General features: G+C 39.6%; 1 protein-coding gene across 1 annotated transcript; it reads right to left on the bottom strand.

The window, feature by feature from the left end:
• Nucleotides 1-35,933: 35,933 nt before the first annotated feature.
• LOC107789850 (nuclear pore complex protein NUP155-like) lies at nt 35,934-51,853 on the bottom strand. The gene is made up of 13 exons (XM_075218978.1): nt 51,423-51,853; nt 50,227-50,396; nt 48,895-49,021; nt 47,728-47,990; nt 45,818-47,456; nt 45,528-45,740; nt 45,109-45,356; nt 44,599-45,010; nt 43,999-44,204; nt 38,355-38,712; nt 37,333-37,551; nt 36,877-37,205; nt 35,934-36,286 (listed from the first exon to the last, which is right to left on the bottom strand). Exons 1-13 carry the CDS (start codon nt 51,579-51,581, stop codon nt 36,169-36,171), a joined length of 4,461 nt encoding a protein of 1,486 aa, XP_075075079.1. The 5' UTR covers nt 51,582-51,853; the 3' UTR covers nt 35,934-36,168.
• Nucleotides 51,854-72,089: the final 20,236 nt, after the last annotated feature.

The raw sequence follows: 72,089 nt of genomic DNA, 5'->3' as shown, positions 1-72,089 counted from the left end.
ATTAAAATATTAAACAAGCGAGGACCTTGCGTTCTCAATTTCAATTTTAAAAGGAATTAACTAAATTAAACTGCCTGAAGAACTTATAATCACTAATGCGAAAGTTTCAAACTCAATGCCAATGATTCATACGCTAACAGTTCATGGCATCAAATTGAGCTCGTTAAAAGAGCCCAGGTGGGTTACGAATCCGTTGTCCAACTAATTATCTCAACAAGCAGGAAAACACAAACAGGCTCAAATGTGAAGCCCCGAAACTAAAATGTACCCAGCGGAGGAAACTTGGCACAACTGGGCCAATGCTATAGCCCAATTCGATGCTTTAAGCACTAGTCGCTACAGGAAAACCACATTGTAATAAAATTCAGAACTTGGGCAACCAACTATTAACAATTCATGCAGGCGATTTCATCATTTTAAACCATCCATTCGAGCTTCCAGCAGAAGAAAGCAATTTCAAAGTTTCAAATAGGCTCCATTCACCTGCTGAGTTCTGATCTCATGCTAACATACTTAAACAAACCATGTGATTCAGGCTGGCTATAGGAAAAACCAAATGTAAAGAAGTGATCCAAATCTGAAAATTCCATGAGTTAAGTTCAGGCTCCACTTAAGATTTTATTAAACTCCAAGATGCTCATGTGTGTGAAAAGGCAGGATTGCATAAGAAAACTGAAACATCTACTATTCTATACTGCTAACAGGAGGTCATATTTTAGCCTTTATTGGGCAAAGCTGGCAATCAGAAATCTACACCAAACGAACCACTGATTTCAGCTGAACTAGCGCAGATTCAACACCTACAACTTGACTGGAAATATTTTGATTCTAGCTTATGTAAACCAAAGAAGCTAAGATCATAACTCATCCACCAGTACAAACTAGATTCAAAAGGCAAGGATAGAGATGAGCAAACAAGGCAAAGAAGTCCAATATTAACTACATAGTTTGATGAGAAACATAAGAGAACAACGCTTAATAAAACCAACATGTTCCAGATTTCAATTGCATCCTATCCGTTGATAGACATAATAATCAGAATCTTTCCAAAAAAAAAACTAAATGTTACATGTTGTACATATGATTGAAAGAAAGAGAAATGAAGCTCAATAGCAAATAGCCTCAAATTTCATCAACTTTTCCAGATCCACACTCCAAATTACACTCAAATGACATCCATAGTGATGAAAAATACCTGGAAATGAAAGGGGGAACAAGAGAAATGCAGAAATCAGTAGGCAAGAAACAACAAGACAACAACAAAACATGTTTGAAATTAGCCAAAACCCAGGAATTCGAATTGAAACAGCAAACCAGATAGTACTCCATGCAAAACCAGCTCAAGCCCCATTTTCGAAACCCCACAATTAAACCATCTTCAACCCAAATGCAGAATTAATGTTTTCAAAAAAAATTCAAACTAATGAAGAGGATCAGAATTTCAGATCACTCAGAATTTTAATCAATTTTCCATAAAGGAATGCAAAGAAATCAGCGTGTTTCCAAAGTTTTAGTTGTTTCAGCTTTGCAGAATTTCCCTTCTCTAACTCGTTTTTCTCTGCCTTGAATATCAAGATAGAGTGCCTTTATAGGCTAGGCATTTTTGGCAGCCCTAATGATTTAATTTTGCACCTAAAACCTTTTCCAATTCTCATTCTAGCTCAGATACCTCTATCTTAATTATTAGAGTTTCAAAATAGCCCCCCCTAACCCTGCTTCCTAGAAGCTTCTCATGCAGTTACAAAAGATTCCCCTTACCCAAACTCCCTACATTACCCCTTAAGTTCATATTATTTACCCTCTGAAAATTATCCCAACAAACTTCTGGGGTTCAACTAATGGGCCCGTCTGTATGTAATGCAGTCCCTAAGCCAAACAAATACCAACACACAACGAGTTTAGAAGAAGAAGAAAACAACCACAATCTGACTCAATGAAGTTAAACAAACCTAATGGGCCAATTCAAACTAAACCACTGAATTGTGACAAAAATTAATCAGAGGAATTTAGAAATGACCAATGTATGACCATACGGATTCAAAAGCCTATCATGCAACCGCATTTGAATAAGAAAAGAAAGAGAGAAGAAGAATACCGGAGAGGACCAATACGGACAATGCAATCAAAAGAAAAGAAAGAATATGAAACGACTAACTGCAGCAGATGAGAACAGAGGCGAATCTACTGGCCAACTCGAACTGCCCTTCAATGGTGAGAAACTTGTCTTAACGAACTCCTTCAATCAAGAGTGCCCTGTCAAGGCGAGCTTCGAACCCTGATGAATAAAAGACTTCAACTCGACTCCAGTTTTGAAATCAAATTTAGCCCTAGATCCCAGACTCGGCAAAATCTAGGTTCATTTGTGAAAATAATCTGGAGTTTTGGGTTTGGAGGGACGTAGTGGCTGTGGGGTGCAAATTTGAGTGGATTTGGGTAGTTTAAGGTTCAAGTGCCCGACCTTTGATCTCCGATTCGAAGAGTTTAAGGGCGATTTGAGGGGAACAGGTCATGGATTTGGCATGAGGAGAGGGCAGAGATTCCAAGATGTGATTTTGAGGCGGGTAGGGGTAGTGCAATGTTGCGCCGCCACCGGTGATGATGGTGAGCTTTTTAGGGTGGCGTATTAGGGTTCAGATAAAGAGAGGATGAAGAGAAGATGAACAGGGTGGGAACGTTAACTGAACTGTCTTATGTTTATTCGGACAGTTATAAGTGAAAAGGGAAAAACCATCTCGACCGTTGGATAAACCAAGACGAAGGGCCAAGATCTGTTATAGCCATATTGAACTCAAAACGACGCCGTTCTAGTCCTATACTGCGTCGTTCCTAGTGTCTTGGGGATGAAGGCTTTGGGTCGGGTATGAGTGTGGAGCTGGGTCAGATTCGAGCGGGTAATGAGCAAAATAACGCTTGGGCTTGAGAATTTTACTTGAAGGCCCAAAATTCAGACATTTACTACTTCCTTTCTTTTCCCTTTCAATATCTTTTCATTCCTTTTTCTTTTCAAAATAAAACTTAAAACCTAGAATAAATCTTAAAATTAAATTAACCTATCAAAAATATTAATTACCCAAACATGGTATTTACAAAAATTAATTAACTCCTAATTTAAAAGGAAAAACTACAAAATTCGAGATTAAAGGGTAAAAATGCAACATGAGCTATATATTTTTTTGTGAATTTTCCATAAACCAATTTACTAATTAATCTAAAAAAATGTAAGATTAAATCCTGAATGCAAATGCAATGGGTTAAATGAAATAAACGTGCACAGACAAATGCAAACAATTAACAAAAAAATGCTACAAAATCTACGAAATCGCAAATAATGGGAAAAATTTATTTTGTTTGAATTTATGGGAATAATTCATACAGGGCAAAAATCACGTGCTCACAGCTGCCCCTCTTTGCTTTGAAACACGCAGAGTTTTTGGGCAAAGATAAAGTGAGTGGATACGAGCGATTTTTGCCCATTTGAATACTCTGTGGGAAGCATTTTTGAAAGAGTTGATCGCACTCTGCTTCTGAGGTTGCCTACATATCCTTGGTTAAAAAGAATCAGGTCAGTGTAGTTCAAGAAAGTCTGGTAGCTGGGACTACCATGAAGCTATGATTTCACTGTTGTTGTTGCGCTGCTACTGCTTGTTGAACTCCTTATTACACCATGTCAAAAATAAAAAGAAGCTAGACTAGACTATGATCTATGCATTACAAAAATCCTATCTATATCTTCAAACTTGCTCTCGTGATTCTTGTTGCCTTGTTGACTTGTATTCTCCCGGTGAAATCCTTTTGTTGCTGCCTTGAATTGTAATCTGAGATGTTTTCCTTTTCTCCAGGTGGTCACCTGATTGCTGAAACTTGAATGTATTCCCTTGTTCTCCAGGTGGGCTCCTGATTGCTGAACCTAAAATGTACTCCCTTGTTCTCCAGGTGGGCGCCTGATTGCTGAAACTTGAATGTATTCCCTTGTTCTCCAGGTGGGCGCCTAGTTGCTGAACTTGAAATGTATTCCCTCATTTTCCAGGTGGGCGCCTGATTGCTGAAACTTGAATGTATTCCCTTGTTCTCCAAGTGGGCGCCTGATTACTGAAGCTTGAAATGTATTCTCTTGTTCTCCAGGTGGGCGCCTGATTGTTGAAACTTGAAAAATGTATTTCCTTGTTCTCTAGGTGGTCGCCCGATTGCTGAAACTTGAATGTATTCCCTTGTTTTCTAGGTGGGCGTCTGATTACTGAACTTGAAAAATGTATTTCCTTGTTCTCCATGTGGGCGCCTGAGTGCTGAATTTGACAAATGTATTCCCTTATTCTCCAGGTGGGCGCCTGATTACCAAAACTTGAAATGTAATCCCTTGTTCTCCAGGTGGGTGCCTGATTTCAACAAAAATAGACAAAAACAAAGAAAGTTTTTTGCCCCAATTTGGGGCTGGGCACATCTGTGAGTGTTAATTGACATGTTACTAAATATCTCTATGAATCTGAAAGCTAAATCTCATTATCTAGGAGGGTCCTGAAACTCTTAGTTAAATGATGGCTTTAAAAAACTAAATTATATCTTCTAAAGGTGTGACTCCTGCTACATCTTGTTATCTAAGAAAGTCTTAAACTACATCCCATTATCCAGGAGGGTCCTGACAACAAAAAATTAAATCCGATTATCCAGGAGGGTCCTGAACACTTACAACTAAATCCCATTATCCAGGAGGGTCCTGAAATTTCAAATTGAATCTTATCCCTAGCATGAAAACTTAAAAGCCAAACTTATATTTCTTCAAGGTAAAACCTAGCTATATCTTGTTACTCATGAACGTTTTGAATTTTAACTAAGTCCCATTGTCCAGGAGGGTCCTGAGAATTTTTAAAGATTAAATCTCATTATCCAGAAGGGCCCTAAAATTTTTAAAATTAAATCTCATTATCCAGGAGGGTCCTGAAAACTTAAAACTAAATCCCATTATCCAGGAGGGTCCTGAACATTTAAAATTAAATATCATTATCCAGGAGGGTCCTGAGATTTTTAAAATTAAATCTCATTATCCAGTAGGATCCTGACAATGAAAAATTAAATCCCATTATCCAGGAGGGTCATGAAAACTTAAAACTAAATCCCATTATCCAGGCGGGTCTTGCAAATCAAAAGTCAAACCTGTCTGGTGCTTGGCTTTCCCCTGCGGAGGATTTCTCCGAAACAACCAAAATTTTTTTCCCATGTTTTAATCAAAGAGAAATCTTGTCTGTTTAAATGCAATGGTTCGTTGATGGAATTCTTTGCTGAAGGTCTCTGCGCTGTCGTGGTTTGTTTTGATAGGCTCCCTCTGAACTGGCTAAGAATCGCTTGACTTCCCGGCTGACTTTCAAACCTCCATGACTTTGGATGACCCGAGTGTTCTATACTCGAACCGTTGTTTCACACCTCTGACCCCTTTAACTGAACCTCTACATCTCCTATGAAATTACTGAATCATTTTGTCGATGGAACTTTTGCTGGCACTTTATCCCACTTTACATCATGCTATCTTTGGTATGCTCTAGCCGCACTGTGCTTTGCAATTTTGAAGCTGGTAGTGATATTTGAAATTCCTTCTTACTTGCTTAAACAGAACTGACACTGGGAACATCTTAGAGAAATAAACCCAAAAGAAATGAAATGCAATGACTTTCAGAGTTAAGGATAAGAAAATCCAAAACTGGAAGACTATCTGAAGGGGAAAAAGAAAAGAGACTTATCTGAGTAGAGCAACTGGCACCAATGATCATGACATGCATTTCGGATTAACCGGCCCAATCTGTCCAACCAATCAACTTTCAGTTGCCACACTTTGCTGCCCCGGAGTTTCCATAAGCTGATTTCTTCACCAAAACCTTGACCTTGTTCAGCCTGCGATGCCCTGAAGGGTTTTCACCAACAAGCCTCTCTCATTTATTCATCTCTCAACTCACTTTCGCCTTACGGTGCCCGTGAGGGTTTTTACCAATAATACTCTCTCATTTTAATTTCTCTCAGATCTTGTCGTCTTATGGTGCCCGTGAGGGTTTTCACCAATAAGACTCTCTCATTTTCAATATTTTCTGCTTGGACCAGAGTGTTGCCCTTGATATGAATCACCTCCACTTGCTTGACTTGGCATCTCTCGAAGACTGATCGGAAGGTCTTTCTTTGGACCATAACGCGGGCTTTTGGATAGGGTTAGAAAGAAAGGGTATAAAAGGCTCAAAAACAATTCAAATGGGTTAAAATTATAACTTTCGGAATCGGGTTTCTTGCAACAACCACAACTTCTGCCCCAGTTTCTTGCTTGGGGACTTTGGATTTTTATTTCGATGAGACCGAACTGTGAGACTACCTACGTATCCTTAAAAGGAATCAGGTCGACTGTAGTTCATGTGATAGGAATTACTTTGTTTGTTGTGATTTGTCTTTTCTTTTTCTTTCTCTTCTTTTCTTCTTTTTGTTTTTCTTTTTGTTGCTTTTTTCCTCTCTTTTTCTTCTTTTTTTCTTTTTCTTTTCATTCTTTTCTTTCTCTCTTCATTCTTTTCTTTCTCTTTTCATTCTTTTCTTTCTCTTTTTCTCTTTGTCCTTTACTTACATTTTGCACTTGCATTTCTGAACTTTACTACTGATTCCAAAAGAGGGGTATGATAAATAAATAAATAAGGCTCAAAAAGGGTTACAAAGGATAAAGTGTTTAGATAGCAGAACAAAATATCTTTATCATTCCAATCTTCAAAATATGCCAAGTACAAACAAATATAAATTAACCAAAAAAATCATACATAGTATCTTTTGACCGCATCGGAATTGATGGCCATTTCTACACACTTGCCTTCTATATCCATTAAATACAAAGCGCCATGTGACAACACTCTAGTTACGATGAATGGACCCTGCCAGTTTGGAGCGAACTTGCCTTTGGCCTCAGCCGGATGTGGAAGGATACGTCTTAACACTTGCTGATCTACTTCAAACTTCCGTGGACGCACCTTCTTATTATATGCTCTTGCCATTCTTTGTTGATACAATTGGTCATGACACACTGCTGCCAATCTTTTCTCGTCGATCAAACTCAATTGTTCCAAGCGGGTTTTGACCCACTCATGATCATCGATCTCAGCCTCCACGACAATTAGAAGGGATGGAATTTCCACTTCTGCAGGTATCACTGCTTCGGTGCCATACACCAACAAATAAAGAGTCGCCCATACTGAAGTACGGACAGTAGTGCAATAACCCAGCAATGCAAACGACAGCTTTTCATGCCACTGCTTAGAACCCTCCACCATTTTTCGAAGTATCTTCTTTATATTCTTGTTGGCTGCCTCGACTGCTCCATTCTCCTTGGGGCGATATGGGGTGTAATTGCGATGTGTAATCTTAAACTGTTGACACACCTCTTTCATCAGATGACTATTGAGATTAGCCCCATTGTCTGTAATGATCACCTTTGGTATCCCAAACCGGCAAATGATATTTGAGTGCACAAAATCAACCACCGCCTTCTTGGTTATAGACTTGAATGTTTTAGCCTCTACCCACTTGGTGAAGTAGTCTATGTCCACCAGAATGAACTTGTGCCCGTTTGATGTTGATGGCTCAATTGGCCCAATGACATCCATGACCCATGCAACAAAAGGCCACGGTGCAGACATCATGTGTAATTCAGATGGTGGAGAATGAATCAAATCTCCATGCACTTGGCACTAATGACATTTACACACGAAACTGATACAATCTCGCTCCATAGTGAGCCAATAATAACTTGCTCGGAGAATCTTCTTTGCCAACACGTACCCACTCATGTGCGGTCCACAAACTCCATAATGTACTTTGGTCATAATAGTTGTAGCCTGCCTAGCATCTATGCATCTCAGTAGCCCCAGGTCTAGAGTCCTTTTGTACAAAACCCCTCCGCTGAAGAAAAACCCGCTTGCCAACCGCCTAATTGTTCTCTTTTGATCACATGTGGCTTGTACTGGATACACCCCCAGCCTAATGTATTCCTTGATATTGTGAAACCAAGGTTCCCCATTGAGGTCTTCTTCCACCACATTACAGTAAGCATGTTGATTGTGGATCTGAATCTGCAAAGGATCCATATAAGCCTTATCGGGATGGTGCAACATTGATGCCAGAGTAGCCAAAGCATCGGCGACCTCATTGTGAATCCTTGGAATATGCCTAAACTCTATTGATTGGAACCGTTGACAAAGATACTGCAAGCATTGTCGGTATGGTACGAGTTTTAAATCTCGTGTTTCCTATTCTCCTTGAATCTGGTGCACCAGAAGGTCCGAGTCACCCAAGACCAAGACTTCCTGGATACCCATATCCGCATCCATCCTCAAACCTAAAATGCATGCCTCATGCTCGGCCATGTTTTTAGTACAATAGAACCAAAACTAAGCCGTAATAGGGTAGTGATACCCTGTTTCAGAAACAAGTATTGCTCTTATCCCAACGCCTTTCATTTTAGCAGCCCCATCAAAGAAAAGTTTCCATCATGGCTTTGCAATCTGTTCCAATTCATCAATGTGCATTACCTCTTCATCAGGGAAATAGGTCTTCAAAGGTATGTATTCCTCATCCATAGGATTCTCAGCCAAATGGTCGGCCAATGCTTGTGCTTTCATCGCAGTCCGAGTCATGTAGACAATGTCAAATTCTGTGAGCAAAATCTACCACTTTGCGAGCCTCCCTGTAGGCATAGGCTTCTGAAAGATATACTTTAATGGATCGAAATGAAAGATAAGGTAAGTAGTGTAAGATGACAAATAGTGTTTCAACTTCTGTGCCACCCAAGTGAGGGCGCAACACGTCCTCTCAAGATAAGTGTACTTAACCTCGTAAGATGTGAACTTCTTGCTGAGATAATAGATGGTCTGCTCCTTCCTGCCGGTAATGTCATGCTGACCCAACACACAATAAAATGAATTGTCCAGGACCATCAAATATAGAATCAAAGGTCTCCCTGGTTCTGGCGGGACCAACACAGGTGGGTTTGACAAGTACCCCTTTATCTTATCAAATGCTTCCTGACATTCATCTGTCCACTTGACCGTAGCATCTTTATTTAACAGTTTGAAGTAGGCTCACAAGTCGTCGTGAGCTGAGCAATAAACCTGCTGATGTAATTCAATCTCCCCAACATACTCATTACCTCAGTTTTGTTCTTTGGGGGTGGCAATTCCTGGATAGCTTTGATCTTTGACGGGTCTAATTCAATACCTCGGCGGCTGACTATGAATCCCAACAACTTTCTAGACGGAACAACGAATGTGCATTTTGTAGGATTGAGCTTGAGATTGTACCTGCGAAGCCTTTGGAAGAACTTTCTCAGATCTTTGACATGGTCAGACTGCTTTCTAGACTTTACAATCACATCATCCACATAAACCTCGATCTCCCTGTGTATCATGTCATGGAATATGGTCGTCATTGCCCTCATGTAGGTTGCCCCAGCATTTTTCAAACCAAATGGCATGACCCGATAGCAGTACGCTCCCCATGGCATGATGAATGCCGTCTTTTCTGCGTCCTCATCATCCATTAATATTTGGTGGTAGCCCATATAACAATCCGCAAAAGAACCAATCTCATGCTTGGCACAATTATCGATCAATATATGGATGTTCAGCAATAGGAAGTTATCCTTGGGACTTGCCTTGTTGAGATCTCGATAATCAACATACACCCTGGTTTTGCCATCCTTCTTCAGCACAGGCACAACATTGGCTAACCAGGTGGGATACCTGGTGACCCGAATGACCTTGGCCTCAAACTGTTTGGTGACCTCTTCCTTAATCTTCACACTCATATCAGTTTTAAATTTCCTCAGCTTCTGCTTGACAGGGGAAAATGCCGGGTCAATGGGCAATTTATGAACCACCAAGTCAATTTTTAGACCCGACATGTCGTCATAGGACCATGCAAAAATATCTTCATACTCGAATAGTGCTTTAATTATCTCCTCTCTGAGTTGTGGTTCAAGATGGACACTTATTTTAGTTTCTCGGACATTATCTTGGTCCCCTAAATTGATTGTTTCTGTATCACTTAGGTTAGGCTTGGGTTTTTCTTCAAAATGGCTTAATTCTTTACTAATCTCTTCAAAGGCTTCATCCTCGTCATATTTCAATTCACTATCACACTCTATTTCTTGAATTACTATTTCAGAATTAGATTGGCTTTTAAGACTGGGCCGGAGATTCCTCATGCATGTCATATCATTGAAGCCAGCTTAAAAAGAACTGTACAAGGAAGAAAAGAAAAACAAAAATAAAACTATCAGGAAGGAAAAAAGGGAAATTGCATTTCATTGAAATTTAAAGATAACAAGGTTTATACATCCAAACGGACGGAACATAGAATCTGAATTACAACCCTGGAGTAATCCAGATAAACTGAAAGAAAATAAAGCAAACTACCAAAACTCCTTCCTGGTGGGGAGAGGAGTAGCTTCCCAATTATTAATCTTTGCATTGGGCCCAACAAACTGCACATCCACTTTACTCGAGCCCTCTCCAGCTTCCAACATGTTCACATCGGTGAATAACCTCTCGAACTTTTCAATCAAATCTTTATCTACATCAACCACTGAACTGGGAACTGTTTCCACTGGGCGTTTCTTGGTGCCAGGCCTAACAAATGATCTGAAGAGCCATGGGATGGGCTTTGGGAGGACCCAGGCCCTCTATTTCAACTTTCTAACTCTTTTCACGTACGCAGCTATGGGCTTGAACCCCGAACCGAACGTATCCAAGTTTTTGGGGAGAGACACTGGCTGTACGATACCTTGTAGAGATGCACCCAAACCCTTGCCTGGTACAAAACCATTTTTCAACATTTCGGTAGCTACCATGACTGATGCGGCAGCTACCCTCGGGGCTGGAATGCACTTCCCTTCTAGAATTTTCTCTGCCGATACCATGTCAAAGATCTGATAAACCCATGGCCCCTTGTCATCCTCGAACTCTATGAACGGGACAATGGCATCGCTGGGAACACACCAATTATCTTCGTCGTGCACAATGATTTCCTGTCTATCCCATTCAAACTTGACCATTTGATGCAGAGTAGACGGGACCGCTTTGGCAGCATGAATCCAGGGTCGACCTAACATCAGATTGTAAGAAACAGCCACATCGAGCACCTAGAACTACATGGTAAATTCAATTGTCCCTATTGTAAGCTCAAGCACTATGTCCCCGACTGAATCGTTCCCCCCACCGTCGAATCCCCGAACGCAGATACTATTCTTGTGAATTCTTTCATCATCTACCTTCAACTTGTTCAGAGTGGAGAGAGGGCAAATGTTTGCACTGGAACCATTATCGACCAGCACCCGAGTAACCACAGGGTCTTCGCATTTCACTGTCAGATAGAGGGCTCTATTGTGCTCGGTACCTTCCATGGGCAACTCATCATCAGCAAAAGTGACTCTATTCACCTCAAATATCTTGTTAGCTATCTTTTCCAAGTGGTTTACTGAGATTTTGTCAGGAACATGGGCCTCATTCAGGATCTTCATCAAAGCCCGACGGTGCTCGTTTGAATGGATCAATAATGACAATAATGAAATCTGAGCCGGTGTCTTCCTCAACTGCTCCACAATGGAATAATCATGCACTTTCATCTTTCTCAAGAACTCCTCTGCTTCTTCCTTAGTCACAGCTTTCTTCGCCAATACCAGGTTATCTTTGGAACTTTTAGCTTTTCTCAACTCTTCGGGGGCAAATCATCTTCCCGATCGAGTCAAACCATGGGTCTCACATACTTCTTCTTTAACTTCATTCCCCTTGTAAGTCACTGTCACTCGCTCATAATTCCACGGGATCACCCTGATGTTGACTATTGGTAATTGAGTTACCGGCTTGATGATGACAGGTTCTATGCGAGCACCTTCCACAATTACAACAGGCTTGTTCGCCACTCCCGGCATAACCACTTTCGCTCTTTCATGTTTCCCTGCGACGTCACTTGAGGACCCTTTATTGACCACCACAGATGGTTCACTATTTGCCCCATTCAACTTGATCGCAGACTTCTCACTTGTTGACTTTTTGAACGGCATGACATCACTGGACCGAATCATCATGACAGTTTGCGAAGGCTTCTTAGACTCCCCTTCCTTATGCACTATCCTCAATCATATTTGTCTCTTGATGAGCTGGAAATGGGTTCTGATTGATATTAGGTGCCTCCGGAGCTTGGAACTCAATCTGATTAGTATCAATAAGCTCTTGAATAGCTGTTTTCAATTGCAAGCACTTCTCTGTGTCGTGCCCCGGGGCACCAGAACAATATTCGCAACTCACGGAGTGATCAAGATTCCTCGGGGGATGATTTGGCAATTTTGGTTCAATTGGACTCAGCATACCCAATTGTCTCAACCTGTGGAACAAACTATTATAGGATTCTCCCAATGGAGTGAAAGTCTTCTTCTTCTGCAACCTCTCATTCTTGGTGGCCTGATTGGGCCGGAAACCTGTTCCAGGGGGATTTCAGTAGGCTTTTGGGGGTGGATAGGCATTTTGTGGAGTTGGGTATGTATTTTGTGGGACTGAAGCACGCCATTGTGCATGGGCCAGAGGTTGGCTATATGTTTGGGCATGGTGGACAGAAAAATGGGGGACTGGTGGTGGGTAGTAGTGTTGTGGTGGGCTATATGGGGTATGATGATAGGTTTGGTGGTGGGGTCGAGGTTGATTGTAGTAATGTGATGGACCCCTGTGTCCGAACCAAGCTCTTGAATCAATCGTTGCTACATCCTCTTTCTTCTTCTTTCCAATTACTCCCCCAGTTCCGCTTTGAATGGCCTGAGTGGTTGCCTTGATAGCCGAGTAACTCATGACTTTGTTTGTCTTGAGCCCTTCTTATACCATACTACCCATCTTTACCACTTCATTGAAAGATTTGTTTACCGTTGATACCAGATGACCGTAATAAGTTGGTTCTAAGGCCTGCAGAAAATAATCCACCATTTCGCTTTCTTTCATTGGAGGGTCAACCCTTGCTGCCTGCTCTCTCCACCTAAAACCATATTCCCTGAAACTTTCGTTGTGCTTTTTCTCAAGTTTTGTCAAAGATAGGTGGTCCGGAATAATTTCAAGATTGTACTGAAAATGACAGGCGAAAGCTTGGGCAAAATCATCTCATGTGTATCACCTGCTGTGATCTTGTCTGGTATACCATTCCAATGCCGATCCACTCAGACTTTGGCTAAAATAGGCCATCAGTAATTCATCTCTTCTGTTTTCTCCTCTCATCTTGCTACAAAATCCTTTTAAGTGTGTTACTGGGTCACCATGCCCATCGTACAGATCAAACTTGGGCATCTTGAATCCTGCTGGTAACTGATCATCCGGGAGTAGACATAAATCCTTATAGGCCACACTTACTTGACCTCCCAACCCCCTCATATCTCTGAACGATTGTTCTAAGCTCTTGACCTTTCTGATCATCTCCTCATGTTCGAAATTTTTGGGTGGCTTCTCGATCTCTGCCGGGAGATCAAGATGAGGGGTGTAAGAATACGGTTCTGGAATTTTGAAGGTGGGCTTAGGGGGATAATACTGGTTGTCGTGAGTTTGGAACAGAGGCTCACTGGAAGACCAGTGTAATGCAGCAGGTGGAGGTGCCACAAAAACAGGCGTGACTGGTAGAAGGGGTGTGGGGCTTGTTTGGGTGGTGGAGCTTGTGATGTATGGGAAGTTGTGCCATAGCATTGTTGGTAGAGGGGAAAGTCCGGAGACGAGTTCACAGTGGGAGGTTCCTGAGGTTGAGCCAATGGTGGGATATAAGCAGGGTTGGCGGGATAGACCGGTAGTGGATGCCCTTTTGCCTAGGCCTGGTACATTTTAGCCATTTGTTGCTTTAACTTATACATCTCTTCCTTCATCTCATTAACATCCTATTCTTCCACCTCTTTCGACAGATCGACGATACTTGCCTCCGGTTCTTGGTTGGCCATGCTCAGCTTGTCTTTTGATCGGGTGTTGTAGGAGTGAGTTGCCAGAATGCCAATCAACTAACCACCTGCCTGGACTCAATACATCAACATCAACCTTGTTAGCGATTAGGGTTTTAACAAATTAGTAATCGCACATTTTGGGGAATGAATGCCCCTAAGCAATTAACCGTTTCTATTATGCATTTGATCGGCTGCTTGCGTCATCCCGGCTTTTCCTTATTTCCATTTGCAATTTCTCTTTTCCCCCTTTTTCTCTCTTTTCATTCTGGCCTTTGCTTTTCTTTTGTTTTTATCCTCTCATTTCCCTCTTGTTTTACCATTGTTTCTTTCTCTTGGTTTTCTTATTTTTCTCTCTTTTCTTTTCTTTTTCTCTCTTGTTTTTCCTCTCTCTTTTTTCTTTTCCTTCTCTCTTTTCTTTTGGTTATGGTCGAATCCTATGGAGATTGCCTACGTATCATAACCCCGCATAAATCAGACCGAGCGTAGTTCTGGGAGATAAGTGTGAAAGTAAATAATAAAACATTTTGGGATTTTCAATTTTCATAAAAAAGCAAATGCTTTGATTACAAAGACTCAAAACCGACAGACTCCAAAAGAAACTAACAGACTCTGATGCCAAGACAAAATACAAACTCTGAATATAAACTATCATACTCCAACAAAAGAAAATACAGACTCGAAAACAACTTACAGACTCCAGCAGAAAGAAAATACAGACTCAAAACAACTGACAGACTCTAACGGAAAAGGAAATATAGACTTAAATGAAAAATCATAAATACATTAATGCTCCTGGTGCCCGCGGGACATCATTCGGTCTCATCGCGGGCCTATATGCAAGATCCCTTTGAAGTCGATCCAAGTCACTCATTATCTATTTAACAAATGTCATCACTGCCGCGAAGAAAGTGGTGCGAGTCATATCCTCACAGGCTTGGCACTTCACAACAATGTAATCGGCGATGGTTCTAATTCTCTCTCTTATGATGCCTTTTTCTTGTAACAAACGCCCGATCTGCTAGGCTCTGGCTTCCAGAGTTTGCTCGGGCACATGATTCTGCTCCTGAAGTTGTTGCAAATCTATTTCTAATTGTGCCAATGCTATATAACAAAGTTCTCTTTCAGCCTTGAAATCTTTCGCCTGTTTGATCATTTTGTTCTCTGTGGCAACGACTCTTTTCTATAATCCCGCGACCTCATTGTCGTACCTTTCTTTCAACTGCTTAACCAGGCGTGCTCGTTCATCCGCATTTTTAGTCAATTGCTTTTGAGCCCTCGCTAGTTCACTTTCTGCTTTGTTCAAATCAAAACTATAGTCACTCACTTTCTGCTTCAGGTTACCTATAAGTTTTTCATCTTTGGCACTTCGGGCGGGGTTTTCTGCCGCTACTTTCATTTTCCGAATTTGGGCTCGAAGGGCCTCGTTTTCTTTGGCTAGCTTTTTCTTTTCACCTTCGTCTGCCATGGGTTGAAAGCTATTCTCGAATTGAAGTTCTTTGACTTGTTTCTCCAATTTTCCTATTGTGGCCCTGTACTCATTCTCCTTGGCCAACCAAGCCCACTGTTCTTGCGACGCATCAACGAATTCCTGAACGTGAGGCCTTTTGGCTGGTCTTTCTGGTTTGGCCCTTGCAGTGTTTTTCTTTCGATACCAGGCAAGATAGGCGGGTGATACTTCGCCTCTAGATAGGTCACGCACTCGAGTGTTCACTGTCAAATACTGGCATTCATTCCAAATAGAACGAACTGTTTCTTCAGGAAATTGGCCGTCGGAACTAACCTCGACCGCATAAACACTAAGATCTTCATCTGGATGCATCACCTGGCACCTTCCCAACTGTCTCATCACCCAGTAAGGAGCGTAGGGCTGAATACCTCGCAGACCCATTAGGAGGAAGTAAGGACCAGTGGCGGGCATATACACAATTTCTTCAACAGGAAGCCAACCTAATGTCCATTCTATTTATCCCGTAGTAATGGAATGAAGGCGGGATACCCAATCTCCAAACCCCTCTGGCAGCTTGAACCCTGAAATCCTTGTGTCAAACTCTTCAATGCAACCTTTCTCTGTGGATCCGTAACTCATATACTGAGGGTGATGACACAGGTGCTCAATCATCCACATCTGTAATAGAAAATTGCATCCCTCGAAGAAATCTGCCCCGGCTTTACAAGCTGTGAGAGCTCGGTATATCTCAGACACTATCATAGGGGCAAAAGTGATTTTGGCGTTGGTAATCAGGACTTTGACGACTCCAGCTACCCGCAAATCGATATTCCCGTCTTTTCGGGAAAACACCACAAGCCCTAAGAAAGATACTATGAAGGCGAAACGCCTATGCTCATCCCATTTTGTTCGGTTCCCTTTGCTACAAACCCCGCTTTCCGGATCGTTGAACCCTCCTACATGCCCGTACCTCTGGTATATAAAACGTAGATTGGAAAAAACACCCTCCAACTCGGAGTACGGGACTCCCTTGCTTACTTTTAGCAAATCCATGAATTTGTGAGAGTTAACGGCTCTTGGAGCGATCAGATACTTATGCCTCATCCCTTCAGTACTTTCCATATAACCTGTTATCTCTTCCAAGGTTGGGGTGAGTTCAAAATTCGAGAAGTGAAACACATTATGGGCCGGGTCCCAAAATGTAACCAAAGCTTTTATGATGTTTCCTCTAGGTCTGATCTTTAACAACCCGATGAGACCTCCCAAATGTAGATTAACCTTATCTTGCACCGATTTTCCCAGATCCTCCCACCACATACAAATCCAAAGGGATCTTGTTCCTGACTGTTATCGGCAAACTTGGACTCATGCTCATTCTGCATATTTATTCGGGTGATTAAGCAAAGATCAAGACTCATTTGACTCAAAGACAAAGTTGACACTTTTTTTTATTTTTTCTTTCAAATAAAAAAAATATTCGGTTTTGTAAATACGTCCTTTTAGCACCTCGAATATGAAAATTTTAAGGCTGTGTTGGCTAACCAGCGAAAACCTTGAAAAATGACCACAGGCGGTTGTTCTTGTAAAAGCAGCCTTCCGACTCCCTTTCAGGGACATTCGGCTATTTTTGACAAGAATGGCATCACCCTAATTATTTTCAAATAAAAGTAAAATTTTTGTTCTTTTGGGCTATTTTTGCAAAAGGGAAGTTGGACCCGATGAGGGTTGTCTACGTATCCCACACCCTGTGAGAATCAAACTGGCGTAGTTTGGGCAATTTTAAAACAAAAACCAAAAAAAAATTCTTCTCTTTTTTTTTTCAAAATAAAACATTTTTTTCAAAAATTCGGTAGAGTTTTAGTACCATTTGGACATTGGTTTTTTCAAAATAGGTGATTATCTTACTTAGCCCTCACACTGTTGTTCTCTTTTTTTCCCACTTTCTCCTATTATTCAAAAGCCGGTCAGCATGCGACTCCGAAGCAAATAAATGCACAAGTAGCAAGTAAGATGCATCAGGATGATCTTTTCATTTCAGGTACACCTATCCTAGACAGACACAACCCCTGTGTTGAGTCTCCAAAGTCAAAATACACATGATGCAAACAAATGTTCCTACTAGGTATCCGGTATGAGGTATTGTTATACTAGGTTTAAAAAACCTGGGTTTATTTGTTCTAGACCTGGCTTACCCGAGCGGACAACTCGAGCCGAGGGGGGATTGCGTACCGGTAACCAAAAGATCATCCGGCTTTGCAACTTGTCCGAACCTCGTTCTATTTGGGATATTACACTAACAGAAAGAAGTCACGACTAGTGTGCACTCCTCGAGAGAGAGAAGAGGGGGGTTTCGTAGCAGTTTATATATACAGTTCAGATAATATCAAAGCGGTAAAAAGCAACATTTAGCACATTAGGCTCAAACATGTAATAAAATCAGATAACAGATAAAACCAAATATAACAATTCGTCTAAGCTCGATTTCTTGAACCATGAACCAGAGATTCTGGGTTCGATCCCCAGCAGAGTCGCCAGAGCTGTCACACCTCCTTTTTTCCTACCCTCGAAAGGGATGTATAAGGGAGTTTTTCCAATTAAAGTACAATCAAAACGGGATTATATATTTATTAAATTTAGAGCCGCCACTTAGGATAATTTACGATGTCCTAGGTCACCGGTTTAAAATCCCGAGTCGAGGAAAAGATTGACTCTGTATTACAGTCTGTGAACCAGAAATCTAGGTAAGGAATTCTGTTAACCCGGGAGAAGGTGTTAGACATTCTCGGATTTCGTGGTTCTAGCACGGTCGCTCAACTGTAATAATTGACTTATTATCTAATTTTAATACATGTTTTAGCCTATGGCTCAATTTTAACTAATTAACCGCTTTCGATCATTTTAAGGAAGATTTCAACATCATCTAAAATATGTTTCAAACCACGTCACATAAATGCACCCGCAGCTCAAAACATATTTTATATAACGTTGTTGAGATTTGGATTTATGTCACATAAATGCGCACCCGAGTTTAGGAAGGTAAACTATTAAAATAACGCACCTAAAGTAACTCCGCATTTTAACTTTGTGAGGGCCATGAATAATTCGCTAAATGGCGCACCTCAATTTCTAAGGATTAAAATATTAAACAAGCGAGGACCTTGCGTTCTCAATTTCAATTTTAAAGGGAATTAACTAAATTAAACTACCTGAAGAACTTATAATCACTAATGCGAAAGTTTCAAACTCAATGCCAATGATTCATACGCTAACAGTTCATGGCATCAAATTGAGCTCATTAAAAGAGCCCAGGTGGGTTACGAATCCGTTGTCCAACTAATTATCTCAACAAGCAGGAAAACACAAACAGGCTCAAATGTGAAGCCCCGAAACTAAAATGTACCCAGCGGAGGAAACTTGGCACAACTGGGCCAATGCTATAGCCCAATTCGATGCTTTAAGCACTAGTCGCTACAGGAAAACCACATTGTAATAAAATTCAGAACTTGGGCAACCAACTATTAACAATTCATGCAGGCGATTTCATCATTTTAAACCATCCATTCGAGCTTCCAGCAGAAGAAAGCAATTTCAAAGTTTCAAATAGGCTCCATTCACCTGCTGAGTTCTGATCTCATGCTAACATACTTAAACAAACCATGTGATTTAGGCTGGCTATAGGAAAAACCAAATGTAAAGAAGTGATCCAAATCTGAAAATTCCATGAGTTAAGTTCAGGCTCCACTTAAGATTTTATTAAACTCCAAGATGCTCATGTGTGTGAAAAGGCAGGATTGCATAAGAAAACTGAAACATCAACTATTCTATACTACTAACAGGAGGTCATATTTCACCTGTTATTGGGCAAAGCTGGCAATCAGAAATCTACACCAAACGAACCACTGATTTCAGCTGAACTAGCGCAGATTCAACACCTACAACTTGACTGGAAATATTTTGATTCTAGCTCATGTAAACCAAAGAAGCTAAGCTCATAACTCTTCCACCAGTACAAACCAGATTCAAAAGGCAAGGATAGAGATGAGCAAACAAGGCAAAGAAGTCCAATATTAACTACATAGTTTGATGAGAAAAATAAGAGAACAACGCTTAATAAAACCAACATGTTCCAGATTTCAATTGCATCCTATCCGTTGATAGACATAATAATCAGAATCTTTCCAAAAAAACTAAATGTTACATGTTGTACATATGATTGAAAGAAAGAGAAATGAAGCTCAATAGCAAATAGCCTCAAATTTCATCAACTTTTCCAGATCCACACTCCAAATTACACTCAAATGACATCCATAGTGCTGAAAAATACCTGGAAATGAAAGGGGGACAAGAGAAATGCAGAAATCAGTAGGCAAGAAACAGAAGGACAGCAACGAAACAGTGTTTGAAATCAGCCAAAACCCAGGAATTCGAATTAAAACAGCAAACCAGATAGTACTCCATGCAAAACCAACTCAAGCCCCATTTTTGAAACCCCACAATCAAACCATCTTCAACCCAAATGCAGAATTAAAGTTTTCAAAAAAAATTCAAACTAATGAAAAAGGTCAGAATTTCAGATCACTCAGAATTTTAATCAATTTCCCATAAAGGAATGCAAAGAAATCAGCATGTTTCCAAAGTTTCAATTGTAGCTTTGCAGAATTTCCCTTCTCTAACCCTTTTTTCTCTGCCTTGAATATCAAGATAGAGTGCCTTTAAAGGCCAGGCATTTTTGGCAGCCCTAATGATTCAATTTTGCACCTAAAACCTTTTCCAATTCTCATTCTAGCTCAGATACCCTATCTTAATTATTAGAGTTTCAAAACAGCCCCCCCCCCAACTCTGTTTCTTAGAAGCTTCCCAGGCAGTTACAAAAGATTCTCTTTACCCAAACTCCAGACATTACCCCTTAAGTTCATATTATTTACCCTCTGAAAATTATCCCAACAAACTTCTGGCTTCAACTAATGGGCCATGTAATGCAGTCCCCAAGCCAAACAAAGACTAACACACAGCGAGTTTGGAAGAAGAAGAAAACAACCACAATTTGACTCAATGAAGTTAAACAAACCTAATGGGCCAATTCAAACTAAACCACGGAATTGTAACAAAAATTAATCAGAGGAATTTAGAAATGACCAATGTATGACCATACGGATTCAAAAGCCTATCATGAAAACGCATTTGAATAAGAAAAGAAAGAGAGAAGAAGAATACCGGAGAGGACCAATACGGACAACGCAATCAAAAGAAAAGAAAGAATATGAAACGACTAACCGCAGCAGATGAGAACAGAGGCGAATCTACTGGCCAACTCGAACTGCCCTTCAAGGGTGAGAAACTCGTCTTAACAAACTCTTTCAATCAAGAGTGACCTGTCAAGGCGAGCTTCGAACCCTGACGAACAAAAGACTTCAACTCGACTCCAGTTTTGAAATCAAATTTAGCCTTAGATCCCAAACTCGGTAAAATCTAGGTTCATTTGGGCAAATAATCTGGAGTTTTGGGTTTGGAGGGACGTAGTGGTTGTGGGATGCAAATTTGAGTGGATTTGGGTAGTGTAAGGTTTAAGTGCCCGACCTTCGATCTCCGATTCGAAGAGTTTAAGGGTGATTTGAGGGGAACAGGTCATGGATTTGGCATGAGGAGAGGGCGGATATTCCATGATGTGATTTTGAGGCGGGTAGGGGTGGTGCAAGGTTGCGCCGCCACCGGCGATGATGGTGAGCTTTTTAGGGCGGCGTATTAGGGTTCAGATGAAGAGAGGATGAAGAGAAGATGAACAGGGTGGGGACGTGAACTGAACTATCTTATGTTTATTCGGACAGTTATAAGTGAAAAGGGAAAAACCATCTCGACCGTTGGATAAACCAAGACGAAGGGCCAAGATCTGTTAAAGCCATATTGAACTCAAAATGACGCCGTTCTAGTCCTATACCGCGTCGTTCCTAGGGTCTTGGGGCTGAAGGCTTTGGGCCGGGTATGGATGTGGAGCTGGGTCATATTCGAGCGAGTAACGAGCAAAATAACGCTTGGGCCTGAGAATTTTACTTGAAGGCCCAAAATTCAGACATTTACTACTTCCTTTCTTTTCCCTTTAAATTTCTTTTCATTCCTTCTTTTCAAAATAACACTTAAAACCTAGAATAAATCTTAAAACTAAATTAACCTACCAAAAATATTAACTACCCAAACATGGTATTTACAAAAATTAATTAACTCCTAATTTAAAAGGAAAAACTACAAAATTCGAGATTAAAGGGTAAAAATGCAACATGAACTATATTTTTTTTTTGTGAATTTTTCATAAACCAATTTACTAATTAATCTAAAAAAATGCAAGATTAAATCCTTAATGTAAATGCAATGGGTTAAATGAAATAAATGTGCACAGACAAATGCAAACAAAACATCAAAAATATCCACTTCGAGAATTGTATTGAGGGGCATCTCATCCCTTTTAGAAATTCCGCCGGCTCTTTGGCACTCATAACATCTCTTCACCAAATTGCCCGCATCTTTAAACAAGGTAGGCCAGTAAAATCCGCAACTAAGCACTTTAGAAGCCGTTCTCGCCCCGCCATGATGGCCACCATAGGGAGAGGAATGGCAAGCCTCCAAAATACCCAATTGTTCCTCCTCCGGGACACATCGTCGAATCACATCATCTGTGCAAATCTTGAACAAGTATGGCTCATCCCAATAGAAATCCAAACTATCCCGCTTGAGCTTCTTCCTTTGGTTAGAAGAGAGCTCACACGGGATTATTCTGGTCACAAGGTAATTGGCAACATCGGCAAACCATGGCATATCCTTCATTGACACCGCAAGGAGTTGTTCGTCGGAAAATGAATCATTGATCTCAAGGCCGTCAGAAGGCCTCCCCTCCTCCTCCAAACGAGACAAGTGGTCTGCCACATGATTCTCACTACTCTTCCGGTCAACAATTTCTAGATCAAACTCTTGAAGAAGTAACACCTATCTCATCAATCTCGCCTTGGAGTCTTTCTTGGTCATCAAATACCTAAGGGCGGTGTGATCGGTGTGCACTATAACTTTGGCCCCCATAAGGTAAGGTCTAAACTTTTCCATAGCAAACACAATAGCCAACAATTCTTTCTCGGTGACTGTATAGTTTCTTTGAGCCTCATTCATGGTCTTGCTTGCGTAGTACACTGGATGAAACATCTTGTTGATTCTTTGGCCCAAAATAGCCCCAACTGCAACATCACTAGCATCACACATGAGCTCAAAAGGCAAGCTTCAATTTGGTACGGTAATGATGGGGGTAGAAGTCAACTTGAGCTTAAGAAGCTCGAATGCGTGCATAAACTCTCATTGAACAAGAACTTTGCATCTTTCTCTAGCAACTTGCACAACGGATGTACCACTTTAGAAAAATCTTTTATGAACCTTCAGTAGAAACCCGCGTGCCCAAGGAAACTCCTCACCCCTTTGACAGAAGTAGGGGGAGGGAGCCTCAAAATAACCTCAATCTTGGCCTTATCAACTTCAATTCCTCGCTTTGAGATCTTGTGACCCAACACTATACCTTCTTCTACCATAAAATGGCACTTTTCCCAATTGAGAACAAGGTTGGTGTCTTCACATCGGGCCAATACTCTATCCAAGTTTACCAAGAACTCCTCAAAAGAATCCCCAAACACGCTGAAATCATCCATGAAGACCTCCAAGATATCCTCCACTATGTCGGTAAAAATATCCATCATGCATCGTTGGAAGGTCGCCGGAGCATTACACAATCCAAATGGCAATCTAGAGAAAGTGAATGTGCCATAAGGACATGTAAAGGTGGTCTTCTCTTGGTCCTCCGGGGTAATTAGAATTTGATTGTACCCCGAGTAACCATCCAAAAAATAATAGAAAGCCCGGCCTGCAAGACGATCAAGCATTTGGTCAAGGAATGGCAATGGGAAATGATCTTTTCTAGTCACCTTGTTCAGCTTCCGGTAATCCATACAAACTCTCCACCCAGTGACCATTCTAGTGGGAATGAGCTCATTGTTGTCATTGGTCACCACGGTCATACCACCCTTCTTCAGCACACATTGCACCGGAGAGGTCCACGAACTGTCAGAGATAGGATAAACTACCCCTGCATCTAGCCATTTGATAACCTTTTTCTTCACCACCTCTTGCATCGCCTCATTTAGTCTTCTTTGATGCTCCAAACAAGGCTTTGCATCCTCCTCCAAGATGATTTTGTGCATGCAAAATGCGGGGCTTATTCCCCGAATATCAGCTAGAGTCCATCTGATTGTCCTTTTCCGCTTTTGAAAAACCGCCAAGGTGGCCTCAACCTGCATGTTAGTAAGGCAAGAAGAAAGAATAACAGGTAAAGTAGAATTTGAACCCAAGAATTCATACCTGAGGTGTGGAGGAAGTGGCTTCAACTCCAACACCGGTGGCTCCTCAATCGATGGCTTTATTGGTGGAGTTTTGTGGTTTTCAAGATCTAGAGATAGCCTTCTAGGCTCATAAGAATATGAACCCATACCATGCAATGCATTCACGCACTCCAATCTACTAGCATCATCATTGACATCCATATTAAGAAGCACGACCTCAAGGGGATCTTCGACATGGATCATGGACTTTGTGTCATCCACTATCACAGCTATGACAATGTCTACAAATAAACACACCTCCGTGTTATTAGGTTGTCTCATTAATTTGCAAACATGGAATACCACTTTCTCATCCCCCACTCGGAAAGTCAACTCACCCGCTTCAACATCAATCAATGCCTTCCCCGTAGCTAGGAAAGGCCTACCAAGAATAATCGGCACTTCAAAGTCCACCTCACAATCTAATATGACAAAGTCAGCCAGCAGTATAAACTTATCCACCCGGACAAGTACATCATTGATTATGCCCAAAGGTCACTTCATCGATCGATCCGCCATTTGAAGTCTCATTGAAGTGGGTCGGGGTTGTCCAATTCCCAAAGTCTTGAAGACCGAGTACGGCATCAAATTTATGCTAGCCCCCAAGTCACAAAGGGCCTTGGCAAAATCCACACTTCCGATAGTACAAGGGATAGTAAAAGCTCCGGGATCCTCAAGCTTGGGTGCCATTGAATGCACTATGGCACTCACTTGATGAGTCATTTTAATTGTTTCACACTCCATCGACCTCTTCTTTGTTACCAAATCTTTCATGAACTTAGCGTACCCCGGCATTTGCTCAAGCACCTCCACCAAAGGCACATGGATTATGAAGCTCTTCATCATGTCAATGAACTTTTTGAATTGATTGTCACTCTTTTGCTTTGCTAACCATTGAGGATAAGGTGGAGGTGGCCTAGGCAAAGGTGTCTTGGCCTTTTGTACAACCGGCGTGGGCATGTCAATCACGTGTTCCCTAGACGGGTTCACGGCATCCTGAGTCTCTACCTCGGCTTCATCATTAATATCAATCCGCACATCATTGTTCACATTTTGATTAACCACATCATCAACAATCAAAGGTACATCATTATCCCACAACTCAACATCTTCATCCATAACTTGCTTTTGCTTTGAGGCATTCATATCACCGCCTCTCCCACTTCTTGTTGTAACCTCCATCACATGATTATTATTCCCACCCTTCGGGTTCACTACCGTATCACTTGGTAGCGCACCCTTGGGACGAGTATTCAACGCTTGAGAGATTTGGCCTAATTGCACCTCCAAGTTCCGGATAGATGTATTATGAGAAGCTAATTTGGCATCAGAATCTTGGTTCTTTTTCATCATTTGCTCGAACATGCTTTCAATTCGCCCTAATCACTCCCGGAGGAACTTGGACCTTGAGAAGGAAAGGGGGGTAGATTGTTCGGTTGTTGGTACATGGGGGGCTTTGAAAGTCTTGCCCCCGGTTGCCTTTGTTCCCACTATTGTTCCACCCTCCTTGATTGTTGTTGTTGCCCTAATTATTTTTATTACCATTCCAATTCCCTTGGTTGCTTTGATTACCCCAATTGTTGTTTTGGTTGTTATTATTACAATTGCCACCACCTTGTTGTTGATTGTTGTTATTCCAATTACCTCTGCCTTGTTGTTGATTGCCCCAATTTCCTTAAGGACGCCATTGTTGATTCAAAGAGTTGCCTCTATTCCCTTGGTAGTTATTGACATATTGGACCTCTTTGCTTTGGTCATCATAGCACTCATTTGAATAACCACCACCATCATTGTTGTTGTCATATTGTTCACAATTACCTTGAGGATGTTTCCCTCTTTGCCTCCTTTTCAACATAGAAACACCTTCCATTGCATTGACTTGGCGCGGGTTTTAGACTTGTTGCAATTGCGCCTTTTCCAATTAATTCATAGTTGTTGTAAGCTCGGCAATAGCTTGGCCATGATCGTGCAATTCCTTGTGCAAATGGATGACCGTAGGGTCACCTTGGGGCACATTTGCTCGGCTTTGCCATGCCGAAGAGGTGTTGTCCATTTCATCAAGTACATCACATGCTTCTTGGTAAGAAAGTTTCATAAAGTTCCCTTCGGCCAATTGGTTCACAATGCATTGATTCGTGGTGTTGATGTCCCGATAAAAGGTTTGTTGAATCATATCCTCGGTCATGTCGTTATTAGAGCACTCTTTCACCATTGTTCTATATCTTTCCCATATCTCGTGCAAAGGTTCCGTTGGCTCTTGCTTGAAGGCTAGAATTTCATCCCGAAGAGTTGCCATATGATTTGGAGAAAAGAACTTGGCAATAAAATTGTCCGCCAATTCATCCCATGTTGTAATAGAATGATTGGGGAGCCTTTCTAACCAATCCAATGCTTTACCCCGAAGAGAGAATGGGAAAAGCCTCAATCTCAACGCATCTTCGGACACGTTTGTCTGCTTGCTACCCCCAGCATGTATCCACGAACCCCTTGAAGTGCTTGTAGGCATTTTGATCGGAGGCGCCCATGAAATACCCTTTTTGCTCGAGCAAGGTCAACATAACATTTGTGATTTGAAAGTTCCCCAACCGGATTCGGGGAGGTACAATAGCACTAGCGTATCCTTGATTTGGTAAAACTCTGGGAGCCACTCTCGGCTGTTGCGGAGGAGGGTCTGGAATATTGTTGTTCGCATTTGCATTTATATTGGCATTTCGGCCCCTCCGTGGAACTTGAGGTAAGACCTCATCTTGTTCTAGATCCTCTACCTCATCCCCCACTATCACGTTGCCGAGAGGGTCATTTGCATTAAGAGCCATTTGTACATGATTGATCGACATAAACAAAATTAGTAAACAAGAAGGAAAGAGAAGCAAAACACAAAACTAAATAAACAGACAGTCTACACCATAAGCTCCCCGGCAACGGCGCCAAAAAGTGATCACTACCAACTCAACGCTACACTAAGGTAGGAAGAGCAGGTCGCAATAGCTTTTACCTGATATGAAGGTCGGGATCGAATTCCTCAAGGAGCTAGTAGTGGAGTTGGATTGTCTGTCTATCCTAGAGATGTGTTTGTACTCCTAATGTCACTTCAAGCATTTTTAGGTTTTCAAATTATAACTATTTTTGTAAAACTATTGATTAACACTAAATTATGCTATGAGAATATTGCTAAGTTGTATCTAATGGGAAGAAGGGCACTAGGGTCGTGACACTACCTAAGTGGCTAATTGACGGGTAGATGTTACTAAGGTTCGATTGACATAATTGGGGCTTATGCTATAACCGTTGCACAATTTTACCCACTCTCACACCTCTCGGTAGAGAAAGTGACTTTTCCCAATTGACTCTCTCGAGACCAAATGGGTAGGCAAATTAGACCAAGAAACTAGGGTTCAAGTAGGGTAATTACTCTTTCGAGGTTTAACCCGTTAATTGGGACTATCATTGCTCCTGAGTCCATCCTAATTCCTTGTTGGGTCAATTTTGGGGTTATAGACTCTCTTTATCAAGAAGAGTTAAACCCACAAAACTTGAATCAGTGTTTGCAACCACCAATCCTAGATTAAAACATAAAATCAACCCAAATAGCAAACACCCATAGTCAATCTAACACTAGATGGCAACACTCATCAATTATCCACACTAGGGTTAAGCCACAACCCTAACCAATGGGTTTAGATACTCATGCTAGATAAAGAAATTGAAGAAATAGATGAAGAACTAAGCATATTAATTAATTGCTAAAATTAAATTACAAGAATCTATCGTAAATGTAAAGCAAAGGTGTCAAAAATGGCTACAAAACACGTTCTCACGATTGCAGCTCTCTACTGATGTATCTGATTACCTAAAAAATGGTAAAATGTTCTATTTATACTAGGCTGAAAAAACTGCACAAAAATACCCATGCGGGTGCGGGCCGCATTAAATGGACCACGACCGCACTGGGCTTACTTCTGCTTCTCTGTACTTGGACTCCGCGGACCGTATAGAATGGACCGCAGCCGCGAAGGGAGCTGGCACGGTCCGCAGACCGCATGGCACTATCTTTGCAAACTCAATCTCTCTGAACCTCATGACCGCGGACCGCACAAAAGAGTAGTGCGGCCGCGTAGCCTTCACCGCAGACCGCGAGATGTGTATCGCGGCCGCGCTTCTTCTAGTCCGGATTTACCAACTCTTTGAACCACCTAGTGCGGCCGCATTCCACTTTGTGCGGTTCGCACTAGGCCTTCTTTTCTCAATATTTCTTGGTCTTTAATACTTGAGCAGGTTTCACTCCTTTTTGAGCCGATCTTTGACATTTTGTCACTTTGTCGATCAAACTTGCGATCAAGCACAACTTGTGAGCCTTTTAGGACTATTTTGTAACAATATATAATCAAATCATAGGCAAGTAGGGGCATAAAACATGTTAAAATCCTAACTTATCAGCACTTAGCCTATTTCTATTCTACCATACCGTATGGCCCCGCCAGAGTTGAAGGAATTGAATGAGCAGTTGAAAATTTTACTTGATAAGGGATTCATTAGACCTAGTGTCTCGCCCTGGGGTGTGCCTGTATTGTTCGTGAAGAATTAATATGGGTCGATAAGGATGTGTATAGACTATTGCCAGTTGAACAAAGTCACTATCAAGAACAAGTATCTGTTGCCGAGGATTGATGACTTATTTGATCAGCTTCAGGGTGCCAAGATGTTTTCAAAGATTGATTTGAGGTCTGGCTACCATCAATTGAAGATTAGGGCATCCGATATCCCTAAGATAGCTTTTCGGACTCGTTATGGGCATTATGAGTTCCTAGTGATGTCATTTAGGTTGACAAATGCCCCAGTAGCATTTATGGATTTGATGAACCGGTGTTCACACCCTATTTGAATTCTTTTGTGATTGTACTCATTAATAATATCTTTATCTACTCCTGCAATCAAGAAGAGCATGAGCAATATCTTCGGATTGTACTTCAGACTCTAAGAGATAGCAGTTATATGCCAAGTTTTCAAAGTGTGAGTTTTGGTTAGACTCAGTCACATTTTTGGGGCATGTTGTATCGGCAGAAGGCATAAAAGTGGATCCTAAGAAGATTGAGGCAGTTTAGAACTGGCCTAGACCTACTTCAGCTACAAAGATCTAGAGTTTCCTGGGTTTGGCGGTTTAGTATCACTGGTTCGTAGAGGGGTTTTCATCTTTAGAAGCCCATTGACTAGATTAAACTAGAATGGTGCCCCATTCAGATGGTCGGATGAGTGAGTTGAGCTTTTCAAAGCTCAAGACTTCTTGTACTATGGCGCAAGTGTTGGTGTTGCCCACAGGTTCAGGATCCTACACGGTGTATTGTGATGTATCTCGTATTGGGCTCGGTGCAGTATTGATGTAGGATGGCAAGGTGATTGCATACGCGCCACGGTAGTTTAAGGTTCATGAGAAGAATTACTCTGTTCATGACTTAGATTGGCAGCCATTGTTCATGCACTAAAGATTTGGAGGCACTATCTTTACGGTGTGTCATGCAAGGTATTCATGGATCATCGGAGTCTATAGTATTTTTTCAAGCAAAAGGATCTCAACTTGAGGCATAGGAGGTAGTTGGAGTTGTTGAAAGACTATGATATCACCATTTTGTATCATCCCGGGAAGGCCAATGTGGTGGCCGATGCCTTGAGTAGAAAGGTTGTACGTATGGGTAGCCTTGCATACATTCCAGTTAGTGAGAGGCCGCTTGCAGTAGATGTTCAGGTTTTGGACAATCAGTTCGCGTGGTTAGATGTTTCGGAGCCTAGGCATGTTCTAGCTTTCATACTCATTCGGTCTTCCTTGTATGAGCGCATCATAGAGTGTCAGTATCATGATTTTCTTCTCCTTAAGGACACGGTGCGGCACGGTAGTGCCAAGCATGTTACTATTGGAGATGGTGGGGTTTTACAGATGCAGGGTCGTATTGTCTGCTCAATGTGAATGGGCTTCATGATTTGATTCTTGAGGAGGACCATAGTTCCCGATATTCTATTAATCCGGGTGCCACCAAGATGTATTAGGACTTGCGACAGTAGTATTGGTGGAGGAGGATGAAGAAGGATATAGTTGCATATGTAGCTCGGTGTCTAAATTGTCAGCAAGTAAAGTACGAGCATCAAAGGCCTGGTAGTTAGCTTCAGAGGCAAGAGATTCCTGAGTGGAAGTAGGAGCGTATCACTATGAATTTTGTTGTTGGACTCCCATGGACTCAGAAGAATTTTGATGAGGTACGGGTCATTGTGGACAGGTTGACCAAGTCGGCACATTTCATTCTAGTAGCAGTTACCTATTTTTCAGAGCGGTTAGTTAAGATCTACATCCGCGAGATCATCCGTCTTCACGGTGTATCCGTGTCTATCATTTCTCATCAGGGTACGCAGTTCATCTCGTAGTTGTGGAGGGCCATATAGCATGAGTTAGGCACACGAGTTAAGTTGAGTACATCATTTCACCCTCAGACAGACAGACAGTCCGAGCGAACTATTCAGATATTGGAGGATATGTTTCACGCTTGCGTTATGGATTTTGGGGGTTCTTTGGATCAATTCTTGTCGCTTGTGGAGTTTGCCTACAACAACAGGTAGCATTCGAGCATTCAGATGGCTACCTATTAGGCATTATATGGGAAGCAGTGTCGTTCGCTAGTTGGATGATTCGAGCCGGGAGAGGGTCGGTTGTTGGGTACCAATTTGGTTCAGGATGCCTTGGATAAGGTCAAGATTATTCAGGATCAACTTCGCATCGCTCAGTCTAGGCAGAAGAGTTATGCCGACCATAGAGTTCGTGATGTTGCATTCATGGTTGGAGGGATGGTATTACTCCGGGTTTCACCCATTAAGGGTGTGATGAAATTCGGAAAGAAGGGCAAGTTGAGCCCTAGTTATATCGGGCCCTTTGAAATTCTTGAGAGAGTGGGTAAGGTGGCCTATAAGCTGGCATTGCCACCCATTTTATCAATAGTCTATCCGGTGTACCATGTGTCTATGCTCCGGAAGTATCACGGGGATTTATCCCATGTGTTAGATTTTATATCAGTTCAATTGCACAAGGATTTGACTTATGAGGAGGAGCCGGTGGCTATTCTAGCCCGGCGGGTCTAGCAGTTGAGGTCTAAGAGTTATCCTTTAGTTCGAGTGCAGTGGAGAAGTCATCCAATCGAGACATCCACGTGGGATTCCGAGTCGGATATGCGGAGTAGGTATCCACACCTTTTCACCAGTCCAAGTACCTTTCTATGTCCGTTCGAGGACGAATGTCTATTTTAGAGGTGGAGAATGTGATGACCTGATAGGCCATTTATAGTTTTACCTTTCATTTTTGTGTTCCGAGATCTCGAATAGCTCCATTTAGCCTACATCGATTTACGTGTTGCAGTCCGTGTCCTCTTTCTAAAAAGTTTTTATGAGAAAATTGATGAAAATATGGAATCGTACCTTAAAATTCATTTAAGTTAACTTTGGTCAACGTTTTGTGTCCCGGTGGGTCCGTACCGTGATATGGGACTTGGGCGTATGCCTAGAATTGAATTCGGATGTCCCTAGCTTGAACTGATGTAGTTTGTTGAAAACTAGAAATTTAAAGGTTTAAAGAATTTCTAAGTTTGACTGTAGGTTGACTTTATTGCTACCAGGTTCGGATATCAGTTTCGGAACTTGGTATAGGTTTATTTCAGTATTTATGACTTGTCTGCAAAATTTGGTGCAAAACGGAGTTGATTTGACGTGATTCGAACGTCTGGTTGTAAAGTTGCATGTTCTTAAGTTTCTTTGAAAATTCCATCCGTTTTGGTGTCTGATTCATAGTTCTAGGTGTTATTTTGGTGTTTTGATCGCGCGATCAAGTTCGTATGATGTTATTACACTTGTGTGCATATTTGGTGGAGCCCCGAGGGCTCGGGTGAGTTTTGGACGCGTGGTGGAGTGTTTGAAAGAGTTAGGATTTTTGCTAGTACATGCACAGGCCTCAGACCTTGCAATTGCGAGGTTAGAATCGCATTTGCAATAGTAGAGGGGCCCTGTCAGCTTCGCATTTGCGAACAATTTCTTCGCATTAGCGAAAGGGTACTCAGGTAGGCTAGTTCGCATTTGCGGTTTTCCAGTGTTTGCAATTGTGAACAATTCATCGCAATTGAGATGAAAGTAGAGATGGAGTGTCTTTGCATTTGTGAAGGATTTCTCGCATTTGCGGGGTTCACAAATGGTCGCTTTTGTGACATCTGCGCCTGGACAAAAAGAGGGCAAGGCGGGATTTAGCTCATTTTTCACAAACTCTCAACCCTAAACACTTTAGAGGCGATTTTTCCAAGAGATTTTCTTCCTAAATTCATTGGTAAGTGACTTTAATCTATTTCTTTTCAATTAACCATTACATTTCATAAGTTTTTAACATCAAATCTAGGATTTTCATGGTAGAAATTAGGGGCTTGGGCAGAATTAAGAATTTTTGTAAATATGGAATTTAGATCTCGAATTGAGGTTGGATTTCGAAACTAATTACATAACCGGGCTCGGGGGTGAATGGGTAATCGGGTTTTGGTTCGAATCTCGAGTTTTGATCAAGTGTGCCAGGGTTGACTTTTGTTGACTTTTTGGAAAAAGCGTAAAGATCTTAGCTTTATGTATTGTAATTGACGTCCCTGGCATTGTTTGTTGATATGAAGTCGATTTTGGTTAGATTCGGTTGGTTCAGAGCCAAATTTTAGAGGAAAGGCCCCAGTTGAGCTTTGATTTGCTTGCAGAGCGAGATAATGTTGGGTCTAACCTTGACTTGAGCGAATTAGGAACCCTTTGAAATATGTGATGTGTGAATTACATGTGTGGCGTATACGGTGCCAAAGTAATTGTTTCCATGCTTTTCCCGTATTTCGTTAGTTATTTTATTCCATGTCTTAATTGTTGCATGTTTTAAATTGCTTCTTATGCCTTAACTTGCTACTTGTCACTTATTAGTTTAGTATTAGAATGTTCATTTTTCCCATGCTTCCATGATTAATTGCTACTTGCCTTAATTGTCCTATTTGTACACTTTAATTATTTTGTATTTGGCTTGTCTTGTTGCTTTGTATCAATTGTAGCATTCTTTGATTTGGTACGAGGTTCCCTTATGGCTTTGCTTTCATATTCTTTAATTGTAGTGATTCTTGAGATTCGAGTTGTTGAGTTGATTTCATTTATTGATTTTGTTTATGGATTGGGTTGTATGCCGCAACGGGTGAAATAAGAGGATTGATATTATTTGGTGGGATCGGATTGCATGCCGCAACAGATTTTATATTTAATTTTGGCATGGTGAAATGAGGGAGGATTATGATATTGATTCTGATTATATGGTGGGATCGGGTTGCGTGCCGCAACGAATTTTTACTTGTTATTCTTAATATTGAAACGATGAAATAAGGTAGGATATTGAGTTGTACGGTGGGATCGGGTTGCGCGCCGCAAAGGATTGTCTGTTTTGTATTCATTGTTGTATTGTGTTAGCTTTCAGTATTTTCATACGAGATTCTGAGGACGAATGTTTTTGGTTTTACTGGTTTCGAGGATTGAGTTTATTTTCATCACTTAATTGCCTTACTTTTCATGCGCTCTCTTCTGTTATTATTATTATATTGCGTACAGGTTATGATAAGTGACTCGCCTTAGCCTCGTCACTACTTCGTTGAGGTTAGGCTCGACACTTCTTGTGCAGATTTTGGAATCGGTCCTGGCGGTGGTCAATATATTGCTCGGATTGGTATTCCGATGGAGACTTGAGGTATAATTGTTCGGCCTCGTAACCCTGAAGTCCCCTTCTACCTTATCCTAGCTGTTTATTTCATTTCAGACAGTTTTACTTTCATTCAGACCATTATTTATATTATTCTAGTCGTTCGTGCACTTGTGACACCAATTCTAGGATTGTACCTAGATATTGTTGTTATTATGGGTTTTCGCACTCTATTTTAGTTTCATTTCAGTTTACTCGGTATTAGTTAATTTGAATGGTAAAAATGGATGAAAACTATTCTAACGTTTGCTTTCCTAGCAAGTGAAATGTTAAGCACCATCACGGTCCCGGGGGTGGAAATTCTTGGTCATAACAACACCGTATAGGTGCGGGGTGGATGAAATGGAGGCTAGCATTGAGCTTCCTGTGTGACAAGAATGTGCCACCAAAATATAAGGGTCAGTTCTACAAGGCAACGGTTAGATCGGCTATGTTGTATGGGGCAGAATGCTGGTCAGTCAAGAACTCCCATATCTAAAAGATGAACGTAGCCGAAATGAGGATGTTGCGATGGATTGTGGGGGGCACACAAGGTTGGACAAGATTAGGAATGAGGATATTCGGGAGAAAGTGGGTGTGGTTCCTTTGGAAGATAAGATGTGTGAAGTGAGGCTTAGATGGTTTGGGTATGTGAGAAGGAGAAGCCTAGATGCCCCACTGAGGAGATGTGAACGGCTGGCATAGGCAGGTAGGAGAAGAGATAAAGGGCGGCCTAAGAAGTACTGGGAGTGGTGATCAGGCATAACATGGCACGACTTTAGCTTACGGAGGACATGGCCCTTGACAAGAGGGTATGGAGGTCGAATATTAGGGTAGAAGGGTAATAGGTCGTCGTGTATTTTTCTGATATGTTCCAGGTTTATTAGGGCTAGATGACTAGTACATTGTCTTCGATTCTTAGAATGCCAGTATTAGGGTTGTTTTAGTACTATCTTCTTCGGTTTTCTAGTACCCTATCGTGTTACTGTTTGTGGCTATTGCTATTGCTACTGCTTTCTTCGATTTTCTAGTGCCCTGGCCTTGTTGTTGTTATTTACTGGTTCCTATTCTTCCTCTCGAGCCGAAGGTCTTTCTGAAATAGCTTCTTTGCCCTCTTGGGTATGGGTAAGGTCTGCGTACACATTACCCTCCTCATACCCCACTTGTAGGATCCCACTGAGTTGTTGTTGCTGCTGAAGAGCCAGAAATTGAAAGTTGTCTAAATGCATAATTGTACATAAAGCTGAGGTAGTACTACAGATTAGAAAGGAAATTGTAGAAAGACTAGATTTAATTTTAAAAATTTAAAGAAAGCACGTAGGCATAGAAGTTTAACTCAACGCTTACTTTGTAACTAGATTTCATTGTTTTGTTTGAAGCCCAACTCCTGCTCTCGGAAGTAGGTGCTTTTTATGCGCATTGTTTTTTTAGTTGTTAACGGTAATTATTTTTAATGCTGTTACAAAAAAATTACAATATACTATAAAACTTTACGTAATTCATATTTTTACCTATTAAATTTGTAAAAAAGTCCAAATCCACCGTTAAATTTTGATTTACTGGAACTTTTGCTTAAACGCAAACCATCAATTCTTCTATCATATCTATCTACGAATTTAGTCTTTCATTCTATCAATAAAAATTTGTTTAAAAAAACCTTATTGTCACAAAACATATTATATATGTTCTTTACTTATACCGAAGCTTCAACTGAGGCAGCTTAGTAATTCGAGCTATACACCGTAGATGCTAAAGCCTAAACACCCCTCTAATACTGATTGGGAAAACAAATCTATACAATAGCTGTTCAGTATACTATGTCGGCTTAATTTTTACAAAGGCCAAAGCATATTAACCACGTTTCAATCCCAACTAAAGTTAGAATAAACTATATGAATCATCTAAAATAATTGTCATTCGGGTACATGTCATCCCAAAGTATATCAACATCGACTACAACAACAATAACAAAAATCCCAATATAATCTCACAAATAGAATCTGGTAGTGTGTGCGCAACCTTACCCCTACCTTGAAAAGGTAGAGAATCTCTTTTCGATAAATTCGGATCAAGAAAAGATATCAATATCAAATAAAGTATCGTAAATTTATTAATCACAATCGTTGAATGCCAAATCAACAAATACACTCTTCCTTGGAAATCAACTGCATTAAAGAATATATGCTCAGATATTCTCTTACTATAGTAGCTCATCTTGTTCATCGGTACAGACTAATATCCTCCTACACAATAGATCAATCATTTAGCCTTTACAGATTTCCATGTTTCCTAATATATTAGATGTATTCATCAACAATTCAAAATTAACATATTCATACCCTGCTTTCAGTTTTAACATCAAGTCTATTGCTTCAATCCTTAAGGTTTAATGCTTTTAGCAGCACTCCACCATTGCTGTCTTTCAGCTCGCTTAAGGTGACTCATAGTACTGTCACATGCTATTGGAAACGGAATTTTATTGCTTAAATTAATCCGCAACGCGCGGGGGCGGGGGAGGGGGGAGGAGGGGGTTGTAAAGGTAAGAAAAGCTGGATATATTATACAACCATAATGATTACAAAAATCAAAACCGTTCAAAAGGGAATGGACTTAACAGTGATTCTTCAAGTTCACGAAAACCTCGATAGACAGCTTCAGTTTGATTTTGTGGAAGAGGCAATCTTCGCACTTCTGTCATATATCTGCAAAAGAAAAACCCACGTACAGATTTAGATATGCACTAATAAACATATATAATGACCAAATGAGATAAAGTACGCGAATCCTAACACATATAAGGTCTTACTTGAGTTCGTCAGAAATATACCCGTCCTAGTACTACACTTATTATGTAACCAACAAGGTCATATCAACCTTCTTTTGTCACGCATTTCCAGCTTTACGGTCAAGCAAAACCCTTCTCCCCACACCCACAACTCGGCAATAAAAAACAACAAAAAGGATAAGGAAGAAAAAATGCACTAAAAGCTCAAAATATCTTAACAGAGACTTTAATAAAAGAGATTCTCAGTTCCATCACAACACACATGGAAGGTACACGTAAATCATAGACCTTGCCAAAATAAATGGAAAGATCAAATTACTCCTCTTTCCTAGGCCAACTAGAAAAGCAGATAAAAAAGACGCTGGTAAACTGGTGCACCATTAAGTATTTAATATATTCTAAGCTATAGCAAACCAGCCTTATCGATAGTGAAAGACACGAAAAGCTATCTTGGATATTGCTGAAATGAGTAAAATGACATATATTAGTGAACAACGGAAAACTAACCGATTTGCTGCACTTCTTATTTTATCGCGAACACCTTGATTAACAACTGCTGTCTGTCCTAATGATAAATTTCCAACAAGAATCAGAGAGGCTCCAGTAACACTTGTACCCATTCCCTGTGCGAAGACAGAAAGTGCCCATTCACGAAGTAAAGTCAGCACGGAACGCAGGAGACGCAATCTAAGATTTGGAGAGGGCAACACTGCCCCACTGGATAACAGCTGGTCATAGGTATTTAATACAGGCTCTACTGCACCCTTGCAAGCAGCTAAAAGGGCCCTTGGAATATCTTCATCTCCGACAGATTCAACACCAGAAACCACTCGCTCCTTTGCAGTATTTAAAGAATCAATTAAGAAATTAAATTCCAAAATGAAGAGCTGTACTAATTGAAAGCAAAGGAACTAACAGAGTAGAAATGGGCAAGAGTAGCTCAAAGGGGGAAATAGCCCATACCTGTGCAGCCTTCTCAAGGTGAAGACAAAGAGTATCCAATGGTAAAACAGCTCCATCTCCGGGATACACCTGGGAACCAACCCTCTTCAGTACAGCACAAGCTTCAGCAATCCCACCCCTTGTAAGAGCTTGATCAATGAGCCTAGCCCAAGTCTCTCGCACTATGCTGCTATCAGCATCACCAGAGTAGCTAGCAAAGTACAACATCTCCAGACATATCTGCAAGCCAGAAACAAGAAAAACATGGGTCAGTTGCCTGAACTTGGAGAATTAACAATGTTGACAAAACTGAACAATCTTTTTATGTTCAAGCAGATGAAAGTGATCCAAAAGTACATTTTGTTAAGTTGATGGCTTAACCTTTCTCTTTGACTTTTTTGGGGAGGCTACTTGACTACATTCAAATTAATTAAAGAAAAACTTTGCGCATTAAACAATATGTCCTACTACATTGCCAATGATGTATGAAGGATAGCATGTAAAATTAAGAATGAATTGCCAAATCCTTGACATGAAGATTTTCCTTCTTTAAATCCAAAGAAGAGTGAAGGAAAAGGAGGGGATGACTGGAAATGGCTGAAGAACTCTGGTAGCATTCACACAAGCTGAAACGTTACGATTTACAAACCGTGACTTTTGGATATGACCTTTGAGTTGTCCTTTCACATAGCTGCGCAGAAGCTCATATAGATGCATATATGGCTCTTCGACTCTTCCAAACAGGAAATTTTGTATTAAAAAGGTTACAAATAGCAGAACTTGGTATTCTATTGCTCTTATTAGTTTTAAAAAATCCAGAAATCACCTCTGTAGTCTAACTTGTTTGCAATTCCTATATAAAATCACTTTCTGAAATATACCCATGCAGAATAGCCGTCTTCGAGTTCTAGAGTTATCTTGTCTACCAGAACATTTATGACAAACAAAAAGGGTACAGCATATAGTATGAGTTCTTTAAGAAAACAGAAAAGATCATTCATAAAGTAGAGCATGTTTACAAATGGGTGTCGATTGTTTCATACCTCCCAAAGTTCAAAGGGAACAGCATAGTCATTATACAGCTGAGTAATGCTCTTCAACTCCATTGACAACTCCTTGGCCTTTTCTCGGAGAATGCGCATAAAGTTGGGATCAGCAGAGTTACTCATATTGGGTGATGTTTCATTGGAGCCAGATTCAGATGTGCCTGTAGATGCCTCCAACCTGGAAGCCATAGCCTCCAGTTCATCTTTAATCTTTATTTGAAACTGAAGAACAGAAAGCTTTCCTTCGAGCAAATCCAGTAGCCCATTATCAAGAGCACCCCGGCCAGAACCACTCATACCATCCGTGTCACTGGCACTCTTTGCTTGCAAAACAGCATTACTCAAGTATTGCCGCCTGTCATTACCCAAATTAGACAGCAAACTCTGGTCTGACAACAAATTTCTATGGACTAATGCAAAAAAGTATTTTCTCCATCCAAAATATGCATAGCATACTTTTCATTTCCATTACATCCCAAAAGTGTTTAATAACATTCCACTAACAATATGATTTTATACAGCTTTTAGCCTTTCACAAGAAAACTTGCCTCAATCCCAAGTGCGTTGGAGTCGGCTATATGAATTCTTGCTGACCAAGTCTCCATTTCAGCTAATCTCAGAACAGCTTTCACAAGTTTCAAGAATTTAATTCCATTTTACTAACCATATTTACACTTTATATTTAAACTTTACTATGAGGTTTTATTGCCAGAAGATGAAAGTAGCAGAAATGAGGATGTTGGGGTAGATGTGCAGTCACACTAGGATGGATGAGATTAGTAATGAAGATATTCGGGAGAAGGTTGGCGTGGCTCCCATGGATGACAAGATGCGGGAAGCGAGGCTCAAATGGTTCAGGCACGTACGTACAGAGGAGAAGCCCAGATGCCCTGGTAAGGAGGTGCGAGCGGGTGGCGTTAGTGGGTACGAGGAGAGGTAGAGGGCGGCCTAAAAAGTATTGGGGAGAGGTAATCAGGCAGGATATGGCAAGGCTTCAAATCTCCGAGGACATGGCCCTCGATAGGAAGCTGTGGAGGTCGAGCATTAAGGTTGTAGGTTAGGAGGTAGTTGAGCATATTTCTATCTCGTACCAGTGTGAGGCTAGTCTGATAGGATTTTGTCTTAGACTGCTAGTGGTCAATGTTGTGTTCACACAATTCTTTCGTTTTCATAGCGTCGGGCCTTATTTACTGGTTATTGTTTTTGCTTTTCATGTATTTACTGGTTCTTCTAATGTTGTTATTATTTCTATGGTTTTTGTTGATGGTATTGATATATTGTTTCTTTACGTCTTCTTAAGCCGGGGGTCTATCGAAAACAGCCTCTCTAGCCTCTCGGGGTAGAGGTAAGGCCTGCGTACACACTACCTTCCCCAGACCCCACTTGTGGGATTTTGCTGGGTATGGAGCCTTTCTTTCAATCTTCTAGCAAATTAAGATTGTATGTGATGTATTTCCTATGTCTTTTTATCACTGTAAGAAAAGACTTGAGCCGTCAGTAGATTTTAGTTCTTCAGATGAGATCTTCTTTTGTATTTTTGTATTCAACTTAATTAAGTTCTGTCAGCATTATATTTGTATAACTTGCTGGTATTTTATTTTAGTTCTTCTGTATGAGATTATTGGTCTTGTATCCTTCGTTAGTGTTCATAATATATGGGTTGTAGTGCCTTACATGGATGGAGGTCCTTGTATCCATGATGCTCATCCTGATGATTTTGAAGAAACAGTTATTGCAATAATTTTCTTTGAAGTACTAAGGGTTTATAATATCTTCATCATTATGGACGCATTCGTCGCGATCTTAAAGTAAGTTTGAGCCTTAGTTAAATCCATTACAAGTTACATATGCTTTATATTAAAAGAAGTCTGTAACTTTGTTACTTTGGAAACACTACATTTGGAGGAGAGTTGGATTAGTACTTGGGCTATTTGATATAGACTAATAGAAACATTCTCCACTTGATCCGTTAGTCAAAGCCAATATAATGTCATAGTCTTCTTCAGTTACTCAAAATGTTAGCACGTTTTCCCCTTTCATATAATAAACAAAAACACCAATATTTCTAGATAGAATAGAGGGCAATTCGTCGAAGCCAATATGAGTGAGGAATCGATTTCATGCAAGAATTCTATTCGATTCATTGTTTTTTCTTTTTTCTTTTTATTTTTAAGTGAATTGAACTTCTTTGTTGTATTCTTTTACATTATACCGTTTTGTCTTCTTTTTGTTCTTTTTTGATAATTTGAATAAATTTTCTTGACATCTGACAATTTTTCTGAAATAAATTGGTAGAGAGAAATAAGCAAAAAAGGATTATCAAAAAAGGAAAATGTAAAAGACGAAAAAAAGTGTAGTTTCACCTATATGGATTATTAAAAATTCTATAATATTAAAATCGATTACAACTTGAAATCTAATACATTCAAACTAAAATATTTCTGATATTTGGGTATTACGAAAAGATTAATTAAGTTTTGTAACCGCGCAAAGCGCGGATAAATTCACTAGTTATTATTATATATGTATACGGGTTTTGCTAACCTACAACAAGGTTGTAGTAGAAGCCATTCACCTTGTGAGACGATTGGTGAAGCAATATAGGGAGAGGAAAAAGGACTTGCACATGGTGTCAATTGACCTTGAGAAGGCTTATGACAAAGTCCCGAGGGAGGTGCGATGGAGATGTTTCGAGGTTAGCGAAGTCCCTGATAGCGTACATTAGGGTGATTTAAGGACATGTACAAGGGTGCTAAGACTCAGATGAGGACTGCGAGAGGAGACTCGGAACATTTTCCTGTGGAAATGGGATTGAATCAAGAATCGTCCCTTAGCCCGATTTTGTTTGCCCTAGCGTTGGATGTGTCGACACGACACATACAAGGGAGGTGTCATGGTGTATGTTATTTGCTGATGACATAGTACTGATTGACGAGACGCGAGGGGGTATTAATGCTAGGTTGGAAGTTTGGAAACAGACACCGGAGTCCAAAGGGTTTAAGTTGAGTAGGCCGAAAACTGAATATTTGAAGTACAAGTTCAATGATGAGAGGCATGAAGATGAAGTGGAAGTAAACATTGATACTCAAGTCATTCCCAAAAGAGATAGTTTCAAGCATCTTGGGTCTATAATCCAAGATAACGGGGAGATTGACAAAGATGTTACACACCAAATTGGAGCCGGTTGGATGAGATGGAGGCTAGCTTCGGGTGTTTTATGCGATAAGAGTGTGCCGCCTGGACTTAAGGGCAAATTCCACAGGGTAGTGGTTAGACCGGCTATGTTGTATGGAGCTGAGTGTTGGCCCGGTCAAGAAGTCCCATATCCAGAAGATGAGAGTAGTTGAAATGAGGATGTTGAGATGGATGTGTGGACATACCAGGAAAGCCAAGATTAGGAATGAAGTTATTAGGGACAAGGTGGGAGTGGCATCCGTGGAAGACAAGTTGCGGGAATCAAGGTTGCGATGGTTTGAGCATGTGAGGAGGAAGGACATAAATGCCCCGGTCAGGAGGTGTGAGAGGCTGACCATAGCGAGCCTGAGGAAGGGCAGAGGTAGGCCACAGAAGTATTGGAGAGAGGAGATTAGGCAGGACTTGTCGATGCTTCACCTAACCGAGGACATGACTAGCGATAAGAAGGTATGGAGATTGAGGATTAAGGTGGTGGGTTGATAGGTAGTTGTGAGTCTCTCCTAGGTTTACCAGTAGTACTAGTAATATTCTTGTTGTTGGTTGAAAGATACTTCTTCTAGCTTGTTATTATATCTGGTACTTAGCAACCACGTCCATTGTTTTTGAAATTGCTACTGAAATTGTTGCTCCCTGATTGTTACTATTTGATGCTACTTTCCCCCCTTTTTCCTCATCGTCTTTTGTCTCCCTCTTCTTTCTTTCTTCTTCCTATCTCTTCTTTCCTTTTCTTTCTATCCACCTTTTCTTGAACCGAGGGTGTATGAAAACTGCCTCTCTACCTCCCCGGGTAGGGGTAAGGTCTGCGTACACTCTACCCTCCCCAGACCCCACCTGTGGAATTATACTGGGCATGTTGTTGTTGTTACTACTACATGGGTATAGTAGGTTAGCATTGTATACATCCTTTATTTCTCTCTTATGCCCCTAGAAGCACCCTAACAACATATTAGTATGAGGGACTTTATTATCTTTTTGTCCAAAAACAAAGCCTATCTAATTCTTATTCTCCCTCTTTTCTTTTCTTTTCTTCTCACGTCAATGCTGAGACCACAAGGAGAAACATAAACTGATAAATGGCTGCTACCTAAAGACAAAACGGGAAATAGAATATCATTAGGACAAATGGTCTTTACTTTCTCCCTCATTAATGTCATCCCCTTTCGGTTCTCTCAGAAGAAGCTTCAGCAATCAGATTAATATAAAATCAGATTCGGACAGCACTAACCCGTCATTTGATGATTTTATCAGACCTAAAATTGCTATGGCATTCTGGTATCACAGATAAGAGAGTGGGGATGGGAAGATGAAAGATTGTATACTGGGTTCTCTTATTAAGATGGGTGACAATTTGTGAAGAAGTATTGCTTCAGTTGCACAGATTGTTAAATTCTTTTTTGTTAAGGTAATAAATTTATTAAAAATGGTAAGAACATGCTCGTATACAAGTTAGTATACCAAAAAGTAGAAAACCTTACAAGAGGACATGGTTTTCTACGAATGACACCCCATCTTCTATACAAATAGGAACCTCGTGGGTGCACCAAAAACAAATAAGGGAAAAGAGGTTACTCCTCAAGTGTACAAGATCTTTCTCTGCTCCATCAAAAGCTCTCCTACTCCTCTCACTCCAAACAACCCACATGAGTACTAGAGGAGCAACATTCCATGTCCTACATCTTCTCTTCATTCTTCCGAAGGCCCAACTAAACACAGATTGTTAAATTCTTGTGGGCCCATTGCATGATGATAGAAGGAGAAAGAAAGAAAGAAAGAAAGGGAGAGAGCTTATCAATTTCTATTTCTTGAGTGTCTATGGTGTTGGTGGAGAGGATGGAGGAGGAGAGATTCTGAAGAAAGAGAAGCTGGAAAGTGGGGGATAGGGGCGCAAAATTGTGATGGGTTTTAATTTTTGCTAGAAAGAAGAAAAAAGAGTCTCCTAGTAATGACTGCCAATTAGTGTTAGGGGTATTTAAGTAAAACAAAAGATGTATACAATGCATACAATGCTAACCTACTACAATCATGTAGTTGGTTTGCAAAACCAATACACACACTCTTTTCACATCTATTTTATTTGGTATATGATGTTGACATGAGTTGAGCCTAAATGGGAAATGAGGATTCATATAGCCGACCCTAACTAGTTTGGGACTGAGGTGTAGTTGTTGCTGTATGCAGGAAATTGCAAAATTATGTTAAGGCGTAAATGAAACAATCAAGCAAGATTATGAATAGATAACATCAGCCTTCTATTTCAATTTTTCACACATCTAGATACGTAGTGTAGGCTGCACACCTATCATTCTGGGAGGGTTGAAGCAGCATAACAGTGTGACGTTAAGAATAAGCTTCTTTCCTTTGTGCCTTCACACAATTAACTCACCCAACTTAAGCTCAATCCTAGAAAAATGACATCAATATTTATTAGGTCAGTTGAAATAAGAACCTTTGCTCTAAAGTAGGAGCATCCCCTGCATCAGTGGAGCGCCTTTCTGCCAGTCTCACCAAAACATGGGCTGCAAGAACATGCTGCCGCTTCAAAACATAAAAACGAGCCAAAAGCTCGAAATATTTTGCTTGGTTGGATGCCACAGGTACTCTAGCATGAGCCAAAGGTGAAATTGGAGATGCCACAGCAGAAGCAGCACGAACCTGCGAAACAAAGTGAAGAAAATGAAGAAACGGAAAGAACCGATGCTCAGGAAATTGGTCGCATAAAAATGGAAAAAAGTTAATGTAAGCTGGTTGATAGTAATGTGTTGAAGAACTCGAAAAGCATCAATACTGAGGATCACAAATGAGAAGAATATGCATTATAGAAATAGAAAACTACAATAAACTGCTGCTAGCTTGATTGTAGGAGGCTTAATTGTAGAAGAAGATTTGATTTAGGAGATTTTATTCTACTGTAATTGATTTGTTGTAATTGTTGTAATTGATTTCCTTCCCTAAATTAGTCATAGGACCTTTTGTACAAGTAACTCTTGCTCAATGTATGTAAATATATACAGAAAATACCGCCTTCATGAAATCTTCATAAACAAACCTCATTTGTAGGTTCACGGCCAGAATTTTGCAGAAAAGGCACCAAATCGGGGCCGCCATATTCCAGTAGTTCATCTTCCAGGCCCGAATCGATTAAGGTTCGATACAGATAGTGATGAAAAACTCTGTCCAAAGATTGCACACCAAGTTGGACAATCTGGCATATATACTTTTTCCGAGAAGCTTGATCAAGAGTAGATTGAGCGACAGGTCTGATAGGAGATCCAAATTCCCTCTTTGAAGCTTCACCTTTTAGAGAATGCAAAGCACTGGCAATAATCTCATAGCACTGCTCACGTTGAGCAAGTGCATGATCTCGATTTCCATCATCTATTTGCTCATTAAAAGCATCACCAGCAGGGTCAAGAGCTTGTGCCTTTTGCAGAGGTAATAGGACCACGGCTTCATAAAATCTGCAATATCATAGCATGCTAAGCACAAGGCCACTAATCTAGGTAATGAACAAAACTGATTCTAGATAAAGGTGAAAGATGGATCTAAATGAACTGACCTCAGGTCTTCAAAACGTTTACATACAGTCCGCAGATCTGCAGACTCTGGGACTTTGCTTAGGTAATTGAATGCCTCTCTAGCGAGGTTTTCTCTCTCCGCTGTGTCTAATGTAGCAGCAGCTCTTTCAAGAGATTCAACTGCTAAGTAGAACTTGTAATCAGATTCCTTGTAATAGCTTGAACAACCCTCTCGTAGTCTACCACTTATGTCGTCAACAGTTCCCCTGCCATCTGGACCAGTGTAATGCTGGAGAAGCAGATAAATAATACTTGAAGAAACATGTCTTAAGTGCAAGCAATAACATACTAAAATGGAAATCTAACAATTTTTCCCTTTGCAAGCAAGCAACTATCTAATGCCAAACTGGAAATCACCCGCATCTGAAAATGAAGAATTTTGTAGTGCATGTTAAAGTACCTCCATGAGAGCAGATACAAGTCTCGTAGCGAGTCTGTCTCCCTCTTCTGAACAAACTAGTTGATGGAATGTCAACTGGACTAAGGCCTGCTTGATATTGGCATCAAAATTCTGAATCAAGCGTGTCACGTGATGTTGTGCAAGAAGTTGCAGCAAAAATAGGGCTTCGCCACATCGAAGGAGCAACTGCCTGATACACTCCATTGCTCTAACCTGTAAAACAATTCGATACATTTTGCAAGTGAGTTATGCCTAGGGATTAAGGAGAACCAATTCTTTAAAAGATTTACCTCCATGGCAGCAAGTTCAGCAGAACTATAAGGAAGCCGTTGCCTTTTGTTTGATGCTCCACCTTCGTTGGAAGCAGGAGATCCAAATAGATTTCTTACCATACTTCTGTCACCAGCCCCAAAATCCGAGCCAGTTCCAATCAAAATTGATCCAGTCAGGTCACCTAGGCCAGCAACACAACCATAAAGTCCCTTTCTCTGATTCCTCCTAGATTTAATGAGCTTCTCCAAAGAACGTATCTTGTCTTCAAGGATTTGCATTGCCTCACCAGGAAGTCGGCAGACAACTATTACATTGTCAGATGCGACTGAGGAATCTGTGCTTCCTTTTGTGATAAAAACAGGAAGCTCCCACAAAGGTAGAAGTAACCTTGATGTGCATAAGCAAAGACCTTCATGAGCACCGGAGAAAACAGGCTCAGCTTCCTGAACAACCTGGCCCATGCTAAATCCTCCAGCTGGAGCTCTAGTATTTGGAAATGCACCGCTACCTTCTAACTGCGGTACTCCAACAAGTCTTGGATCCTCATATGCTTCAGCTGCCCTCTCAGCTGCAACGTTACTTACTAAAGTCTCAGTATAGATTATCCTTGCGGCAAGCATTAAACACATGGCAGCAGACTCTCCAGATCCAAAACGACTAAAGAAATCCTCTAATAATGACCTAGGCGAATTAGATTCCAATAGCCTCCTGAGTATATCGACTGGTCTGTTAAAAACTACTTCCATCATGCCCATTGTGCTGAATATGACAATTCTCCTTCTTGGTAATATATGTTGGGTTGAAAGATCGCCTCTAGCCCAAAGTTTACCTGAGGTTTTTTCACAGGATTCCCCTGAGTTATCATAGCCACAGAATTCCAGCTGTAAATAAAGTGACTGCACCGCCGCTGCTGTATCTGGTAGGGGTAGGACATCTGCCACGAAAAGCATCCTCCCTTCAATTGGCAGGGATGACACCAATTCACGAAGTGGGCGAGAACTCCTTGCAACTGCTCCCAAACTACTAGAAGAAGATTGAAAGCTTGAATCACGATTTACAATAAGAAGAGAAGAAACAGTTGATGGAGATGAATCAGAAAGGAAAAGAGTCCCAGCAGAGTAATAAGCTGATTCTATCTTCAATGACAGATCTTCACTCTGTGATCTACTAGCAAGAGATACAGCTCCAAATGGAAGCCCACTACCTGCCCCTAGAGGAGGAGCCGGCCTAGTCGTTACAACTTTTAAGCAGTTTGGCTTCTGATGGTTAACACCACCGAAATTTCCAGCAGAACTATTGTTTCCACCAGAAGAAGAGGTGGAAAGATACATCCTTCTGCCATCTGACAGAACAGCAACAAGGTGTAGCCACTTTGATTCTAAGGAAGACAACGGTGAGATGGAAACAATGGTTGTTTTGGCTGATCTGGGAGCCCTTGAACCTGCTGGTTGCCTACCACCATAAGTATCCCTCTGATTTATCAAATTTCTCTCCTCTGCTACCTTTCTAAGGGGTCCATCCCCATTTGCTCCAAGAGAAAACACTTGAATTTTCATCTCTTCGGTGCGTGCATATAAGATGTGTCTCTCATTGTCAATGACCATTTCAACAATGGGGTCAATGGCTCCAAACTTGAAAACATTTGGCACCACCCACCTGCAGGAAATAAAACAGCTATTATCCTTACACCTCACTCCACACTCAGGCTCTTCACGTTAAGGTTCTAAAAAGGCATGCAAAAATAAGGAAAAAGATTAAGTAGGCAAAGTTGAGAACCTAGATGCTTATACGATTCTGGAAAGCCCTTGGTGGCTATGCAAATTGCAAAAGCAAACAAACGGAGGTAAATTAGAGTTTCGTGTAGATTACTGAAACAACCTCCACTCCCACCCCCATTAAAAGAACAAATTAAGAGAAAAGTGAATACCTTGATATAATACTTCCGACACCTGCAGTTAGACAGACCTTGCGGCATCGTTTCTGCCACCCTGAACCAGTTGAGTATTGCAATTCATAAATGTGGCCGTCACGACCAGCAAGGAAAATGTGACCTCTGTCTGTGCAACTGATACATGTCATGGTCACTCCATCAGATGGAATTGTATAATCTGGTAATGGCTGAAGTGACACCTCAGCATATGGATCAGTTCCGTCGCTGCTCCCAGAACAACATACACCTACAAGGATCAACTAAGTGCAACAGAGCTAGAGGTAAATGAGAGGACCAAAGGACAAAGGTAGAACAAGTTGATGTTATTAAAAGATAAGAGGAGGTAACATGGACTTGAAAGTTGAAACAGACGTCTAAACTCTAAAGTTCAGCGGCAATTTAAGCAAACCAATGCCGACATCACTAATCCATTAGAATTCTGACACCTACTCTTTTGATAAAGTAATAATATTATTGATGTGGGAAAACTCCCTTATACAATTAGTATATAAAAAAGCAGGGAACCAACACAAAAGTATGGTTCTTTACCCCAAAAAAACATGAAATCTCCTATATTACCAATAAGGATCTTATGAATGCACCAAAAATTAACTTAAAACTGGAGGCTATTCTTTAGATGTACAAATTCATTCTCTACCATGATACTGCTAAGTGATAACTCAAATGATATCTGCACTTCTCCATGTATGAAATCCATTATCTCCATATCTATAGGCAATATGGTGTACAGCTAAGCACACAGATATGATTGAGGACAAAACAACAAAATTTCTACATCTTTAAATTGCTAAGCTGATGTTGTAAAAGCCCAACTTTTGCAAGCTCAACAGCTGAATTATTTAAAGTTAGTCCTCAATCTTTCTAATCGTGATCCTCAGTCAAAAAAAATCCCTTTTAGCTTTAAAGAAAAAGATGAATGATGAAAGTTACACCTATAGAGTAATAGAATTACCTAAAGTAAACATCAGAATGTCTATCAAAGATACCCACATGTTCAAGATTGCTAAGACTAAGATAGACATAGAATCACGATCAAATGGATGGAAATGCATATCACAAGACATAGAATCACGATCAAATGGATGGAAATGCATATCACAGAGCTTGGATAAATAAAGTTTAACATTCATGAAGATATAGCACCTCAACAGGAGTTGCCAAGATCAGAAGATACTGGATGGCCTCCACGAAAATTCCAGGCTTGACTTTGGCTAGGGCAACAGCACATATAGCTTGTTCATCTCCATTATATTCAGGACAGTGGCCATCCCTAAGCAAAGCATGATACCATTAGCCAAAACAAAATATAATACTACCTCCGTCCCAATTTATGTGATGCACTTTGACTGAGCATTGAGTTTTGAGAAAGAAAAAAAAGAAAGGCTTTTAACACTTGTGGTCTAAAACAAGCCATAAATATGTGTGGCTATAAATCATCTCATTAAGGGTAAAATGAGAAGTAAACTTAAATTGATTCTAAATATAAAAAGGTATCATTGGGACAGAGGCAGTCAGGCAGTAGACTAGAAAGCAAAAGAGACTAAAGCTTTTTTTTTGGATAGGTAAAGTAAGGATTGTATTAATGTAAAAACAGCATAGAGAAAATGCTGTTTGGAAGTACAGCCCAAGAAAAAGGACATTAATAAGCCTTTATTACCATAAATAATAGCACACACTACCCTCCCCAGACCCCACTTGTGGAATTACACTGGGTTTGTTGTTGTTGTTGTACCACAAATAATCCCATCCCGAAATGCTCAATACATAGCTCATTACATACATAAGTAAACTTCCTAAGCATATCTAAAAAACCTCAGTGATACAAACAGAACCTTGACTGTGGATATGACTTAAAGGCCCATGCTTTTCCGGACTTGAAAGATAACATCATCCAAAATGGTTTAAGGATTGGATAACAAATAATTTGGGGCTTGGAGGCTAGCAAACAACAACAACAATGGACCTAGTATATTCCCAACGGATATATATATTTTTCAGGTAAAAGAAGATCGATCAATGCTCAAAGATCAATACCAGACAATTGAATTTGAAAGGCAAGGTCAAAAGTCACAATCAGCGGAACTGAAAATTGTCTAATGTACATTTGACCAACTAAGAAAAACGGATTTAACAACTCGGAAAATGCAAACAAATTTTTGTTAAATGATTGTGGTTGAGTTATTTTTACTTTTTTTAGAAATTTGTTCGGGCAAACCCTTAGGACCAACAGCAACCTTAGAAGCTCGGGGATAATGCCCCTCCCCCTCTACCCGTCTCCACTAAAAAACCAGGCTGATTATGGTTGAGTTACAAGCTTTGTACATAGAAAGCACGGCCTTGGCATGATAATTAATGAATAATAGTTAAGACACCCCTGGACTATTGTTGATGGGACATAGAAAGTCCCAAGCTGGTGTGATATTAATGAAATTTTAATGATTTGTCAAGCAATTAAGCAATTTTGATTATTCTCACCACTTATCGAACCGCCAAAGAAACAATGTGTTGTCCACTGATGCCCAAGCTCTGTGTATTTCAGGGAATATTCCACATAATGCAGTTCCTTCCCCACTGGAGGCATTATATCTCTCAATCAATACAGAAGGCAACTCCCAAGAATCCACGACTTCCACCAAAGGAGGCCACTACAGTAGTAACATGAACGAACAGATTCAGTGCTATGAATACAATTTAAAGCTGCTAAATGGAAATAGTAACATAAGAAACAAGATCAGTATTGCTGTTGATGAGGATGATTATGACGTTAAATAATTGAAAATCTTTCACACGCTATAATCACTTCTTTTGTGAGTTTTCTGAAATTAGATTAATGCCTTCCTTAAAAAATATGAAATTTGAAAGATGCAGTGTTGAAACTACTAATTACTCCATTGACACTCTTGCTTCATAATTATCTTTACTGTTTTCTTATAAAGCTTGAGAATATATCCTCCCATCTTGGTAAAATATATATGCTTTTCTTTTATTTTCTTTTTTGATAAGTCTCTGTAAAATATATATATGCTTTGAAGGATAATCTACTTTTTCGACTTCAAACAGCTTCTTCAACCACTTTTACTCCATAGAGCGTGATTGACGAGAGTTGCCACCTGTAAAGGTTATTGCAATTGATTTTAGTTTTCTTCAGAGAGTCTTTCCTCTGATTCATGAGAATAAAAAATCCATTCTTTAAAAATATTAAACGCTGAGGCAACGCTATAATATGAAAACTCATTAGAAAATAATTTGATACTGTGATTAGTAATATAAATGTACATATATTTACACAAACTATGCCTAATTACAGCAATTTCTCACAAAAAACTTGCACTTCTACTGGTATACACAGGAAAAAATTAATCAGTCCCAATTCAGTGTTAAACTTGGGGTAACAATTGGGTGGATTAGGTGATTCGTCCTAATGTTTTCAATAGTTGAAACCACAAGATAAACTACTCCTAGCCATTAAGCAACAAGCAAATAATTTACGAAGTACTGGCTTCTTCTCCAAAGTGAAGCATACAAGTTAGAAAAATACATAAATAAGAAATTAACCAGCATTTATGAATTTGCATTTACAACATCACATTGCAAGTATCGTTCAAATCCAGCACCAATATAAAATAAAGACAATATAAATCCCAACAACTCAAACATCATAACTAGATTACCTCACGGGGTTGAGCGGTATAGGGATGACTGGCATATCTAGAAGCTTCCAAGGCGTCTTCGAGATCGACTTGAGAAGCAACGTCACGGCCAATGCGGTCACTAACTACAAGTCCCGCATTAGTAACATCACGCATCACAATCTCGTTGTCCCAAGACATCTTCTTCTGAAAACGTCTTAGAGCAAGAATTCCTAGGGCTTCAACTGAGCTCAGCTTCACAACAAATCCAAACCCTAGACGGTAAATTCTACAGCCGTGTGGTGGTGCAACGAAAGCAACTGGAAATTTGAGCAAGGAGAGTGTGAAAAAAGGGAGTAGGGTTTTAATGGTTTAAGGTTTATTTAATGGTGGCGGGCAAAATAAGCTGTTGTAGTGTGAGAATTTTAAGAGCCCAATGTCGTGCCCAAATTTTTTAAATCATATCGTTACTCGACTATTTATTTGTATATTAGTCATGTTATATACGTGTGATCTTGTGAGTATTAAGAAACTTAGCTCAAAGTAATAATATGAAACAAGCAAATAAATAAGAATGTAGAGAGAAAGTGTCACGACCCCAGTTCGCCCTTCGTTAACTATCGTGACGGCTAGTCTCTACGACTAAGTAAGTCTAACAATGCGGAAAAAAAACAATTGCGGAAAAGAAAATAATTAAAATCCGAGATAACAAAATGAAACAGTGTTTAAGATGCCGCCTGGCATAGAACAGTACAAGAATCTCAACCTAATACTCTCAAAATTCGGAACTCCATGAATCACAAGCTAAGAATTTACATAAAAAACTCTAACTCCGGAAATATCTATCAACAAGGAAAGTACAGAAGGGCTATACTAGTAGAGAATAGAAAAGGACTCTTCAATCTGCGGACGCAGCAGATATACCTCGAAGTTTGTACGAAAGCGCCTCGCCTCAAGTGCGATAAGACTAAGTGGAAGTACCTGGATGTGCACATGAAAAACATGCGCAGAAAGGGCATGAGTACACCACAACGGTACTCAGTAAGTGCCAAACCTAACCTCGGTCAGGTAGTGACGAGGAAAGTTAGGGCCCTACTGAGATTAAATGAAATATAAGGTGTAACAATATAGAATGAGACAGTATAATTAAGTGCAACAGTAAGAAATAACGCAAAATAGCAAGAACAACAGCAACTATAACATAGACAAAATAATCACGGAAAGGAGTACAGCTCAACACAGAGATAACAACCGGGGATCTCTTAGTATCCTCAATATGTGTGTCGGGGATCTCTCAGTATCCCGAGGATCTCCTAGTATCCTCAATATATATGCTGGAGATCTCTCGGTATCCCAAGGATCTCTTAGTATCCTCAATATGTGTTGGGGATGTCTTAGTATCCCGCACTACAGTCCAAATCAATATATATATGTGCAAGAGATCTCCCAGGATACCATCCCGTAGTCCCAAAGTAAACACGCAGCAGCAACACGAAGAATACTCAATTAAATTAAATTTCACACCAAGGTAAAATAGGTATTTTCTAACCTAGCATGCTTCACATAGTCCAAATAAGGCAGTTTGAGCAAATAAAGCAATTAAGTCAATTAGACATGATTCCCTAAGCTAACAGCAGACTTAAATTGCAAGTAGAATAAATAGGAAGGGAAAACACAATTAAAGTTACTTATGAAAACGGGATTTTCAACAATTAGCACAAGTACGCACTCGCCACCTCACGTACAAGGCGTTTCAATTATCAACAATACCAAATCCTAAGAGGAGTTTCTCCCACACAAGGTTAGGCAAGCCACTTACCTCGAACCGGCTCAAAATCAACCCGAAACCACGTTCTTGCCACGAGTACTCGACTCCAAATGGCCCAAATCTATTCAATTCAATTGCATAATGTAAATAATACTTCAAGTAATTAATCCTACAAATAAATTCTAAGCTAATACGCGAAATTAGGTAAAATAACCAAAATACCACTCGGGCCCACGTCTCGGAATCGGGTAAAATTTACGTTTTTAGAATCCTCATACTCTCACGAGTCTAGCCATACCAAAATTATCCAATGTCAAATTCCCAATCAAAACTCGAAATTTAGGTCTAAGAACTTTCTCCAAATTTTCCTCAATTTCTCACCCCAAATCCGAAATTAGATAATGAATTCATATTTAGATTAATGGGTTATAAGCAAAAAGGAGTTAAGAATCATTACCCAATCGATATCTCTGAAAATTCCTCAAATCCTCGCTCAAATCCGAGCTCCCAAGCTCTAGTTTTCACAAAAATGGCTAAACCCTCGACTTTGAAATTTTATATTCTGCCCAGCTATTTCCTTCTTCGCGAATGCGGAAGGACCCTTGCGTTCACGACGCAGTACTCCGCTTGGTCCAACTTTCCTTTATCGCGAACACGATGCCCCTGTCGCGAACACGGTGACCAACTTCCCCCTCATACGGAACGCGGGACCATCTTCGCGAATGTGGGAAGACCTTCGCAAATGTGAAGCATTAAACCTTCACCAGCCCCAGCTCCTCTTCGTGAACGCAAGACCCCACTCGCGAACGCGAAGAAGGAAACCAGAACTGACTGCTGCAACTTTTTCTGCAATTTTCTAAGTTCCAAAAATGACCCGTTGAGCATCTGAAACACACCCGAGGCCCCCGAGACCTCAACCAAATATTCCAACCAATCCTAAAACATCATTCAAACTTGTTCCAATCTTCGGAACACTCAAAACAACATCAAAACACCAATTTAACATCGGATTCAAGCCTAAGAACTCCAAAAACTCTCAAATTACGCTTTCGATCAAAAAGTCTATCAAACCTCTCCCGAATGACCTGAAATTTTGCAAGCACGTCACATTCAACACTACGTGGAAACTCCAACTTCCAGAATCTCATTCCGGCCCCGATATCAAAATCTCACTATCGGACCGGAAACTTCAAAAATTCAACTTTCGGCATTTCAAGCCTAAATAAGCTACGGACCTCCAAAATACAATCCGGACATGTCTCTAAGCCCGAAATCACCCAACGGAGCTAACGGAACCAACGTAATTCCATTCTGAGGTTGTCTTCGCACTGCTCCGACTACGGTCCAAATTCTAATGCTTAAGCTCTCATTTAGGGACTAAGTGTCTCAAAACACTCCGAAACTCAAAACCAAACATCCCGGCAAATCAAATAGCATAAACAAATACGGGGTAAGCAGTTAATAGGGGATCGGGGCATTAATTCTTATAACGACCGGTTGGGTCATTACAGAAAGAGAGGATAAATTCTTATTTCTTAAAGTGTTTTCCAAATGTGTACAATGTGATGTCCAAACCCTCTATTTATAAGATGATATAGGTAATACAAAGGAATGCCATGAACATGGTATTAACTATTGAGAACATGGAGAAATATTATGGAGGTGTGAGAGTTACATCCATAATGGTAAGAAACTGTGGGAGTTACATCTATAATGGTAAGAATAGTGGAAGGTTAATGGAGAAGAGTAGTGGGTGTTACACTCTTAGGAGTTATGGACATCCACCATAATCAAGTATTTCATAACACTCCCCCTTGGATGTTCAAAGATAATGTGCCTCGTTAGAACCTTACTAGGGAAAAACCCTGTGGAAAAAAATTCCTAGTGAAGGAAAAAGAGTACACATATCTTGTAATACGCATTACTTGCTGCCTCATTAAAAACCTCACCAGGAAAACTCAATGAGATAAAACCTTAGCTAAGGGAAAAAGAGTAAAGCATGTATTTGCCTCCCCCTAATGAAAATATCACTTTATTTCTCGGAGACGATGAATTCCAAGCTTGTATAACAACTTCTCTAATATTGAGATCGACAATACCTTGGTGAATTATTCTGCCAAATTATCACTTGAACGAATTTCTTGAACATCTATTTCATCGTTCTCTTGAAGATCGTCTCTGCAAAGAAACTTTGGCTAAATGTGCTTTGTCTTCTTCAATATATCATTCTTTCAATTGAGCTATGCAAGCAGCACCATCTTCAATATTATTGGAATCTGAGCCTCTTCCATGAAGTCTTGTAGAGTGTTATGTCGTGGTGCTCTTTTAGAGCACTTGCCTCTTTATAATGACCATCTTGATCATTTTCTCCACTCCTTCTTCAAGGAATTTTATCTTTGGAACCAACGTGTCATAGACTCTGTCCACCATAGACTTTATTTTAGTTGGAGCATTAGCAGAATAATTCATTCTATGTTTTACTTTTTCAGCTGCTCATTTTCTCCTTGTAATGTTGGGATCACCAACACATTTTCAACCTTCTTTGGGAACCCATTTTTATGCATTGTGGTGGGATAATTAGATTATATAGCACACCCATATTTCTAGATGGAAGTTATTTGGTTCCTGACCCTGAACCAATTGTGACAGGGAGAATTTTTCATAACTTGTTGGCTAGATGTGTACAAGTATTGTTGTATATTAAATAATACACCTCATACCAAATTTTTATTTGGGAGTTTTGTTCTCATAACCAATGGTTTAGCTATAATTGGAGGTATACAACTTCTGCTAAACCAACTTAGATTTAAACTAGTATTATCAAGATAAATCATCATAATTTATATTGTGGAATTGTGCTCTAGTAATTTGAGCAATCAACCTTGCAAAATCTAAATTGCAAGTTGATAACAAACGCACATGTGACCATACAATAGATGCATCTATTGAAATCATATAAAAGTAAATGGTCCACATGGCAGGTGATTGAGCCCATTATATAATAGTAAACGGTCCACATGGCAGGTGACTGGGCCTATATATATATATATATATAACCTTTTATACATTTCAAAAATCAGGGAACACAATTCCAACCTCATCTAGTATAGTAATCAATTTATCATGAGAACAAGTCGAATATGAGAATTCTCGAAGAATCTTCTAATTCTTGAATATATGCCAATGTGAATTCTCAATCATTTTTCGCATCATAATTGAACCGGAATGGCCGACCGATCATGCCAACTGCATCTAATTTACTATGGCATGTGATTCTATCACCATGCTTATACTTCTGTAGTACAAAGAGAATAAAAGTCGGGTAACCTTTTAGATTTACCCAATATGATTATAGTAATATGAGGATATTCAATATTCCTTTCATTTATAGTCTCAATATGCGAACCATTTTGGCTAATACATTTGAAACTCAAAAAGTTTCTTTTGAGACTTACTACAATATCAATGTCAAGAACAATTTCATTCATCCGGATAGTAACAAATTAGTTCTTTCGGAGCTCTTAATTAATTTTGTACTACAAGATCTTTTGTCACACCTTCCATATGGTGAATGTCTCATTCACGGAGAAAATCATATCATGATAATTGTCATGGTCAAAATCATCATAAGCGAAATTATTTCTTGCTTTACTTTTGCCTTTAATAACTTTTTATAAGCATGGCAAAATATTTTTGGCGTACCATATGTACGCGATCAATGACATATTTATATAACCACAATAATATTCATTCTCTTTATTTCTATCAAACCTCCCTTAGAGGTGAGTTGTGGTATTTATCTAACTATACATAAGTACATTATTATGCATAATCTTTATCACATGAAGTATATATTTTCACATTCACTTTCAGGAATGAGTCTGCATTTATAATGCTTATCACAAGTCATATTTTCAAGTAATGGACTATGATTATGTGAGCGTGTCTCGTGTTAACAGATCACATCGATACATATTTTTTTCACCTATGAAGGATTATTTCGAGAACCCATATTGTTCTTTTTTTTTTTTACAATTACCATGATGATGACTATTATTAGTTTGATCTTTGGTACGGCCGTATTCATTGATCAACCACTTGTCTTCATTTAGACTTATTATGCACCGCTATCACATTCACTTCAAGAATGGAGCATATCAAGTGGGACAAGCTTCATGCTTTTTCATGAAAAATACATTATTTTTCTTTAGTCATCATTATATCATCAATATGATGCATTGGCACTCAAACCCAATGTCTTTCCCTCATAATGGTATGTTAAGACATAATGAGTTGGGACTTAAACCCAATATCATGACCTTATCATCAGGGTGCACCAGGGCTCAAGCCTGATGTCTTATTCTCATAGTGCGCTGGGACATGAACCCACCGTCTTATCCTTATATAACATTTATCATGAATTGTCTCGTTCACTTCAGGAAATGATACATAATTTTACATAACCATAAATTCAAACTTTAGTAAGTTCAAAATAGTCAACACAATCATAATAAATAAGTGAATTAAAAATGATAAGAAATATTATCAATAAAACATTGATCCAATACATACTCGTGTACTAATATACTATATAAACTTATCAAAATCAAATGTTATCTTCATTTGTGGCCCGTGATTAAAACATTTTAATTTTTCCCCTATTTTTCATCACAAGCAGTGAAAACATTAATCTAAATAAATAATATAATTAAAATAGATATATATGTCAAAATAAGAAAGTATATAACGGATATTGCGTTAAAGCCAGGAAGACAAGTAATCTTCAATATAACCAATCAAAATTGATTTTTGATTTTTCTGTTTCTTTATTCCCTTTCTAATTCTTAAATCCCTCATCAATTGTAATATATATAACTTAGTAATAGTGCTTAAAATCGGTGGCTAGTAGTTGGTTCAAAATCTTATGGTATTGCATAAATATTAAAAATTTATCTTTTCTAGTTCTTAAAATCTTTCAATCAAAGGTCATCGTCTCATGTTTGAATATGAAACCCAATAATATATTATCAAAAATAGGCAACATGCTTTCAACAAAAAAGAACAAAGAAAAATGCGATAAAATAAAAAAATATAGAAATTATGAAATCCAAGCTTTACCTTAAAACCAATCGATGTATTAGATCATATCTCAACATTAGTGATTGCTCTCCCAATTATGACCAATCAATTTTGAAACCATACCTAAATATTGTTGCTGACATTTCAAAGCAATAGTAGTAAGCTGAAATGGTTTGGGATTCGAACACTGTGATTTTATACTTATTGGTTGCATTGGTCATTCTTTTTTAGTTCTCGTAATGAGATTAATCAGAACATGGGCCGAAGAAGAATCAAACTCAAGCCTCGGTCGGTTAGAGACTCGTGTTGATAACGTATTAAGAAACTTAGTTCAAAGTAATAATATGAAACAAGCAAATAGGCAAGAATGTAGAGAGAAAGAGAGGAGAGATTCTTATTTCTTCAAGTGTTTTCCAAGTGTGTACAATGTGATGCCCAAACCCTCTATTTATAGGATGATATAGGTAATACAAAGAGATGTCATGAACATAGTATTAACTATTGAGAACATGGGGGAAGATCATGGAGGTGTGGGAGTTACATCCATAATGGTAAGAAGTAGTGGGAGGTTAATGGAGAAGAGTAGTGGGTGTTACTCCCTTAGGAGTTATGGACATCCACTAAAATAATTATAATATTTCATAACAGTGAGTATAATATTACTAGTTTTTGAACACATGCATTGCACGTATATCACCTACTAATTGTTTGACCAAAAAGTACGAAATCTTTTGTTGAACTAATTAAATAAGAGGATGATGAGTAAATCCTAGTTAAACATAATAAATCCTAGATCTGAAATATATTTATACAAATAACGTGGAATTGCATTTAAACCAATTTACTATAATGGGTATTAAATGATACTGTTAAGGGGGGGGGAGGGAATAATGATAGCAATAAATATATTAAATGGCTCTAAATGTAAATAGAGAGAATGATTCACCCAAATATTAAATGAGGTGGATGATTCTTCTCTCTAACATTGATGTAAGACAAATGAACGTGGGAATATAGAGAGCTTTCTCGTATCTGATGCGAGAAAGTGTGGGATAAACAACAAATCGAATTTTTATGGAAAGGCAATGTTTGTAATTTACTTTAGAGTCGGCTTTTCATGAGAGTTCTTATCTGGTAGAATATTACATACCCATTTTCTTCTCTCTACCTTTCTATTTATATAGGACATATCCCTTACCTAATATAAAGTATAAGTGCAGAGAATATTCCGTAGAATATTCCCCTAAAATATCTTGCTACAAAACTAGCCGTTATGATCGAGCTGAGTATCTGACCTCGACCCCAGTTGCTCGGCCCGCCAATAGGTTCCTTCCGTCTCGAGTACGACCTCGGCCGAATCGTCTCTTAGTAATCTACTTTTGAGCAAGATTCCCCCGGTCAGATTTCGACCCATACAATTAGATTTCAAATCATTATTCAAACGAAGGCCCAAACGTCATCCTTTATCTGTCACAATTATCCCCTCATTTTATTACTAGGTCAACATTTTATTATTTCTAAATGCTATTAATCTTACATTCCTTTGAGTTCATTCAGGCTATTCTGAATTTTCAATAACTTAGAGAAACCATTATCTCTCTTGTTTTCATGGACTTAATCCTGAGGATTTATCCATTCTCGTCACCCTTTCACTTGCCTTTCCTCATTCTTACTCATGTTTTCTTAAAACTTTGTCGCTCCAACATACTTAAGCTTGCGACCTATAAATATCCATTTATAATACTCGCAACTTTCCTTCAACTTGCTTGCACTATAGATTTCCTTATGTTATTCTGGAACGTCAAGCGATACATCACATCGTCTCCAACTCTTCTCTACTGTCTTAACTAGATCTCTCAGTACTCAGAAACCATAGGTTGAAAGACATGCCGCTGACGACGACGCTATCATTCCTGGTTATTGGATCCCCATGCTTATGACCTTCTATCCCCAGGATATGTAGGAAACCTTTGAAGCAAAGGTTCGGTCAAATCTTTTTCAAAAAATGCTTCAACAGAGTACTCGGATGGGCAAAAATCGCTCGCTTTATCTTTGCACGAAAACCCTTCGTGTCTCCGGGCAAAGAGGGGCAGCTGTAAGCACGTGATTTTTGCCCTATATGAGAATTACTCCCAAAAAATTCAAAAATAAAATGATTTTTCTTTGGTGTGCAATTTTGTGATATTTTGAATAATTATTTGTATTTGTCTGTGCATGTTTATTTGTTAAATTAATAAAAAAATACAAAAATATGTCGCATTTGCATGTAGGATTTAATTCTATAATTGTTACTAATTAAATTTGTTTACAAAAAAACGAAAATTACAAAAAATAGGCATCATTTGCATTTTTAGCATTTAATATCCAAATATACAATTTTATGCTTAATTATTACTTAATTGTGCGTTAATTGTTATTGGGAGTTAATTTGCACTTTTATAACTTAATTTAATTCTTAATAATAGTTTAAGTATTTTTATAATTTAGTTTTAGAGAAATAAAAGAAGAAAAGAGAGCGAAAATATAAAGAAAGTCGGAATTGGGCCTCTTCTTCAATTTCAAGCCATAGGCCCAAAAAATGGCCCAATCTTCCCTACGACCCAGTCCATTTCGAACTGGGTCGACCCAGTCCATAACCCAACACCCCTATTATCTTACAAACAACACAAAAAAAAAAAAAAACCCACTCTAAAAATGACCTAAGTCATCCGCCCCCCCAAACTTTTGCTCTTTCTTCTCCATCTCCATCTAACACAGCCATGGCTGTCCTAAAACCTCACCTCCCATGGCTGCGCTTACCTTCTTCTTCGTCCACTCAGAACAACCAACGTCACCACAATCCACGTCGACCTCCCCGTTGCATCGCCGGAAAACCCTCAATCAAAGAAGAAAAAATATCAAACCCACCGCTGCCCGCTTCATCCCTGTCGTCTCTGAGCTTCGCCATCAACATCCATGGCTGACCTGCACCAGCATCACGTCCAAACCACTACCAAACAAACCCAAACAGACCCCGTCACCATCGCTGCCTCGTCGCGGCTGCTGCTTCATCTACTGCCCCGACTTCGCCATAGCTGCCCTCCCATGGTGGAAACCCCACTGTAAATGATCCCTCCTTCCAGCTCGTCCATGGACTGCCTGCTGCTTCGTCATCTTTCTTCGGCACCAACGAAAATGCTGCTGCGTCAAGATGCGTCCGTTTTGAAAGACTATTTAAAACAGCCATTACAACCAAACGTTGCTGCTCGTCGCGGCAATAGCTGCTATTGTTACTCCTTCGTCACTTCGCCTGCTTCAAGCAGCCCACACGACCCTACTGTGCACGATGAGCAGCCGAGGTTAAAACAAACCACGCTGCTGCGTCGACTATTGCTTCACTTCGGCGTCAACTCCAGTCGAGTTCGCGTCCATGGATGAGTTTTGGTCGATGTCGTCGATCACTGGTCGTCCGTTCGTCGTTGGTTGGTCGTTGTTCGTCGTTTCAATCCGGTTGGTAGATTTTGAGTTTTATTTTATCCGTATTTTTTGTTTTGATATTTTCGAATCTAAAATCAACAAATGTTTGTTTTGTTTATCGTTTGAATTAATTTTTAGTTCATGTTCATGTTGTTTGTTAAATTAATTTTCAGATTCCAAAATAGAAGTTTAATTAGTTGTTTTCATGTTTATTTCATGTTTGTATTATTGTTTAAGTAAGTATTTGTTAGTTTGATGTTTGTTAGATTCAAATTGAAATTTAATTAACTATTTCTTCAATTTGTTTCATGTGTTTATGTATTGTTAGAAGTTGTTAATATTGTTAAGTTTAAGCTTAAGTTCATAATTGTTTATTCGTCGATCTTGTTATTTGTCTAAAAGAATTTAGTTGTATTTAGAGAAATATGTTGGTTTAATCGTTTAAATCCATCATGTTTGTTGTTTAAAATAGATTTAATTCATGTTCATACTTTGTTTGATTGTTCTTGAATCCGAAATTTGTATAGCTTTATTTCTTGTTTACCATTTGTGATCATTTCTTGAATTTGTCTCATAAAGTTTAATATAGGAATTTTTGTTGTAATATTGTTAGAGTAGTTGATTTTAAGTTCAATATGATTGAAGTTAGAAATCTAAATATACTTGTTTGTTGTAGTTGTTGAATCCGAAAATATGATTGTTTGTTGCTAAAAATTTGTTCAATCAAATTTTAGTTGTTCTTTGTTGTTCAATTTATGTTCGTGTGATTTGTTGTTAAAATCGTGTTCATGTGATATTGTTGTTATGATGTTCATCCGTGTTCATATTGTTGTTTGAACATTGTTAGAAATTGATCATATTGTCTATATTTTGGTTAAGTTTGATTAATTGATGTGTTATAGCTGATGGGTAGTTTGGTAAATTTGTAATACGTTCAGGGGTAGTTTGGTAATTTCAGTAAGGTCGGAAGGGGTAGTTTAGGAATTGTACATTTTGTAATTGTTTATTTGAAGCATGGGGGACAAAATGAAATGGGGTGGGTTGTGATATGATTATTTAATATAAAGGGGGGGGGGGGACAAGATTTAATTTAAAGGGGGAATCTTGCATTATTTTAAATGAAGCATGGGGGACAAAATATAATGGGGTTGTGTGATATGTTTATTTAATGTAATGGGGATGAGTGGAAAGATAATGAGTTGGGTAGAGAAAAAGTATGGATTTTAATTAATTGAAAGGTTTATGGGATGGGTTATAAGAAGAAGTCTTGAACACAAGACAAAAAAACAGAAAATATACGAGAAAAAATACACACACAGATAGAGAGAAAAAACGGACAGAGAATAGAAGAGAGAAAAATTCCGAAAAATATTTAAGCTTTCAAAATAAAAATAAAAGCTAAAAAATCTACTGCTTTCTTTCTTTGTTTGAAATTAGTATTAATGGTTGTTGTTTCATTTAAAGCTTAAAGCTTTTGTTTTTGGGATTACTACTCCACCGGTCTGTTACTGGGTTGTTACTGTTGCTGGGCAGTTGTTGCTGTTGTACTGTTATTACTGCTGCTGATTCTCATCTTCATTTTCTTTTGCTTCCAATATCAGGTACATATCTGTAAATTCATGTCACGAAAAGCTTCAACATGACAAATTAATGAAGTTCGGGAATTATAATTCTGTTTTCCATTCATTCAAGTTCATTAGTTAAAAATTTGGTTTTTGTTTCAGATAATATAGTAGTACGTTTGGCGTAATGAATATAAGATAATTGTTACCTCTTAAAGTTCGTTTAAGCGTTGTAATAATATCATCTATTTCGGAATTTTCATTAAGTGAAGTCATGATTGAAATATCAAGGTAGGGAACATGGCATAAAATGGGCCATTAATTACATCCCGTAATATTGTTAGCTAAATGTAAAGTAGAATGGAAGTATCAAGAAATTACATTATTAGTATATCTTGTAAAAAATCTGATTTTGGTTTAGATTGATATAAGTTGTATGTTCATATATGGTAAGATAACGGGTATATGTATAACCATAAGAAAGACGAATTGATTAGCTTATTACGACGTTAAAATATTATGAATGGTTCCGACGAACAACTACGTTGTATATAAAGCAATTTTATTGAATCAGTTTGTAATATTTCTTTTTTCTTATCAACTTGACTCTTATCTTCTATTGCAAACATTAACCAAACCATTATAACTTTGGACTAAAAACAAGTAGATGAGAAGGAGATATAATTTCTTAGAAAACTATTAGTTTGTTTATCAAATTAATTCTCTTTCCTAGTTTTATATGCAATTCATTTTTTGGGTATGCATATATTGTATTTACGGAAAAATGGTATTATTAATCCCACGTTTATTTTTACCCTTTTAAATTTGAATGGCTTGGAGAAATATAATTCTTACGCAAAAAATATAATTTGCGGTTAACATTCAACAATTTATGGAAAATCTATACTACTATTAAGAATATTTTGCGTGATTAGGGATGCGTTCGCGTAACCTGATTATATTTCTAAAAGCAATTCGGATTATGCGTTCGCGCAACTTCGAACGAACATTTAATAAAAAGGGGGCTCTTCGGAGAATATCAATATTAATTTCATATAACTCGAGATGTGTGGTTCAATATTTAATTATACAAGAGCGACGAACGTTCTTAATTTTATTTTTAGCACAATTTCGAACTTAAGTCTTCTTTTTTTATAATAAAAAATTTCGAAAAAAAATAATAATTATTATATTATCAATATCATTGTGTATACGTACGCGTGACACGATTTTTCACGTTAAAAAATATATAATATATAAAACGAATACACGTACGCGTGATTCGATTCGAAAAAGGGTCTTTAATTATAAACAATCTAAATAGAAGCGGTAACAATAAAATCATGCAATAAAAATGTATTTAACAAATCAAAATAATCAAGCCGAATATAACAGTTGAGCGACCGTGCTAGAACCACGGAACTCGGGAATGCCTAGCACCTTCTCCCGGGTTAACAGAATTCCTTATCCGGATTTCTGGTTCGCAGAATAATAAACAGAGTCATATTCTCCTCGATTCAGGGATTAAAATTGGTGACTTGGGACGCCTTAAAATTCCCAGGTGGCGACTCTGAAACAAACAAACAAATCCCGTTTCGACTGTCCTTTAATTGGAGAAAACTCCCTTGCACCCTCGCGGGGGCGGAAAAAGGAGGTGTGACACATACACAATCCGGTAGGAGCTTCGTACTGACTTCTTATGAGGCTGGTACTTTTTCTAACTGGCTTCCTTGTAGAGCCATTATAGATTATGGTTGTTGTGTTATCTCTTTTGAACATCTGATATTAAGAGTGATTCTGTCATGTTCTCCAGCACAACTTCTATAATTTTTCTAGGTTTAATAATCAGACTCCTAATTTACTTAGGTGATGTAATTTTTTAGTTCCATCTAGCTTTCTTTCAACGTAAGCTATTACTTTTCCTAGTCTTTCTACCCCTCGTTGCGTCTATACTTAGCTTATCTTAGTACCTACACTTGCCAAAGTTTTTATACAACTCATATGATCTCGTATATTACTTTTAACTCTTACTTCCCGTTCATTAGCCACAGTAGGTGCCACTTTCCTTTGGAATGCTTACAATATTGTTGCGAGATTTGTTGTTACACGACCATTTCCTCTGTAGACCGTTGTGCTTAGGTTGAAGCCTTCTTTCTTATCTCCTCAGCTAGTAACTAGGAACTTGGTAAGCATACCTCAGTAAAGGTAGATTGAAGCAAAAATTATGGTATAGTATAACCCATGTAAATGCAGTAAAGTCATATGAATGGGTAACCAGATCTATGAAATGAGATATGGCCATATTCAGAAGTTCATACGCATATACATGACGTAAAAGTAATTTATGATTTACAAAGTTATTTAGACTTACAGGTTGGGTCATGTACTCTATATTTCTTCCATGTCTCTTATGTATTTATTTATGTGCCTTACATACTCGGTACATTATTCGTACTGACATCCCTTTTGCCTGGGGATGCTGCGTTTCATGCTCGCAGGTCCTAATAGACAGGTCGGGAGACCTGCAGGTAGGCTATCAACTTAGCGGAAGATGTTGGTGCGCTCCATTTGCTTCAGAGTTGCTCATTTGGTTAGTATGATTTAGACATGTATTTTTTGATATGGCGGGACTCTGTCCCGACCTTTATGATATTTATGTACTCTTAGAGGCTTGTAGACATATATCGTGTACGTGAAAGATTATGCGGCCTTGTCGGCCTATGTTTCACGTTTATAAAAGATCATATTGGCCTATTAGGCCCGTATGTCACGTGTATATGATGATGCAATAAGAAAGATACATTACATTGGTACTCGGTTGAGTAAGGTGCCGGGTGCCCGTCTCGGCCCATTAGTTTGGGTTATGACAACCACGTTCCCTTCTCCGATTATGCTTTTGGTGGCCGCTGCCAGTTTGGTAAGACCGTCCGCTTTGATGTTCTGCTCTCGAGGTATTTGATCGAGCTGGCATTCGTCAAACTCAGGTAACAGTTTGCGGATTTTGGCCTAGTATTTCTGTAGTCATTGTCCTTGATTTTGGAAAGTCCCTGCGACTTGATTGACGATGAGTTGCGAGTCGCATCGTAAGACTACTCGTCATGCTCCGTACTTGAGTTCCAATTTTAATACTGCAATCACAGCCTCATTATTAGTCATATCAAGGCACCATATACTCGAGCACGAGTCCCAGTCCAGATCCTGATGCGTTAGAAGTGCCATCGGTGTATAGAACCCATTGGTCATGCATTTTGGTGGAAGTACTGGTGGCTTCCCTTTCGACTTCGGGCATTATCTTTGCACTAAAGTTGGTGATGAAGTCGGCAAGTACTTGCGACTTTATCATCGTTCGTAGCTGATAGGTTATATCGTGCTCGCTCAACTTTATGGCCTATTAGGCCAATCTACCCGACAGCTTGGGTTTGTGCAGGATACTCCTTAGAGGAAAGGTCGTGACCACTAAGATGTGGTGACACTGGAAATAGGGTCCAAGCTTTCGTGAAGCTACGACCAAAGCTAGGGCTAGCTTCTTGAAGTGGGGGTTCCTCATTTCATCGTCGACCAAAGTTTTATTAATGTAGTAGATTGGAGACTGCGTACCTTTATTTTCTTGTACCAGGACTGCACTTATTGCAACATCGGACACGACCAGGTAGATGAGGAGACGTTCTCCAGGTTCCGTTTTAGCGAGCAGCGGGGGCGAAGACATGAATGCCTTTAGTTCTTTTAAGGTGTCGACGCACTCGGAATTTTATTGGAGTCTGTTGTCTTTTTTGAGTATACCAAAAAATTTATGGCACCTATCAGAGGACCATGAGATAAATCTTGACAGGGCGGCTATACAGCTGGTCAGCTTCTGCACCTATTTCTTCCCGATCAAGTTTTCTGGTATTCCCTCTATTGCCTTGATTTGGTCGGGGTAGACCTCGATGCCTCGTTTCGATACCAAGAAGCCGAGGAACTTTCCCGAGGTTACTCCGAAGGCATATTTCTCGGAGTTCAATTTCATGTCGTACCTTTTGAGTATGTCGAAGGCTTCCCTCAAGTGGTCGATGTGGTATTTCTTCCTTTTTCAACTTGACCAATATGTCGTCTATATATACTTCCATGGTCTTGCCGAGTTGATCTTTGAATATTTTGATCACCAGCCTTTGATATGTCGCCCTTGTGTTTTCCAACCTGAATGATATGACCCTCTAGCAGTATGTCCCTTGGTGTGTGATGAAAGTGGGTTTTTCCTAGTCCTTCTCTTCCATTAGGATCTGGTTGTAGCCCCGAGTAGGCATCCAAGAAGCTTATCAGCTCGTGCCCGGCTGTTGCAGGGGGCAGCGGGAATGAGTCTTTTGCGTAGGCTTTGTTCAGATCTATGAAGTGTACACACATCCGCCACTTTCCGTTCTTCTTTTTCACCATGACCACATTAGCGACCCATTGAGGGTACTTCGATTCTCTGGTAGAATCATTTTCTAACAGTTTTTCAACCTCTTCATGGACCGCATCATTTATTGTGGAGTTGAATTTTCATCTAACTTTCCTTCCTAGGGGGTAAAATGGGTCGACGTTCAACTTGTGAGTCGCTATCTCTTTCGGAATACCTGGCATGTCTGCATGGGAAAAACAAACAAGTCTACGTTACTTTTTAAGAATTGGCGGAATTTACCTGGCTCTTGGAGCTTATGGCCGATGAAAGCTTTCTTGTTATGTTCGGTATCATCAAATTGGATGGGGCTGAGGTCTTCTACAGTAGATCTTGTAGCTTCTACAATTTCAGGATCTTTGATCACATCCTTCTCGTTCTCGCTCGACCCCGACCCTGTTCTTTGCTATGCTTCTTTGACTTTAACCTTTAATTGTTGGGTGTGTGTGCAATCTTGGGCGATGCGGTAGCATTTTCGGGCAGTGCGTTGTTCTCTTCGGATGCTGAATACCCCCCAAGGGGTGGGAAATTTGACGACTTGATATAAGTTGGAAGGGACAGTTTCTATAGCATGGATCCAAGGTCGACCTATGATGGCGTTGTGCGCCATATCCTGGTCCATGATATGGAACGTGGTCTCCAAAGTGACGCCGCCGGCTAGGACGGGCAGCGTGATTTCTCTAGATATCCGTTCAACTATATTGTTAAAACCCGTCAATGTGATGCAACGTGGCACTATCCTATCCTCGAGCTTCATTTGTGTGAGAACTCGAGGTTGGATGATGCACGCACCGCTCCCATCATCAACCATAATACACTTTACATCAGTGTCTAAGATGCATAAAGTAATGACAATAGCGTCATAATGAGGAAAAACCAAACCGTGTGTATCTGACTTGTCGAAGATGATACTCTCTTCGAGTTCGACATATCGTTCATGAGTGATTGACCGTTTGAGTTTGTGGGTGGTGGTGAAATTTACACTGTTGATGGATGCGTCGCCTCCTTCTCCAATGATCATCTAAATGGTTCGAGTCGGGGATGGTGGTTTGGGCGGTCCATTGTGTTGTTCACGTCTTTGGGCGAAGTTGTTCCTTCTTCGATAGCTCATCAGCTCTTTCAAGTGCCCTTGGTAAAGCATGTTTATGACCTCCTGTCTAAGGGCGATACAATCCTCGGTTTTGTGACCCCGTTCCTGGTGGAACTCGCAGAGGGCATTTGACTTTCTGGTGTTTGGGTCGGATCTTATCTTCTGCGGCCACTTCACTTTTTGGCTGAGCTTTTCCGGTGTATAGACTATTTCTGAATGGGAAACACATTAATTGTGAGTGAATAATAAGGGGGCATACCTCTTTCACTTTGGTGAGTTCCCGTTCGTGGCCTGGATGGGCCTTTATCGTGGCATGGAGGCGGCACGAAGGCGCCTCTGACGTAAGGCTGATGTCTTTCCCGATTAGGTCGGGGTCCTGCTAGATCCCTCATGGTGTCACTTCTTTGGTCCTTCCTAGACCTCATTTGTATTGAGGTCAACCGTTGAGTAGGTCCGTTGAGGTCGTCGTCGACGGATCTTATCTCGACACAATAGGCATTGTGTATCTCGTCTCAAGTAGTCGGAGGGTATTTCATGAGGCGGCTTAGCAACTTTCTAGTCACCCTCGACACACTTATGCTCAACCCATTTTGGAAAGCGGCTACCACCATCCCTTCAGATACATTTGGAAGGGTCATTCTTACACGGTTGGACCAGACAATGAAGTCTCGGAGTCCCTTGCCAGGCGATTGCTTAATGGCGAATATATTGTTCACCCTCGCCTTGGCTTTCTTAGCCCCGGCATGGGCGGTGACGAACTTGTTTGCCATCTCCTCGAATGTTTCTATGGAACGTGCAGGTAGCTGTGAGTACCAAGTCAATGCACCCTGGTTAGGGTTTCGCCAAACTTCTTCAGCAATATGGATGACACTTGTTCTTTGGCGAGGTTGTTGCCTTTCCCTGCATTGACATAGTGGGTCACATGATCCTTAAGGTCCGTTGTGCTATCGTATATTTTCAGGTACGATAGCATTTTGAAGATTTTGGGTATTGCATGTGGTGCAACTTCATCATTGTATGGTTGTTCAACAAACCGACTGACGTCCCTTTTTGGAACGAGTTTTGGGGCGCCCGGTATTTTTTCTATCCTTTCCTGATGCTATTTCATTTGGTTGTGTAGCATTTATTTTCGTTCTTCATCTCCTCTATTTTCCTCATGATGGCTGTGTGGGTGACGTTACCTGCACCACTAACATTGTGAGTAATACCTGTTCCGGAGGGGGGATGTTGCTCGTCAGCTGGTGGTGCAACGCAAACCCCTGCCTCTTCCCGATTCGGCCTTTGAGCAAGCTCGACAAGGAAACTGATTAATGTGTTTGTCAACCACGCCTCGAGCAACTTTTTTACAGCCGCTGGTGCCTCTTCTGTTGTGGATGTAAAGGCCCCTTTACCGTGCGAGGTCGTGATGCTACCATGAGGAGGAGACGAGTTGTTTCGCCTGGGAGAGGTGCTTGGTGTCACCTCTTCGCCCTCCTTTTCATTTGCTTCATTGATGGTATGGAGAAGGTTGGTAGTGAGGTCGGCTATCGCCTTCCTCTTTTCCTCTCTGTTGCCTGTCATGTTAAATTTGTGCACATAATGAAGTATATGGTTTTGTGTTGTTTTTTATAGATGTAGAAGAAACTAAAATTTTAACTAGAAAATCCCCACAGATGGCGCCAAATTATTTGACCAAAAAGTACGAAACCTTTTGTTGACTAATTAAATAAGAGGATGATTGGTAAATCCTAGTTAAATATAATAAATCCTAGATCTGAAATATATTTATACAAATAACGTGGAATTGCATTTGAACCCATTTACTATAATGGATATTAAATGATACTGCTATGAGTGAGTGGCGGAATAATGATAAACAATAAATATATTAAATGACAATAAATGTAAATAGAGAGAATCATTCACCCAAATATTGAATGAGGTGGATGATTCTTCTCTCTGACAATGATGTAAGACAAATGAACGTGGGAATATAGATGAAATCTGATGCGAGAAAGTGTGAGATATTCAACAAATCAAATTTTTATGGAAAAACAATGTTTGTAATTTATTTCAGAGTCAACTTTTCATGAGAGTTCTTATTATATAGAACATTAGATACCCTTTTTCTTCTCTCTACCTTTCTATTTATACGGGACATATCCCTTACCTAACATAAAGTACAAGTGCGGAGAATATTCAGTAGAATATTTCCCTAAAATATCTTGCTACAAAACTAACCGTTATGACCGAGCTGAGTATCCGACCTCGACCCCAATTGCTCGGCCTGCCAATAGGTTCCCTCCGTCTCAAGTACGGCCTCGGTCTAATCGACTCTTAGTAATCTACTTTCAAGCAAGATTTCCTCGGTCAGATTTCATATTAACCATAATTCACCATTAACTATCTCAAGAAACAAAATAACTACATGATCACTAAATGAAAGCCAAAAAGTACAAGTGTTTGGCCAGAGATTCACAAATTTGTTTTGAAAAATTTGATTTGAGTGAAGTTTGGTTTGAAGATGAAAATGTGTCTAGACATCAGTTTTCAAAATAGATTTCACTTTTTTTTTAAAACATGAAACATGACTTATACCCACAAGTTCTAAAAACTACCGCAAATACCCAACAGTACCTTCATCAATAACACTCATTATATTATCCCAAACCATATTCCTGAACATGAATAAATTTGGTACATTAATTATCATTTTTATAATGAACTACATAATACACTATCAGATGAGAGAGAAGACGAAGTAGTATTGTTACAAAATAATAAATGGTGGGCTCTTTTATAAACATACAAAAGTTTGGGGTACTTTTTTAAAAATGTAATAGTAATACTTTGGACCAAAACCAGCTCTTGAGTTGGTTTTAGATTTTGTAAATTTGCCAAAATATGAATAAACTTTATGAATAAACATGTATTCACCCAAAAAAATTTGGCAAAATCTATGACTAAATGGGTTAGTTACAGGAATAGTGGCAGCGGTTGAACCTATAGAAAAAGAAGAATAAAAGAGAAAAAAATCATTTAAAATCAGTGCCGAAAGATGAAATTAGAGCAATTGCTATTAGACATTGAAAAGACATTCTAAAAGCTCACATAAATATTCTATAACTGCAACAACTATTGGAAGATGAAAGAAATTCCAGGACTTTGAATAAAATTCACGCACGAATCTTCTCATTTGCTGATTCGTTGTATACCATGTGCTTGAACAGTTTTATCTAATAAGTTGTATTTACTGGAATGTAAAATTTACTTTTTGGGACAAACTATTGGAAGAGTAGTTTTTTTATTTAAAGGGTAAAAAGTCTAGTTAGTTTTATATGGACATTTTAGTAAATTAACT

Source organism: Nicotiana tabacum, chromosome 8 (genome assembly GCF_000715075.1).
Source record: "Nicotiana tabacum cultivar K326 chromosome 8, ASM71507v2, whole genome shotgun sequence".
NCBI lineage: Eukaryota > Viridiplantae > Streptophyta > Magnoliopsida > Solanales > Solanaceae > Nicotiana > Nicotiana tabacum.
The sequence above is the reverse complement of the archived record's forward strand: the minus strand, read 5'-3'. Positions and strand labels throughout refer to the sequence as shown.

Excerpts from the sequence above, each read along its gene's own strand:
- LOC107789850 (XM_075218978.1), bottom strand. The coding sequence starts at position 51,581 with ATGTCTTGGGACAACGAGATTGTGATGCGTGATGTTACTAATGCGGGA. Across the intron at positions 49,022-50,226 it reads CTTTGGCGGTTCGATAAGTG|GGATGGCCACTGTCCTGAAT; the intron begins GTGAGAATAATC and ends TGCTTTGCTTAG. Across the intron at positions 38,713-43,998 it reads GCTCCTACTTTAGAGCAAAG|GCGGCAATACTTGAGTAATG; the intron begins GTTCTTATTTCA and ends GGGTAATGACAG.